At 53.6% G+C, this 69,294-nt stretch overlaps 2 protein-coding genes across 7 annotated transcripts; both read right to left on the reverse strand.

The window, feature by feature from the left end:
- Positions 1–623: 623 nt before the first annotated feature.
- On the reverse strand, positions 624–16,793 carry PDK2 (pyruvate dehydrogenase kinase 2). Of its 2 annotated transcripts, XM_036837059.1 has the most exons (11): positions 16,577–16,793; positions 14,584–14,725; positions 7,380–7,451; positions 6,860–7,044; positions 6,293–6,382; positions 6,012–6,089; positions 3,538–3,614; positions 3,348–3,446; positions 3,068–3,175; positions 2,287–2,400; positions 624–1,714 (listed from the first exon to the last, which is right to left on the reverse strand). In XM_036837059.1, the coding sequence occupies exons 1-11, from the start codon at positions 16,692–16,694 to the stop codon at positions 1,574–1,576; spliced, it is 1,224 nt and encodes a 407-aa protein (XP_036692954.1). In that variant the 5' UTR covers positions 16,695–16,793; the 3' UTR covers positions 624–1,573. The 2 variants fall into 2 exon arrangements, with proteins under 2 accessions (XP_036692954.1, XP_036692955.1); XM_036837060.1 differs by lacking the exon at positions 14,584–14,725 and having other exon boundaries at positions 16,577–16,670.
- A 3,650-nt stretch (positions 16,794–20,443) lies between these two features.
- On the reverse strand, positions 20,444–50,853 carry ITGA3 (integrin subunit alpha 3). 5 transcript variants are annotated; one of them, XM_036836985.1, is made up of 26 exons: positions 49,341–49,877; positions 41,882–42,009; positions 41,477–41,556; positions 39,434–39,683; positions 37,824–37,910; positions 37,255–37,462; positions 36,601–36,797; positions 34,841–34,929; positions 34,578–34,714; positions 34,324–34,410; positions 33,310–33,377; positions 33,098–33,234; positions 32,351–32,500; positions 32,162–32,259; positions 31,716–31,863; positions 31,378–31,446; positions 30,688–30,767; positions 30,501–30,578; positions 29,341–29,443; positions 29,052–29,234; positions 28,748–28,870; positions 27,894–28,007; positions 26,839–26,937; positions 23,310–23,435; positions 22,792–22,933; positions 20,675–22,035 (listed from the first exon to the last, which is right to left on the reverse strand). In XM_036836985.1, the coding sequence occupies exons 1-25, from the start codon at positions 49,544–49,546 to the stop codon at positions 22,823–22,825; spliced, it is 3,156 nt and encodes a 1,051-aa protein (XP_036692880.1). In that variant the 5' UTR covers positions 49,547–49,877; the 3' UTR covers positions 20,675–22,035; positions 22,792–22,822. The 5 variants fall into 5 exon arrangements, with proteins under 5 accessions (XP_036692879.1, XP_036692878.1, XP_036692880.1 ...); XM_036836982.1 differs by lacking the exon at positions 22,792–22,933 and adding an exon at positions 49,983–50,853 and having other exon boundaries at positions 21,880–22,035; positions 49,341–49,548; XM_036836986.1 differs by having other exon boundaries at positions 21,915–22,035; positions 22,802–22,933; positions 49,341–49,546.
- Positions 50,854–69,294: the final 18,441 nt, after the last annotated feature.

Raw genomic sequence — 69,294 nt, forward strand, 5'->3', positions numbered from 1 at the left:
ACAATGAGGCCAGGGGCCTCCGATTAGAGACCTCCCTCCACCTCCTCCCATCCGCCTGGAGCGGTAGACAGGACCCGATGCACGCCTACCCCCCTCGTTCCAGCCCAAGCGCTGTGGCCTGAGGGCTACCCCTATTCCTGGGTCTCAGTCCTTCCCTCCTCTCTGCTATCTGTGCCGGGAGAGAGGCTTCAGAGAGGGGACTGAGATATGGGGGCATCAGTACCATCTGGGCCCACAGGAGGGGCCAGTGGGGAAGGTGAAAAGTTCCCAGGTCCTTGAAGCCATCAGGAGTTATCTGGGTGCCCACCTGCATGTGAAGGGGGAGGCGGTACTCAGTTTATTTCAATAAACACTTATGATGTGCCAGTGACCTTTCTGTCTGCCCCAGCTGGGGGTTGGGCTGGGCCCCGAATGTGGGAGGCCACAGTTCTGTCCCTGGGTGCTGCACTGTCAAGTGCTCTGAATGGACAGCTGTGGCCGCTGGTATACTCGGCACGCACTGAACCATGTCCTGAGCTGGGATCAGGTGTCCCGAGAGCGTCATGTGTTGGTCACAGGGACTGCAGTCTGTATGCGTTTATACGTGAGGATCTCCCTCCCCCAGGAAAGCAGCAGGGCTGCAGTCTCATTCGATCTCCTCTTTACTGTGGATGCCACTGTCACCATCACAGCCACTGGGAGGAGCACATAACTTTAACCCCCTGTGTGCTAAGGGAAAGGGTGGGGGCATTCAGGGCTATAAAACTAGCTATGTACACAGAACGTTCTAGGGAGAAAGCCACCCCAAGCACACGCGGGCACAGTGGGAATTGGAGTCTGGAGCTCAGTGGGGGACCGTGTGTGGCAGGCAGGTGTATGCACGTGAGGACATGCAGGGGAAGGGCTCGGGAAGTGGCAGAAACATTGCTGGGGCCACCTGCAGGCTTCAAGCAGCTTGGTTGGATGGCCAACCTCTGGGTCCTCCCAGTTTCCTCGGCTTTCCTGGGGTGAGCCCCAGGTGAGAAACCCCTCCCTCTTAACTTTGACCTTAAACTCAGAGTGGAGGAAGAGACTGTAGGACCAGGTCCCCAACCAAGGGTCCCCTCCCACTACGCCAGATGTGGCGGGTACCTGGCCCCTTCCTAACACTGACACCAGACCAGTGCCAGGGTACCGGCACGGGCCAAGGGAATAAGGCAAGCAGGGGTGTCCACTTGGAAGGCCAGGGCTGTGGAAGGCAGTGAGGGGGACCTAGGACCCCCAGCAGAGAAGTGGCAGCTCTGGGCTCAGAGAGGAAGAATGCCATGGAAACGTATCTCTGGGACACCCTATCAGGGTGGAGACATCCCCCAATCCTCAGGCACTGCCCACAGAGACTGGACCCAGGGAGATCACCTAGGAGTCTCCATAGGGACAGAGATTGGCACTTAGGGGCCATCACAGACCGGTCACCGCGGTGATTTCCACAGAGACAAGAAGCTGGTCATCAGGGAGAGCCTCCCGCAACCTGGGGTGGGGACAGGGAGGGTCACCATGGTGGCCAGCTCCAGAGACAGCAGTCCATCCTCTTGGGCGCAGATGAGTGGGGTGGCCTCTAGCTGACACGGTACGTGGACGTGTTCTTAGGCTCCGTGCTGGGCACACACCAATCACCGGCCTCCTGGATGGTCTGGTAGTGGCGCCAGGCTGACTTGTTGTAGACGGGCAGGCGTTCCACCGAGTCCGTGGACAGGGCCTGAAGGGCATCAGGGTCAGCCTCTCCTGCTTCCCTGCGCCTTGCCCACTCCTCGGCAGACCAGCCCTGCCCCGGTACGCTCTGGCGGCCACTGATTGTGGCCCACGTGTTAGCCCAGCCAAGTGCCAGACACTGGCTGAGATGACTAACCCAGAAAGACCCATGAAAGGGTCTGTCCCTTCTGTGGCTTGCTCCTGCCCATTCAATAAGGCTGCTCACTTAAAGGTCAGGGAGGGATAGGAAGGAGGCTAGGCTCTGTGACCCTGATCAAGGTCACCAGCTCTGGGCCTCAGTCTCCCCCTGAGCTGAATCAGGAGTTCTCTGTGGTTCCCCCCTTTCCTTCTGAGTCTAGCAAGTCAACGGTTCCCAGAACAGGGTCTTACTCATGCAAACCACAGACTCCCTGAAATTGCCTGCCAACTTAGAAGTGCCTGGTGGCTGGGAACTATAGCTTTGCTCTGATTCTCAGTCTGGAATCAGGAAAAGACTGGAGGGATGGAAAAGAAACCTAATAACAGGCCCGACCTATCAGCAAACTCCCCCAGCCAGACTCTGCAGGCACGGGCCCTCACCTTGAGATAGATGACAGCGTCAGTCCCAAAGCCCTCCATGGAGAAGAGCTGCAGGTCCCCCTGGAAGTACTTGGCATAGAGGCGGGAAATGGGGAGCCCATACCCGAAGCCAGCCTGCAAGGGGGTGAGAAGGGAGCGTGATGAGACACTGGCCCTGGGCTTCCTGGAACTGCAGGGACTGATGTGCTGAGTGAGAAGGGCCAGGCTGGGGTCGTGCAGGGGGACTCCCAGAACTGGGGTGGGGAGGGGACATGAGAAAGGGACAGCTCTGAGGCAAGATGGGGACTGTGGGATAAAGGAAATCGGTCTGGCAGAGGGAGGAAGGCTGCGGAGCATGGGGCGGGTGGGGAGCAGTAAGCAGGGCAGGGAGGGGGGCTCGGGACTGGTAGCCAGGGGTCTGGGCAGGTCACGGGGCACCTCTTTGTCTCAATTTCCCACACCCAGCTCCGCCTACTCTGCTGGGGATGGACCGGGAGGTGTTGGTGAGCTGAACAACTCCAAGAGAGAGGTAGTTACTTGTGGAGAGAGAGAGGGGAAGGGAGAGTTGAGGAACAGTGACAGACAGACACCCACAGATAGGTAGGTAGGTACAGGCTGGGGAGAGACAGGAGGAGCAGGGAGGCCCAGACGCAGGCTCACACACGGCCACACAAGGACGGAGGGACCATGGGAGGTAGGGAAGCGAGAGATGGGCAAGAGTGACAATTTGATATGGAGACCAGAAGACCAACAGGCATTCTTCAGGAGGCCAGTGCGGGGAACCAGAGTGAAGCCATCTCACCAGTGGGGTTCCCCCGGTGCCAAGCTGAGGCGTGGGGGCCGTGGAGTACATGTAGCTGAAGAGTCGCTCAATCTTCCTCAAGGGAACACCCCCACCTTGGTCACTCATCTGGGGGACATGGGACATGTCAGGGTATCTCCAGACCTCAGTTTCCTCCACACCCCACCCCTGATCTTCTCAGATCTTCCTCACCCCCAGGGGCTTCCCTTAACCCATCTCCTGGCAGGAGGGAAGTCTCCACACCACTGCTCTCTGGCCCCCAAAGTCAAGGGTCACTTACTTTGATGGAAAGATCTTCCTCGCCCAAGGCCACCATGACCTTGAGAGGTGGGAGAGTGAGGCTGGATTCATGGCTTTCCACAGTCGCTCGCATGGCATTCTGTGGTGGAAAAGGGGTAAGACACAGTGAGAGCAACCTAGACCTCACCACTCCCACCCCCCACAAAGGACCATTCCCCCAGCCTCCTCACCTTGAAGAGTTCAAAAAGCATGTGGTAGAGGTGGGAGGGGACATAGACCATGTGAATTGGCTGTTTGGAGTTGGATGCTGCCAGGGAAGTCCAAACCAAAGATCAGGAAATTGTCAAGAGGTCACCATTCAGCATTCATTCACCAGCATCCAGCACCCAGCACCCAGCACTCAACCACCATCCATTGTCCATCCATCGTCCATCCATCTGCTCATTCGTTCATCTATCTATCCAGCCATTCAGTGTCCATTCATCCATCTATCTCTCCGTATAATATCCATCCATTATACAGTGTCTGTCTGTCCGTCCAGCCATCCATCCATTCATCAATCATATCCATTCAATATCTATTCGTTCCTCTATCTACCCATTCAATGTCCATCCAACCATCCAATTGTCCCTCAGTCTATGCATCTCTTCAAACATCTATCTTTCCCATCTATCCATTCATTCAAAGTACAGATCCATCCTTCCATTCATCCACTGTTTATCTACCCATCTATCCATCATTCATCCACCCAAATAATATCTGTCTATCCTAAATGTAGCCTACTAGCATTCACCTTGATACCAGAATCCCCTGTAGAGCTTTTTCACCCAGGGGAGAGGGGAGGGGGCTGCCCAAGTTATTTTGACACGAGCATACTACTTCCCAAGAATCACTCTATCCTGGAGAGTTTTCTTGGTTTTAGAGACTGAGTGTCTCTTCCTGGTGCCTGGCACAGAGCTTTGTATGTAGCAGAAGCTCAATAAATGTGCAGTGGATCAATGAATGAAGGAAACTCAGGCCCTGTGCTGGGCAGTGGAGACATAAAGTTGAATAAAATTCAATCCTACCCTCTCAGAAATTCAAGTCTAGACAGAGAAACGCACAACTGACTTTCACATTCGGTGCTGTACCCAGAGCTGTGTGCTAGGCCCTGGGCTTGACCCCAGGGATCCTGAAGTAAAGCGGCCTGTCTCTGCCCTTTGGTTTCTGCCAAGTAATTCAAACAGTGCAATTTAGAGGTACGCTTGGGGCAGGCGGTGCCTAACTCTTCCTGGGAGGTCCGGGAAGGCTTTTCAGAGGAGGTGGACTTGAACCGGGTCTTAAGGAAAGACTAGGATGTGGTGGGCAGTGCGACTTCCAGGCACAGAGGCATGAACACCTCAGGTTTCTGGCCCACAGGCCAGGGTGGCTGAGGATCAGGTGGGTGGAGGGGAGGGTAGAGGCCCTGATCCTCCTCACTCCTCCACCTTCAAGGTATTTATCCAGTTCACCCCCTTCTTTTCCTCTCTGCTGCCTTCCCTTCCCCTTGCCTGAATCCGCAATGACCTCCTAACTGGTCTTCCTGTGTCCTCTCCTGCCTCCTCCAACCTCTAAATATCTTTTTTTTTTCTTTAATATTTATTTGATTGCACTGGGTCTTAGTTGTGGCAGGTGGGCTCCTTAGTTGCGGCTCACCGGCTCCTTAGTTGTGGCATGTGAACTCCTAGTTGCGGCATGCATGTGGGATCTAGTTCCCTGCCCAGGGATCGAACCTGGGCCCCCTGCATTGGGAGCACGGAGTCTTAACCATTGCGCTGCCAGGGAAGTCCCCTCTAAATATCTTTAGAATATTACTCAGATCCTGTCATCACCGTGCTTCAAACCTCCAGTGGCTTTCTGCTGCTCTCAAAATCCCAGCTCCTGTCTGTGGTCCACTGGCCCTGCATGCCTAGCCTCTCTCCCACCCATCACCCCTTTAATCTCCTAACCCCACCACACTGGTCCTTCTGGTCCTCGACTACCCCATCCAAAGTAGGACCCTTGTAGCCACCCTCTTGTATCCGTTATTCCCTTTCTTCTTTTAGTAATAGATGCCTCTCTCCCCCAAAGTTTTGACTAGCACATGGCTACCCAGCTAGAGACTAAATTCCCAGCCTCCCTTGCAGCTGGGAGACTTAGGAAAGTGCTATGTTCAGCTCTTGGGCCCTGCCTTCCACATCCTCTTTCCCCTTCTCCAGGCTGGAGCTAAGACATGAGGGTGGGTGGCCAGCTTTAACCATTCTACCCTAGGGGCTGGGGAGAGGGAAATCTCTCTCTCAAATTAAACCAGTTTTTGGATTTTGGGAAGACAGCCAAACTGATATCCCATCTAATACACTGCTCCTATCCATCTCTGTCATGTTACCCCATTGTGTTTCCTTCCTGTCACTTATCATGACCTGAAATTATCTTGTTTGTTACTTGTTCATTGGTTAAAGGTCCCATTCCCCAACCTCCCCAGTACGGAGAATGTAAGCTCCGTGGGAACGGGGACCTTGCCTGTTGTGTTTACTGCTTAATAAATATTTACCAGATAAATTAATAATAATAATAATAATACAATAATAGCTCTGCTTCTCCCTCATCCAGGTAACAGTTCATTTCCTGAGTCCCACCTCACTTTCCTCTCCCATGTGCCCAGCCCTTAGACAGACAGGCAGGCAGACACACAGCCTCACTCCCTCACCATTGATCTCCTGGATCTCCAGGTCAGGTGAGGCCATGTAATACTTGTCACACAGGAGCTTGGCCATGTCGTAGGCATCTGAGAGAAGAGAGGGGTCATCAGGGAATGGGGTGACCTCCCCCCAGCAGGCAGTCCTCTTGGCACCAACACTGGGCTTCACCAACACTGAACTCATGGGGACGTGGCCCTCACTCACTGGGGAATGGGTCACCGTCTGGCCAGGTAAGATTGGGGGGTCACTGGGGCTCCTCTGTGGGCCAGGCATGGTGGGGACAGCTCACCTTTCACCACCTCAGAGACGCTGCAGTTGGGGTCGATGCTGCCGATGTGTTTGGGGTGGGCTGGGTTGGTGCTGCCGTCAAAGATCAGGGCTGCGGGTGGGAAGGGAGGGCGCGGTTAGCGGGGCCACACAACCCCAGCGCTCCCTCTTCCCCCCCGTTCTCCAGCGCTCCACCCCTACTTCTAACACTTCTGACCCTAACGCTGCACCCCCTCCGCACCCTCCTACCCTCTCTCCCCTGACCCCTGGCCCCTCCAACCCTGGCTCAGGCCAGTCTTGGACCTTTGTAGGCCTGAAGCATTCTTCTCAGAAGTTTCATCCCCATACATTCTACATTATATTTATTCTTCTCTTTTGCTATACATTTAAAAATAATTTTTACCTTCTTGTGTAATTAATGACTGGCTACGATTTCTCAACAATCATAGTTAATACTCCTGGAGTAAGAAACACTGGACAACAACCTGTGTCCTAACATAACGAGACTTTTATGAATACCACGTAAAGAGGCGACACAGTGTTGCATTCTGTAAACATCTGAACAGTGAATGGCCCTGCGCCCGCTCACTGTGCTGGTTGATGAGCATGCGGATGGAGATGCGGCTGAGGTAGAAGCGGTCCAGGAAGTACTGGATGTTCTGGTTGGAGACGGGGTCGTCGCCGTAGGCGTCCTTGTACTCCAGCACGCCCTGCGCCATGGTAGGCACCACGTCATTGTGGCGGTTCCGGATGGTGACCAGGGCGTCGCTGAACCTGCGATGGGGGTAGATGTTGGCCCTCACCTGGGACACCCTCAGACTCTCCCCGCTTCTCTCCATGGTGCCTTCACCCACTCAACTCTCCCCAGCCCACTCCTCCGGAAGCCCACCCCAAATCTCCCACTGCCTGCCTGACAGCCTGGGAGCTCCACAGGGGCAGGGCCTGGGTCGCCCTGTCAGACTCAGGGCACACCAAGGATCGGGGGCTGTCTGCCCCCTCAGACTGGAGACCCCTGAGGGCGGGGGCATTTCCTTCATCCTGCTGGCATTTCTGCCCCCGGGGCTGTGGCCCACACCTGCCCTCCCGCCCCCAGCCAAGGCCTCACTCACTGGCTCAGGGTCCGATGGTCCTCAGGGTCCTTGTCCAGGAACTCCATGATGTCCAGGAGACTCTGGACATACCTGTGTGCGGGAGGGGGCGGGGGACGCCTCAGCCCCAGGCCGGGCCCCGGCACACCCGACTCTGCTGACCCTACTTCCGTCCTGTGCCTCCAGTGGGCACCGCCCAGAGCTGGGCCGCGTGGGTTCACAAGCTGCGTCAAAAATGCTCTCACTCTGCTCCCTCCGTACGTGAGTCTCCCCAATGATGCCGTGAGTTATGCAAGAAAGTCTCTAATTTGTTGGTACCTAGAGCGCCTTTGCTTGATATCCTAGAATAGCAGTCCTCAAAGGGGGTTGGTGACCACCCCACCCACAGGTCTCCAGGATTAGGAGACTGAGGCCCAGACCGGGGAGGAGGCCTTGCCTGAGACCAGCAGTGAGAGCAGGCTGGGGCAAGGCACTTAGCTCCCCAGGGCCCGTCGTGGAAGCAGATCTTAGTGTTTGTCCCGCAGGGTTGTTGCTGCATCCCACGGGCACAGGTGGCAGAGTGGCCAGCCCAGAGCTCTCACAGAGCAGGGGTTCAGGGAGGAAGACGACAGCCTCATACTCCCGACTCCAGGCACCAGGAGCTGTGCAATCTCCTAGGGAACTGGATTTTAAATGGTGGGTGGGAAGGACTTGGGGTGGGGTGGGCAGGCGCAGCTCTGACACTGGGTAGGGCTGGAGCCCATGGAGAGCCTGGAGGGACCCGGGCTGCCCAGATGGTGCCAACCTGGAGCCACTGTGCCCCCGCCCCTACTGCGAGGCAGGACGCCACTGCTTCCCTGCTAACACCTCAGTCCGCAACAGCCCATCCTCCTGGGGAAGGCAGAGAGCTGAGCCTCTCTCCGGCAGAAACACTTCCAGCCGGCAGGAAGGAGGGGCCCCCGAGAGCTCTGAGGGGGGGGGGAGGGTCCCCGGGGCCTAACAGTCTCTCCAGAAGGGGCCCCCACCACAGTCAGAAGCATTCCCAGGTACACAGTGCTTTGACCTTGACAGGTAAGAACGGCAGTAATTAGCCCCGTTTCACAGTCTCCTCAACTGAGGCCTGAAGCAGTTCCACAGCTGGGAGGTAGCATAGTGAAGACCGGCTTCCAGCGCTCCTGCCACTATACAGTGCTGGCTGCTTAAAATGCTCAGCCCATGGGGCCTGCGGTTCCCTCTGCCTGGAATGCCCTGCTCCCTTCACCCACTAACTGCTACTCTTCCCTCTCTTGCTTAACCCAGTAGAGAAGAGGGTAAAAGAGCTAGCTTTGAAGCTGGCTCTGCCGAGTTCCAGGCTGGGTTTTTCCACTTGGAGCTGCGTGGCTCTGGGTAAGTCATGGAACCTCTCTGGGCCTGAGTTTCCTCATCAGAAAAGGGAGGGTTTTGTACCTACTGCTATCACGGCTTTTTGGTGAGAATTAAACGTGATAATTAACACAGCGCCTAGCAAACAGTGAGCACTCTCTAAATGTTGGCTCTTGTTTCGAACAGTGGTTCAGACACTGTCCACGGCTGAGTGCACCCTCTGAGTCCCCAGGTGGCGCATGACACACACCTCCTGGTTGTACTGGGCGAAGACTCTGAATCACGCCATGTTTGAATCTGTCACGCTCTGGACAGCCACTGATGGCAGGACTGGGGCCGTCCTTGCCCCGCTGCTCCTGCCTGCCCTCCCCACCCTGGGCCCAGCACAACGCCTGGCAAGAGGTGGCAGAGTCACTGGTAGGGGGAGCCGAGAGGGCAGAGGAGATCAGCTCCCCCTCAGTGCCCTCTCACTGTCCCCGCAGCCCCAGCAGACAGTCAGAGCGGCCCTCCTTCAGCCTCACCTCGGGCTCCCTGGAGAATAAGAACAGACGACACTTACCCAGTGACCGTTAGAGCTCAGAGTCTACACAGGGTCTCTCATCTCCCAGCAGCCTTCGTGAGCATGTGGCATTTCCCCCCTTTTTCAGACAAGGAAACCAGCTCAGAGAGGGCAGGTAATATGCGCCAGGCCACACAGTAAGCATTCGCACTGGGATTCCAACCCAGGTCTGTCTGATTCCAAGTCTACACCACATGGCCAAGTGCTCACTGTCTACACCGGTCCTAACAGTGATGCTGATGGTGAAGGCGGCCCAGCATTTACTGGCGCCGGCCTTGTGCCAGGGCTCTGCTCTGTGTTCCCCTACTTTAACCTCCACAATGACCCTGTGACGGGGGGTGAGGGTGCTACCGCTAGACCCATTTTACAGATGAGGAAGTTAACATGCAGAGCTGGGATCCTCTCTCACAGGCCTGTGTTACTCCAAATCCCTCATTCCTTGACCATACCCAGGAGAAAGCTTCGTGCTCATGTGATTCTTAGAGGGAGGGGGGATTTGGGAGGAGGACCTGCAAGTATGCAATGGTGGGGACAGGCAGAGAGAGGAGAGGGAGGAGACCAGCTGAGGGGTGGGGGCCCTGGAACCCCTTCCCAAGACCCTGGAGGCAAGCAGAGAGAGCTAGGGGCCCCTGACCAGCTTGGCCAGGAGCGGGGGCAAGGGTAGGATGAGAGCTCTCGCTGCTGGCCCCGCCCCTCTGTGGCTGCTTAATGAACCATAGAGGGCGCTGTCACGTGGCCAGTGAAGTAGAACAAAGGGCACCAGGCTGGACTGGCAATGAGCAGCTCCCGCCCGCAGGGCTCTGGGGAGAGCTGCAGCCTCAGGCCTGTCTCCTGACTGTGAAGCAGGGTTTAGAATCCCTACCTGCCTCTCTCGCAGGGCCATTCCTTCAGGGGAGTTGTCCTGAGTGTGCTCTTGGAAGGAAGAGGAGAGGATGACAAAGATTGTCCCAGGGGAACCTTGACCCTGGCCTGAAGCCCCCCAAGGGCCTGGCAGACTAGACCTCACCCTTGGGCCAGATCTTGGTCCTAAAAAGGGAAAGACGCTGGGGAGGGAGTGATGCTGGCTCCTGGGCTGCCCACCCCCGAGGGCCAGAGAAAGAGCTGGGCTTAGACACAGGCGGTCTGGACCAGTGGTGCAATGACAGATGCGCAACCTGCCCTGGGCCTGGCAGAGCAGGCAGTGGGGCCAATGTGACGCCCTAGGGAAGGCCTGGCCTGCCGACCTCAACAGTAAGCAAGGCCGCCCAGGACTTCCTGGGTGAGATCTGGAGCTTCCTTCCCCTCCCCTCCACCAAGGTAATGTGGAAGCCCCAAACCCTGCCTTCTGGGGCTTTCTAGCCATTCCAGAGCCCTGGATTTAGGAGGTGGGAGGAGTGGAATACAGGGAGAGGAGGGAGCGAGACAGCGTGTGTGTGTGTGTGTGTGTGTGTGTGTGTGTGTGTGTATGTGTGTGTGTGTGTGTGTGTGTGTGTGTGTGAGCGTGGGTGTCGGAATGAGTGCCCGGCAGCTGGGGAGGAGGCGTGTGCAGCCTTGCGTGGGCGCAGAGGAGTGGTAAGCAAGTGTGAGTCTGGGCGCCTGCGGGTGTGTGTGCACCACGTACTAGTGTCCACAGCCGCTGGGGACCAGGGGTGTGAACAAGGCAAAGGCCCTGTGAGGAGGGGAGAGGGGGCAGACGTGTCCTCCATCTATCTGGAAGCTGCTTGTGGAGGGGTGGTGGGCACGGCCCTGAGCCAGGCCGACCTGGGTCCCATTGCTGGTGGTGCCACTCAGGTTCCCGCGTGTGAAGTGGGCTTCGTAGCAGCAGGCGCGGATTAGAGGAGATGATGCTGGTGGCCGGTCTCCACTCTGATTACATAAGTGGTGGCTGAGGGATTCAATGGCAGGGTTTGGCCCTGGGTGCCCGGAACCTGTGAGGTGGTCATTCTTTTCAAGGACAAGGACTGGGTTTGGGGTCTACATACCTTGCTGATGCAAGGGAAGTTCATAAGAAGGTGCTGGTGATACCCCCTGCCACCCTCTTCCTTACACCCCTGCAAAGGCTCTACTGGTGACAGGAGTGACTCGCCGTCATTTGATTCTAGTCTGCAACTATCACTCAACCCTCCATTTTCTCGAAGTACATCCCCACCGACTCCACGCCCTTCCTCAGGCTGTCTTTCTCTCCTGAGAGGAGGCAAGGTTACCGCTGTGCCCCCACAATACTAGCCATCAAACAATCTCTGTAAAGAAAATCTACTTTCCCACTGACTTGCTCTGTGAGCTTAGAAATCTCTGACTCCTGGTCACTGTCCCAGAGTGCGGTTCTCTCCTTTCCCTCAAGAACGCAGCCTCCAGATCACACAGCCTGGGCTGGAATCCCAGCGGAATACCACTTATTGCCTGAATGAGCTCAGACAAGTTTCTTAATCTCTCTGAACCTCAGTTTCCTCATCTACAAAATGGGGATAATAACAAGGCCTACTTCATCAGGTTGTTGTGAAGTTAAATGAGTTAATACGTGGACACGCTTAGAACAGCTCCTGATGGCCAGCAGGCCCTCCAGGCAGGTCTGCTTCTGTCATCGTCATCATTATTATTAACTACACTGTGAAGAGAACCTCTGCCACAGCACATCATCTTTGTCCTGGAGGTGCTGTTGCCAGAAGCTCGCAGACATCACGCACGCTTAGAGAGTTCCGTGTACTTTCACATCCAGCAGTGGCACCTGACCCTTAGAAACAGAACGGGTCCCCATTTTACAGATGAGGAAGCCGAGGCTCAGAGGGGCCGTGTGGTTGGCCAAACATTAAGTGTCTAGCAAGCAGCAAAGCCAAGCCTCAGAGTCAGACATGCCGGCGCCACACCCAGGGCTTTCCTCTACCTTCCAGTCACTTCCAAAACAAGTTCCCACAACACCAAGTCTGTCCGGTTGAAATAATACATCAGGTTTGTTTAGAGCCAGGAATTCTCCACTTGCCCACAGTGATTCCTGCCTGGAACCTTTCCCCAGCTGAATAGAAACTCCATTAGCTGTTGCCACAGATTAACTATTACCTCTGCTCCTACTGATAGCAGGTGCACAGGGCTTGTCCATTTCCAAAGGGGAGGTTTTGCTCCTCACTCATCAGACTCTGAGGCTAGTGGGCCTCTTGCCAGGCTCTCTGATAGGTCGTCCCCCTCCTCTCCTGCAAACTCTACCCACCTCCACCGCCTCCATCATCCAAGCTGGCAAGGGGGTTCCCCTGGATAGGGAGGTCTGCCCTCTCTCACAGGCAGCCCCCTCAGAGAGTCCTTCCTTCTCTCAGACCACAGTCTCTCTTGCTGCAGCTGATGCCCATTCTCTGGAAACAATCTCAGCAGGCGGTCTCTTCAGTGCGTCAGCACACTCTAGCGATACCTTGGCCTGCTCCCCTCTAAGCGAGTCATCCACTGCGAAGTATTCCCTTTTGTCTAACTTCACTCCCTCCTGTTGTTGCCGGACATTACTTCCCAGCTTTGAGGGAAGAATAACGTCAGGCCAAGCCCCCCACACGTGTAACTGAGTTTCAGGAAGGGACTCTGTGGGCCTCGGGGGCATCACGGGCAGTTCAGCAGCTCCCTGCCCTCCCTCCCCACATCCCCTGACTCTTCTAGGAACACGGTGTCCAGGGAGGGGCCTGAGAAGCCTTGTCCTGGAGTCAGGGACCAGCTGGAGAGGCGGTCAGGTCACTCAGCTGGACAGAGCTGGAGGAGGGCTGGGCAGAACAGATGGCACCTTCTGTCCCTCCCCATGCCCTCCACACTGCCTGATGGCAGGAAATGCCGGTTGGCTCAGAGGTCTTGGACCTCTAAGGGACAGGGCCCAGCGAGGGGTGACCTTGTTGGGCTACATGCAAATCAGGCTCTGCCCTCTGTCCCCCCATCCACCTTCACCGCTTGCACTAACAGCACTATATCCACAAAGTGAGCGCTCAGATGCCCTAGCCGGGCCCTCTCTGGCCTCTGCACCTTTGCACAAGCAGTTCCTTTGGCCTGGAATGCCCTTCCCTCCCTTCTAGGTCAGGGTTCAGTTAGGCACCCTGTAAGGCCCAGTGACACGTCACCTCCTCTCTGCGTCCATTTCAACTTCCGCACAACTTTCTGATTCAACTGAAATTCACTGTGCATAGATCGTGTGCCTGGTCCTTCCTTACCTTATCCTCATTTAATTAGGGTAAGTCATGCATATGCATATTCATGCATAGAAAAAAGCTGGAAGGGCATCAATAAAGGGCACTTACGAAACCTTAACAGTGTTTGGTTAAGGGGTGGAGGGTAGTGGTTGGCATTCCCTTTTATCTACTTTTCTGTGTTCTCCAAATGTCAAAGTGAACATGTCATACTTCTGCAACGAGGGGAAAAAAACCCAATCAATGTTATTTTAAAATAATACTTTGCTTTTAATTTAAATGAAACTAACTTCTCAGCAGCTTACTGCTCCTGCCACTATGTAGCTCTTAGTTTGCCCTCTTCTACTCTCCCCGTGAGATCACAGGCTCCCTGAGGGCAGCTGCTGCTACTGTTTCTTTAACCTAACACGGCACTGGGCTCGAAGTAGGTGTGGTTGTCGCGAATCCAAAAGGAAACCACAGCCATACCACACCTGCCACAGCCAGAAGCAAGGGCAAAAGATTTCTGCACACATGCCACTGAAGATCAACCATGATTACGCATTTACATACCCAGTTACAGAGCAAATTCTTGTTCCTTCTTCATGTGACTGGCCTCTGGCTAATGTCATTCAGTTACTTATCCCTGGACAGAATTTTTGAGTAAACTTTACTGAGGATTTCTCTCTGCTACTGCTGCTCTGTGCAATAAACTTTTGGTCTTTGCCGGTCCAAAGCTCTTTGGAGTTGGTACTGTGCCATCTTTGTGTCTATTCGAGTGTTTTCCAACATCCAAAACACGCTGACTTGTTTGGATTATATAATTTGAAGATTAGCTTCTTCCTGTTTCTGCTTCCCACAAAGTTGCTTCAGGTAAATACTATCCAACAGGTGCTAGATTTTCAGGACCAGGGCTGGTGGCAAATGCTGACATTAGCCTGATTTGGGTTTTTGGCTGTGAAAATGATGATTTCCTAGGCGGATCCTGTGTTTCCAGAGAATGGAGGGTGGTGAGTAGAGGGCTGTCCTATAGACATGGAGGCTATGAGCTTGATCTGAGTCCCTGCTCTGGCCTAGGATTCCCACTTGACCCTAGGAACTCCCCTACCTCTCGGAGTCCCTGTGCCTCTCCTCTTTCCCCACCTCCCTCAAGGTTCCTGGGAGCAGGGGGCATCTGACAATGGGGTGGGAGGTGCGGGGACCTATTCAGGGGTCTCACCAGCTCTGTACCAGCTGCACCGAGGGTGTGCTCAGCACCCGGTCGGGAAGCAGGTTGATCTCTTTCATGATGTTGGCCAGGCGCACAGGCAACTCCTGCCTGAGGAAGGTGAATGAGGTTTTCTCACAGGCATTGCTGGACCCTGGTGGGAGAGGGAAGGGTGAGCTCACAGAGTTACAAAGCACTGGAGCCAGAGGACATCTTGGGGGGGGGGCGGGGTCAGGTCACTAAATCCTTCATTTCCTGAGGGTTCAGAAGAGAAGAGATGGAGGCATGGGACAAGGAGCCTTTCCTGACCCCCTGCACTGACCGCCACACCACCCAGCCTAACCCTTAGGGAGGTTGCATCCTCTCCCCACCCCCAGCTGAACCCTGCTTGCCTTCAACCACAGGGAAAAGGGCCACCCTGGGCCCACTGGGAGCTGCCTCCAGCCCAAGTTATCTCACTTCTTCTCCTTCTTTCCTTCCTAGTAGACACTCACTTTGCGGGGGTTGATCCAGGTGGGCAGAAGGGCCTGGGAAATCCATCCCTACCTTGGGATGAGCTCCCCCTGGCTGAGGGGAGCTATGCTCGGACCACCGCAGCTGCAGGGTCCCGGCGTCATCTCTGGCCCAGCTGGTCTTTATGCCCATTGTAGAGCTGCCCCTACGTTAATGCCCGCCCACCTGTGAGGCAGACAGGGCCTGAGAACCGGGGCCCAAATACTCTGATCCTTGGTCTGGCTTGAAAATGAAGAGGGAGTAGAGGACTGAATGAGGCCATGGTCTAGAGTCAGGAGACCTGGGTTCTAAGTCCAGGTTCTGCTTTTAACTGTCATCCAGTGCATGTCACCATCCTTCTGAAGGTCTATTTCCCTCACTGAACTCCAAGTGGGGGACCAAACTCTACTGTGGGCCCCTCCCTGCTGTGACAGTTCTGTTAACTGTGGTCCAGTCTGGACCGGACAGATGCTGGGGGCTGGGAGTGGGCTCAGGAGGCTTTCCTACATGGGGGGAGCTCAAACAGGGAGGGGGGCAGGCGGACAAGTCTTGGGGAACAGGTGCCCTGTGTCCTGGCTGCCACCTCCCCGCCCTGTCCCATCAGTGACAAAGCTGTAACCTAAGCCAGGCTCTGTCTCCTTGACTCTTGAGAGACCTGGGCAACCCCTCCTAATCCCCAGCTGGCACCATAGAAATTCCGTGTGAACAGACAGGGTCCACACAATGCCTCTTTCAGTCCCCACGTTGGCACAGCCTTGTCACCTCCAGAACACTGATGGTAGGCGACCCTGGCCCAGGAACCCAGGGGGCAGCCAAGGATGGGTACAAGCTACCTAACTCCATCTCATGGTGCCCCGGACCCCTGCCCAGCTGGGGTAAGACGGCCAGGCCACAGCAGATTTGATCTGCAAGTGTCCTTGCCCTCTAGGACAGCTGGGGGGCCAGCTCCTTCAGAGGGCGGAGGTGTACCAGCCAGGGCCTCTCTCCTGTTGACTCATCTGAAAGAGCCCCCTCCCCCAACCGACCCCTCCACGTCCACCCCTGCGCAGGTCTCCTTCCAGATGGCTACACCTCCCAGGGCTGCCTTGTCACTCCCACCAGCATCCTCCTCATTTCCTCTCTGACTTTCACTTTTAGAGTCGCCAGGACAACCCCCAGTAACCCTTTAGTGCCTGGTTACACCCTCCTGCTCCAACATCACCGCCTCACTGCCCCTTCCTCTCCAAGACCCCTCACAAAGCCCGGGAAGACATCTTGGACCCTTCCTTCTCAGTGCCCCCCCTTCCCGCTAACAGCGCAGTCTCTTCAGTCACGGTGCCCTTAACCCTTTCAAGCCCGGCGGCCGGCCCCTTCCTCCCCGTTAACCCTTTCCTGTCTGGACCCCTGCAAGCAAACCTTCCATGTCACTCGGCCTCCCTTACCCTCCGTGTTAATCCTTCATGGCCAGGACTCCTTCACTCCACCCCCACCCCCCGCGGGCCCTCGCTGCCAGCCGCCTCCTGCCCACTCGTACCGAAGTCCAGAAACTGCTTCATGGAGAGCGGGGACGGGGAGAACTTGCTGAAGTGCTCGATGTACTTGGGCGCCCCTGCCAGGGACGCATTCTTCAGCAGCGCGCGGACCCAGCGCATGGCGGCAGCGGCCGCGCCTCCGGCTCGGGCTCCGGTCCCCGCGCGGGCAGCGCTGGCACTCCGTTCGGCCCAGGCGGGCCCAGCGTCGCAGCAGCCGCCTACTCCCCACCCCTGCCCTGGCGGGGCTCCGAATCCCGGCCAATCGGCTCGTCGCGGCGCCCCGACGTTGCCAATGGCGGCTCACAAACAACTCCCGGAGAGCCAGTAGCCTCTCGCCCCGGCACGTGGCTGCCCCTGGGCCCGCCCCTTTAACCCGTTGTTTACCCTGAGAGGCCTGGTGTTTTCAAGAGGCCGCGCCGAGGGCCCGCCTCCCGGGCGTCACCACGCGCTTTCCTCCTCCCGGCCTAGCCCGGGTTAACCCCTGCCTCTGCTCCCCAGAGACCCGTCATTCCCTTTCCTCTTACACTCCTTCCTTTCCCCGCTCCCTCCCTGAATCTCCTTCACTTGCCTTCCCTGAGATTGTCCGGGTAGCTTTGAACGCATTCCTTTCCTCCCAAAGGGGTCTGATTCACCTGTCCCGAATTCCACACACCTGCTCTCCCTCAGGGGTCTGGTGGGTTTCCAGTCCTGATGAGTGACTCAGACTGTGAATGTTTGCTAACTCCGGGTTCGGGGTGCAAGCCCACGCTAATCCCTCATATAGACGTGCAACCCACCCACTTCCACAAATATCCAAGAGCTCAGGAAAAGGCGGCATTTTGCTTTTCCAGTTAAAAAACACCCAACCCCCTAACAATGAACTTTTCAGAACACTTTTATTTTATTACTCCCTACTCATTTGACCTGAGAAAGCAACCTTTTCCGCACTGGGCTTCCTTAGAAAAAGGTCCTTGAAGGTGATTTGTGCTGGAGGCCGAGAGCACACCCTTGCCCAGCAGCCCGGCTCTCTCGTGGGAACATAGCGCGCCCTCTTGTGGTCGAACGCGGTAAGTCCTGTTCCCCCCACCCCTCCCACTTGCCCCTTTGAAGTGTTTTTCACCCTTCAGTCCTTGGCTGGCACTCACCATGTGCCTAATAGGTGCTAGGCTTATACGCTGGGAACGGGAAACATAGACAGGATTGGGACATGGTCTTTTCCCTTGATTATTTCATTTCTCAGTTTGAGAGCTGCATAAGTAAATAATTAAATAGTTATAACAATGCAATTACAGCCAATGCAGAGCTATGTGCAAGGCTTCACAATGGAAGGGACTCTCTTAGCTGAATGAATAATAACCTATGTGCCAGGCACTGTTTGCATGCATCATCTCATTTAATTCTCCAGACAGCTCTACTGTGCTACTATTATCCCCATTTTATAGATGAGGAAAGAGGTTCAGGGATCATTTTCAACTGCAAATCTGAAGGTGTTACTTCTCTTGCTCACAGCCCTTTGATGGCTCTCCACTTCTTACTGGAGCCTTTCTAGCTCTCACATGATCTGATTTGGCTTAACTCTCCAGCCTCATCTCTCCACATTCCCCTGCTCAACTCCCAGCCATACTTATCTACTGCCTTGAACCAACCTCCAATCTCCCCGCTGTTGCAAATGCTGTCTCTTACCCATGAATCATTCTTTCTTCTCACTTTCACCTACCCATTCTTCAGGCCCCTGACCCCCCAGGCTGGGTTATGGGCTCCCTCCAAAAGTTCCTTAGGCCTCCTGATCTAGCACTATTTTAGCTCTTATCACACCAAGTGGTAATCATCTGCTGACTCATCTGTCTCCCCAACTAGACTTTAAGCTCCACGAGGGCAGGGCTGTATTGGTCTTATTCAGCACTCTGTCTCCAGCACCAGGCACAGCACCCAGCACATTGAACAGAAAAGACCGAGAAAAAAGAAGTTGGGGTCACCGGGAAGAGAGGCCACAGAGGTATCAGGGAGGACCACTGAACATCCCTCAGGCTAGCAATTAGGTCATTGACGATGTTGGTGAGTTCAGTCTTCAAGTTGCCCAGAAGAGTGTATGAAATACTATATGTAAAAAGCCAAGCCCTGTGCCTGGCACACAGTAAATAATTAATAAATAGCAGCTATTACTATTATTATCAAAATTAAAGTAACAAGGAAAAGGCCATGACCTCTGAGGCTACATGTAAGCGACAGAAAGAGATTTCCCATGATTGTCCCCTTAGAGCTGGACTTCCATGATGGGGCTCTGAGCTTGGATTAAATTCCTCCTGCAGAGATTGCTGAAGGGTGGTAATGGGAGTGGTGTGGTGTGGTGTATCAGTCAAGCTAGGTTAGGTGATGGGAGGTAACAAAACCCCCCAAATTCCCAAATTTCCCACTAAATGTACAACGTGGGTTGGTGGGGGGCTCTCAAGGACTCAGACTGACAAAGCTTTATCTCAACACAGGCTTCCACAGCAGCAGAGTTAGGAGAAGCAGAACTGGGAGAGTCTCACCCAGCAATTAACTGTCTCAGCCCAGAATTGATTCCCTTCCCTCTGGCAGACAACTCATTGGCCGGAATGGCCTCACATGGCCTCATCCAACCAGGAGGGCCCAGGAAATGCAATCCAGCCCTGTGACCAGAGAAGAGAATGCCCTTATGAGTTCTTTTACTGATATAAAAGCCAAGACCCTCTTCTGAAACTGTTCGGAGGTGCTGCAGCTCCAAGGAGCTCAAGAAGCTTGGCATTATAAAGGGTCCTTTTCTATAAAGTGGACATTGCTGCATCTCTGCCAGTATGTTTCTTTCATGAAAGGGTAGCTGCACCAGTCCTGAAAAATGACTACTTATTCTCACAACTGTGTGTGTGAGACAGACGGTGTGTTCTTATCCAAACAGGTGCTCACAGGAGGTGGGGGGCTGGGCCTGTGAAGCTGGCCAGAGGGATGTGGAGATCCCACTTCTTTCTTCAGCAGGAAGTGGTTGCAAAGGACTGGACCGAGCTGCACGGAACTCTGCTCAACCTGAGCTGGGCTTTGGCAGCCCACATGTGTATTATTCCTGGCCCAGTGAATAACCCAGATTCTGGAAAACAAACTGAGGTCTCCGGTTACTGGTTCTGAGAGCTCTGGGTAGGGGCTGGGGTTTTCCTGGAGGAATTGGACATTTCACTGTCAATCAGTGACAAATCCCAGCACAGAAAGTGAGGGGGTGGGCTCTGGTAGAGAGTGGGGAGGGCAGACAGCTGGCACAGGAAGGCAGACACGTCAGGAGGAGACCGAGACAGTGGCTGGGTCTGAGGGCTCTGAGTAGCTGAACTGAAGATCTGCCTCTAGGCTTCTCTGGGTAGTAATTTCCGGCCTTCTTTCTTGCCAAAGGTCACCGCCTTAGGGACAATTAACAGAAGGACCTGTGCCACAATTTAGCACAACCTTAGCGCAGAGGAGGCAGCGGAGAGCTTGACCCAGTGCTGTGGCTGTGGACTCAGGACAGAAGCACGTCTGGAGGAGCTGCCGCAGACTAGGGCTCCAGGTACTCCTGCCCAGAGGCTAGGACGTGGATACTATGACCTTTCAGTTTTTCCGGGCTTGGGTCACTGGTCCACCTTCTGATTGACTCATCATGGTGCCTAGGGCTGGCTGTGGGGAAACCGAGGCAGTAAAGCAGGTTCTTGTCTGAATTTAGCCACCAGACGAGGGCTCTCGGCTCTCCACCCGTGCACCCAGCCTCGCTCCACCACTACCCGGGACTACCTGCTTCTACAGCAGAGTAGCTTCCTGCCTCTTCCAGACCCTGCACACCACCACCTCTTCCCCAGGCCCGGCGCACTGTCCACCAAGAAGCCATTTGGATTCCATCCAGTCTACTCAGGTCTTTTCTCTCATCTCATGTTCTGGATCTCAGTTATGTGACCATGACCATCCCTTAGACTGGGACACCCCTGAGAACAGGAGCAGGTATCTCCACCATAGAGTTTCACCCTCCCAACCTCTAAGAGCCCTGCACCTGGCTTTGTCCACCTGGGGGTCAGCTAGGTAGCATGATCCGTCAGACCAAATGGCGTTGGTGAGGCATGGGGGTGGATGGAGGCAGATGCAGCGTGTACGAACAGGGAGCTCTTTACTGGCTGCCGTGAGAAGCCTATATACAAAGAAGGCACGAGGAGGGGGAGAGAGCTCCCCTGCTACAGTACCATGGAAGTGGGGAGGGGTTGGGAAGGGGGCCTGCCAATAGGCAGGGGTCAGGAGAGGTTTTCTGGAACCAGCCTCAACTTCTAGAATGGGCCACAGGGGAGAAGGCAGAGCTAACCTGGCTCTGAAAGCCAAGGGCAGCCAAGAGCTCCACTTCTAGGTCTCCAACCCATGGTCAGTGGGGGCAGAGTGGGGTCTGGCTGATGTGGCATCATGGGGCTCCCTCCCTGTTCTACATTCAAGTGTCGCTCCCTCTGTGATCTTGTGGGGGTCCCTCCAGGCCAGGATGGTAATGTGGGTGAAAAGTGGTATCTGCTCTGTATCCTTCCAACATCTCCTTGGCCCAGGACCAGTCCCCTCTTCTGTTGAGGATTCCATCGTGCTCCCAGGGCAGTCCCAGCACAGTGTGTCCTGGCTGCCTAGCACTGTGTCCATCTTTGTTTCTTAGGGCTGAATTTCCTGCTAGTGCATGGAATGGCCATGGCTGAGGACAGAGGTTTCGCAACGATTCATGAAAGAAAGCCATCCTGGGGACCTTCCTTCTAGTTCCTTCCGCTCTTGGGTCTGAGCATGCCAGGTCCTGCGAACACCCCCTTGGACAACCTTAGGCAGGCTCCGACTCTCTGGCATGGGTACTGGGAGCTGCACCGGGGGCCTGTCAGTAGTTTTCATCTTGAGGACAGAGTCAATCCAGTGACTATGGCTCACGATGGGTCCAGTGTGAACGGAGAAGGTGTCACCACATTGGGGGCCTCTTCCTCCTGGCTCTGGTGGAGGCCCTTTGGCTTGGTTATGGCACAGGCAGAGGCTGGGACACGCATGTCCATGCACCATCTGGGGTGCACAAGCACACTCCACAAGCAGTGGGACCCATATGTTCTCATATGTGTCCAGGGCACAGGGCTGCGGTGCTCAGCAATGCAAGTTCCACGGCCCCAGCCCTCCTTCGGGGAGAAGGCCATGGCCGGACGGTACGTGCATACACTTGAAGAGGTGTGTGTGCCCGAGCCTGCTGGTGCCAGCCAAAGGCAGTAGCCCCTGTGGACTGTCAGGGCATAACTTATGATAAATAGAAGAAGGGGACACTAGGGGAGCAGGGGTGGGATCAGGGAGGATGTCAGTAGTATCGGTCCCGAGTCTGCCAGCTGGTCACCCAGTGCTTCTTGGTGGGCGGGGTACTCCCTGGAGGTGGGTAGCGCTCCTCCTCCCGGATCCGCACCCCGTGGTACTTGGGCATGATCCGGTAATAGCGGGTCCGCTTAAAGAAGTCACACTGGAGAAGGGGAGAAGAGAAAGGCCCTTAGCATCCAGCTTTTGCGCCAGTGGGAAGATGTGCCCAGCCCCTTCCTTCCCCACCCGGAGGTCCTCAAAGCCAGGACCCCTACCCAAACACAATGCCATCTCCCTGCGCTGAGACAGGGAGGGCAAGGTTCCCCATCCCAGGCGCCAGAGGAAGGAGGAGCTGAGGAAGGCAGAGAGGAGAGGGAGAGGCAGATGGAGACAGAGGGGCGGTCGCTGAGACTGCTGACGGAATGGCTAGGAGGGGTGGTGATCTACCCTGACCACAGTGTCGGGAGGGGTCAATTTGTCACCCCAGGGGGCTCCCAAGAGGAAAAGGGCTGGTTCCCAGAAGAAGGACTCTACTAGTCCCCTCCTTCTCTAGAGGTGGGGATGGGGGTGTGGAATCACTCTGAAGTTCGTCTTGTGGCCTACAAAGATGGGGCCTAGCCTTGGCCTTGACCCTTTTCCAATCCCCAGAAAGCAGAGGGGGCACAGGGAGGGTTTTATGGTTCCCTCTTGGGGGTCCCAAGTCCTTGAGGGGCTCAGTGGGGAGGCTGGTGAGAGCAGACACCCCGAGCTCTCCCAGGGTACGGAGAAGGAGGCCGACAGAGTGGCCTGTTCTTTGTGGTGGTCCTGGGGACAGAGTGAAGTGCAGAGAGGGCCCATAAAGGAAGAGGAGCAGATAGGACAGAGTCAGAGGCCCCAGCCAGCTGGGGGCTTGGGGGAAGGGGCCCGGAGGCCGCGTTACCCAGGCGGACCAGGGGCGGGGGCTGCCCCGCTCAGTAGTCGTCCGTCAGCCTCTCTGTCTCTGATGGCTGGCTCTTCATCTCCGCCTTCTGCCTCTTAGCTTCGTACAGGGCCCGAGTGCGGGCTCGCTTGAAGAAGCCGCACTGCGGAGGGGAGGAGGTGGGGAGGGGCCATCAGGGGGGGCTGGGGGGGTCCTTGCCAGCAGCACTCATGAACTGAGGCTTAGGGCTGGGGAGCCCGGATGCCTGGGTCCCAGCCCCAGCTTGGTGATGTAGCAGGAGCCAGAGCTCCTGGTTCCCCTTTCTGGCTTGCAGGTCCCCCCATTAACCCAGGCAGGAGCATCCTGGGTGAGATGAGGATGGGGCAGGGGGTGCGACTGGGAGCTGGGAAGAGGTAGGGGGGACTTGGGGGATGGGGGGTGAGATGGAAGTGAGGACTGAGATGAAGGGAGAGTTGGTGAGGGTCTGCTGGCAGGAGGTCCCAGAGTGGGCGTCCCAGTGGCGGGCTGGGTGTCCTAACCTTCCACAGCAAGAGGATGATCAGCCCCAGCAGCAGCAGTCCGGCACTCACAGCCACAAGCACCAGCCACAGCTCGATCTCGGCTGGCAGCTCCTCCACCAGGTCAGAGTCAATGTCCACGGAGAACTGGAGGGGGTGAGAAGGGGCTCAGCCTTGTATCCATGCCCTTAGGCCCAGAGCTCATCCCTGCTGTTCCAGCTGGACCCAGGACCCTGCTATTTTTTTTTTTTTTTTAGTTGTACATATTTATTTATTTATTTTCAAATTTTTATTTATTTATTTATTTTAAACATCTTTATTGGACTATAATTGCTTTACAATGGTGTGTTAGTTTCTGCTTTATAACAAAGTGAATCAGCTATACATATACATATATCCCCATATCTCTTCCCTCTTGTGTCTCCCTCCCTCCCACCCTCCCTATCCCACCCCACTAGGTGGTCACAAAGCACCGAGCTGATCTCCCTGTGCTATGCGGCTGCTTCCCACTAGCTATCTGTTTTACGTTTGGTAGTGTATATATGTCCATGCCACTCTCTCACTTTGTCCCAGCTTACCCTTCCCCCTCCCGGCGTCCTAAAGTTCATTCTCTAGTACATCTGCGCAGGACCCTGCTTTTTGATCTACTGCCAGTAGGGGGCACTCAGGGACTGGAAAAGCCCCTGCCCACCCACTGACAGCCGCAGATTCCTCCATCCTCCCCTTTCTCCACAGGAGCAGCCTCAGATCTGGGAGGCAGCCTGGAGTCTGTGTTTGCGACCCACACATCTGGGCTTCGGTACCAGCTCCACCCTTCACAAGCTGTGGGACCTTGGACAAGTAATTTCACCTCTCTGAATCTCCATTTCATGCTCTCTGGTAAGGGGATCATAATGCCTACCTCATAATACAGTAGAGAACCAAAAGTAAAACCAAAAGCATGGGTTCTGGAGCCAGACTACCTGGGTTCAAGCCCTAGCTGTGTTATTCACTAGTTGTGTGACCTTGGGCAAGTCACTTAACCTCTCTGTTGTTCATCTGTAAAATGGGGATTATGCTAATAATACCTACATCAGCATAGGTTGCTGGAGAGGATTAAATGTGTTTAATATGAGTAAACTGCTTTGAGCAATACCTGGTACACAGCAATACTCCATAAATATTTACAAAAAAACAAAGAGTGCATAGCCTATAGTACAATTTTTTTCTTCCCCTACAATGAAGATATATATATATAATATATATATTATTATATATGTTTTATAATATGAAGTTATTTCATATATTTTTTTTTCATATATTTTAAATATACATTTATATATAGAATAATATTTTTTCTGACGCTACATTATTATTATTTCTTAAAAAGTTATTTTGATTATTTTTTTTAAAAGATGACATGAAGAAAATTAAAGGTTCCCAGTAATTTTACTCCATAGAAAAAGCTATCTTCAACATTTGGTTGAATCTCTTTCCATATATATATACGTATATATATTTTTTTTGGCCGTGCTGTGCAGCATGTGGGATCTTAGTTCCCCGATCAGGGATTGAACCTGCGCCCCCTGCATTGGAAGCGTGGAGTCTTAACCACTGGACTGCCAGGGAAGTCCTCTTTCCATATTTTTAAACGTATGTGTTAAACATATATATTTTTTCTTCCACATAAATGGGATCTGTGTGTACTCTACCCACTCTTCTGCGACCTTTTTCATTATCTTTCGATGTCAATTAATAAAGATCAACCTAATCTCTTCTGATGACTGCATAGTCATTGTAGGAAATGTACCATAATTTATTGAACCAATCTCCTACTGAAAGACACTTAGATTGTTTCCAATCTTATGGCATTATAAACAATGCTTTAAAAATATCCCCATATATTTATGTTTGCAAACTTGTCCTATTAGCTCCTTAAGATATATTATCATGTGCAGGATCAAAGGAAATGTGCAATTAAAAATTTAATAGATATTGATAAATTCATCTCCAAAAAGAATCCATCAATTTATATTCCAATCAATAGCATTTCCTTCTACCTCATCAGCACCGGACAGCATTATTCTTTTTAATATTTTCTAATATGATAGGAAAAAAATCTTATTGCTATTATTTTTATTTCTTTACTATTGAATTGAACATTGGTATTTCACTCTATGTACACTGCCTGTTTATCTCTATGCTGCCCTTTATCTTTACATATTAAAAATATGTCTATCAATACTTTGTCATGTATGCTATAAACTTTTTAAAAAAGCAATATATCATTTGCCTTTTTAGTTTCCTTACCATCTCTTTTGCTGTACACAGATTTAAAATTTCATACAGTCTCTTATAACTGATTCACTTTGCTGTACACCTGAAACTAATACAACATTGTAAATCAACTATACTCCAATAAAAATTTAAAAAATAAAAAATAAAATAAAATTTCATATAGTCTAATTTGTCAAATTTTTCCTTTGTGACTTCTGGGTTTAATAAAATAACTCCCTTTCTCCATAATTAAAGATTATTATTAAATTATTTCCTGAATTTTCTTCTGGTATAATAGATTTTATTTCCTATATTTAAATATTTAATCTAACTCAAATGTGTTTTTGTTTATGGTGTGAGGCAGGGGTTTGCCTTTACTTTCCAAATGTGTTCTCCCAATACTACTTGTTTACTTTTTTCTCCTGATTAAAAATGCCATCTGTGGGCTTCCCTGGTGGCGCAGTGGTTGAGAATCTGCCTGCCAATGCAGGGGACATGGGTTCGAGCCCTGGTCTGGGAAGATCCCACATGCCGCGGAGCAACTGGGCCCGTGAGCCACAACTACTGAGCCTGCGCGTCTGGAGCCTGTGCTCCGCAACAAGAGAGGCCACGATAGTGAGAGGCCCGCGCACCGCGATGAAGAGTGGCCCCCGCTTGCCGCAGCTAGAGAAAGCCCTCGCACAGAAACGAAGACCCAACACAGCCAAATAAATTAATTAATTAATTTAAAAAAAAAGCCATCTGTATAATAAAGTAAATTTCTATCCTGTTCCATTGATCTTTCTGGCCCTTCCTATACTACCTTAATTTATTTTAGGAAATGTACCATAATGTATTTAACCAAAACTTCATTCACCTCCTATACCTATCCCCTTCATATCTCCACTTATATCCTTTTCATAACAAATTATTAGCAATTTTGTCATATTTATTCTTCCGTATGTAACTCAGAATCAAGTTTGGGAACTTTCTTTTCAAGTTTCCACAGAGATGGAACATCTTCACAGAGATGTCATGCAGATCAAATGAGCTCAAGCAGAGGTTCTCAACCCTGGCTGCACAGTAGAATCACTAGGGGGTACTTTTTAACATACCAACACTGGGGTCCCACCTCCACAGACTCAGATTTCATTGATCAGGGGTGTAGTCCAGACACCAGAAGTCCTCCAGAGGATTCCAATGTGCTGCCAAGATTGAGACCACATAGCTAAAGCGTGTGAACGTGCTCTGAAAAGATGCCCTGTTCTCCCATGCCCTGGCCAGGCGCTGCTGTCTCCTTAGCACGATCACTCACCCGCACCGTCTTGTTCTCCATGTTGATGGTGGGGACGCTGGTTCGCAGGAACAGGGTGGCCCAGCTGGCTACCCTGACTCGGTCAAAGTCTTTGTAATCCTGGAGGGAGGAAGGATGGGTCAAAAGAAGCAGCTGAAGCCGCTCTGAGCCTCTCTCCTGACCCTCCCTCAGGGTCAACAACAACCCCCAGGACACCATTCCCCCATCCTTAAGCAGCACCCAAAAGGACCTGACACCAGGCCTCTCCTCCACACACGAACACACGTCATTCATTCATCTGTGCGTCAGGTCCTGTGCTGGATGCTGGGGACAGCAGAGACAATGAAGGTCACAGTCTAGGTCCGGCCTGTGGGCTAAATCTGGCCCATGACCTGCTTTTGTAAATAAAGTATTTCTGGCACATAGACACGCCCATTCATCTATGTATTGTCTGTGGCAGCTTTGTGCTACTATGCAGAACTGAGTAGTTGCAACAGAAAGCACGTGGCCCACAGAGCTGAAAAGATGTTTAATCTAGTCATTTACAGAAAAAGTTTGGTCCAGGTGGCACGAGATGGCTGGCACTGCAACCCAGAGCAGAGCGTGGTAAGTGGCATGCGTGGTTTCTGAGAAAGTTCTGTGGGTGTCCAGAGGGGAGAGGTCATTTTCAGCTGGAAAAGTCAGAAAAGACCTCGCTGGTGGTCTCTGAGGGAGACTGTGAAGCCTGAACAGAAGTTTACATGCAGAGATAACAGAGGGGAGCTGGCATCCAGCGGGAAGGAACAGCATGGGCTAAAGCAGGGAGGTGGGAAAGTAATGGACACGTGACAGAATAATGGACATGTGAGAGAAGGTCATCTTGGCTAGAGACAAAATTATGTCATATCCCCCACACAGATGCACAGACTAACACTGACACAGCACACAGTAACAGGTGCACAACCCAGCGCGTATCAATCTCCATGCAGTCACTGACACACACTCGGGCACACACATGCACCCTGGCCTCATCCTCTCCCTGTTGCTCTCCCTGCCCGGGTGGGTGGCAGTGGAGACCTCCAGACCCCGGCACTGACCTCGATGAAGGTGCTGTTCCACACTCGTGCCTGCACTGTCACGTTGGTGATGACGGGGGCATCAGGAATCTGGCACTCCAGCCACACACAGCGGGTGTGGTCACTGCCACAGCTCTGAGGTGGGCAGGGAACACAGAACACGAGACAGTCTGGGTCTCTAGATTCTTCAGGCTTCGCCCCTGGCTTTGTCCCACCCATGGCTGACCTGAAGGGGCCTGCCCTAATCCCTTCACTCATGCACACTGCACTTACGTGTTTAAGGCACATTCTTTGGGCCAAGCATACATAGATGCCAGCGACAGGGAGAACGGGAAATCTGATCCTTGTTCGTGTAAATGGGGCCCAATCCCAAACGCCACCTTTCCAATGCCTTCCCACGCTGAGCCTTTGCTCCTGCCGGCTCCCTCTACTTGGAAGGCCACTCCTCCCTCTCTACCCAGCTAGACCTCAACTTGCTGCCCAGGCCTGCTCCCCTCTCCCTTCTGACAGAGGGCGCCCTGCACCCCATCTTCATCTTGCCTCTCCCCATTCCCAGCCCTAATGATCAAAGCTTTGAGCAGCTATATCACCCCCAACAGGTGGGGGCTCCTGGGAATAGAATCAGTATTTCTTCCTTTAGTCCACCGTACTGGCTGCTCCCCAACACAAGGCAAGGGCAGCGGGGTCCCTCTGAGGGCAGCAGATGAGTCCCTCCCCCTGACTGGAGGCTCCTGAAGGCAGGGGCCACATCACCTCATCAGACTGGGTTCTCCTGGAGCGTAGCACCTATCTCCCTTGCTTCGTGTGTCCCCAGGTGCCCACCCACCCTGTGATGGGTGGGCACAATCCCCTCCAACCTTGCCCTGGTCACTCACCAGCTGGATCTCAGACTTGGCTTTTTTGGCAGCAGCCAGAGTGACAGGCAGGGGGCCCTGGCCTCCCCCGGGGTCCAGCTGTCGCCGCCTGCGTTGTGGAGATGGCGGCCTGTCCCCAGGAACCTGAAGGGGGAAAAGGCGATTTGTTGGAGGGAGGATCAAAGGTGAGGAGAGGACGAAAGGGCAGGTGGAGGGGCAGGTCCCAGAGAGGTAGGAGGGGAGGGAGAGGAAGACGCTGGCCTTTCTGCCCTGCAGCTTGCAAAGGAAATGAGATGCAAGTGAACGCTTCCCCTGGTGTCCTTACAGAGAGGGTGAGGTTGAGAGGGTTGACAAGGTCTCCAGGTGGCCGGCAGTGCCACGACCCATTGCCGTGGACCGTGATCTCCGTGGGGTACAGCAGCCACTTGCCATTGCTGACTTCATAGGGCCACTCCAGCCCCAGGACCAGGGTACCAAGGGCTGCCAGCCCTTCCCCCACTGGGCCCACCTGTGGGTACAAGGGGTGTCATGGCCACTGTCTCCTGGAAAACCACCTCCATCTCACCAGCCCCCACCCTCACACACTCAGACCCTGGACCCAGATGTCCCCTTACCTGGAACTCATACTTGAGAGGGCTTCCCACATCCTCCACAGTTTTCATGCCAGACTCGCCCATCACTGTCCCCCCAAAGAAGCTTTGTAGCCGGTGACTCACCCTAGGGGTAAGAAAGATGCTGGAGTCACAGGGGATGGGAGGGGCCCTTGCGGGGGGGGGGCACCAAGATTAACTACAACTCCTCTGATATCAGGCAGACCTGAGATAAACCCCAGCTCTAGCACTTACTAGCTGTATGGCCTCAAGCAAGTTATTTATCCTCTCTGAGCCTCAGTTTCTTCATCTGTAAAGTGGGGTTAATCTGTTAAGCAGGATCACTATATAATGGGGCTGTTGTGAGAAGACAATGAGATGATGTATATAAAATCCTTAGCATTGTATATATGTGCCACATCTTCTTTATCCATTCATCTGTTGATGGACACTTAGGTTGCTTCCCCTAGAGTCTGTCATACAGAGTGAAGTAAGTCAGAAAGAGAAAAACAAATACCATATGCTAACACATATATATGGAATCTAAAAAAAAAAAAAAAATGGTCATGAAGAACTTAGGGACAAGACCAGAATAAAGACACAGACCTACTAGAGAATGGACTTGAGGATACGGGGAGGGGGAAGGGTAAGCTGGGACAAAGTGAGAGAGTGGCATGGACATATATACACTACCAAACGTAAAACAGATAGCTAGTGGGAAGCAGCCGCATAGCACAGGGAGATCAGCTCGGTGCTTTGTGACCACCTAGAGGGGTGGGATAGGGAGGGTGGGAGGGAGGGAGAAGCAAGAGGGAAGAGATATGGAGATATATGTGTATGTATAGCTGATTCACTTTGTTATAAAGCAGAAACTAACACACCATTGTAAAGCAATTATACTCCAATAAGGATGTTTAAAAAAAAAAATCCTTAGCACAACAAGCTCTCATGAAATGGTAGGGCCACACCAACACCTTAGCCCCAGAGTTTCTGATTCCTCCACTGCTACCTGCTTTGCAAGGAGAATAATAATAATAGTAACAATAATGATACTGATGTTGTTATGTCTTGGCCTAAGGATTCCAAGCCAAGAGAGGTGTCTCAGAGGAGCTTGAGAGACACCTTAGGGAGGGGAGACCCTAGCTCAGGCCCAGCAGGTTGGGGTTGGGGGGAGTGGTACCCACATGCTGAGCGAGGCCTGGAGCGTGTAGTCCACCAGCAGAGTCAGGGTCATGGGTGACAGGTCATCCTGGTGACTTGACCTGGGGAAAGAATACAGAGGGTAGGGGAGGAATGTGTCAGCTGAGGCTGGGGTGGGGGGGCCCAGGACATCTCAACCTTGACATAGACTGGCTTCTCGAGGTCACTCACGTGGAGAGCTGCAGCTGTGCCTGGAGTTCCCTTGTGTGCAGGGTCACCCCAGTGACCTCGAAGGCGATGAGCAGCTCCATCTGCCATGAGGGTGAGGGAGGCAGAGAGGGGCGTTTGGGGCCAGGCAGGGGTGATGCCATGGGGAAGCGAGGGGCTGAATGCTACGCTAAGGAGTTGGTTCTCTGGCCTCCTCCTCCCATTCAGGGTGTGGTCTCCCACTGCCACCTGTCTCCACTCTTCCACCTTCCTAGCCTCATCTGTTTCCCTTTTCCCATTCTCTTCTGTTAGTAACAGCTCTGCTACTTTTGAGTCACATGACCTTGAGCAATCACTGAAATTTTCTAAGCCCATGTTTCCTTTCTGTAAATCAGCATCTACCTCCTCAGAAGGTTGTGAGAATCATATCATATAAACGAAGCACAGCCTTGGGGTCAGGGCCTCGCACATAGTAGGTGCTCAGCAAAATCGGTTTCCTCACCTCCACCTCCTCTAGCTTTGTGCATAGCTCCCTAGTGGCCCCATTTTTCTGTCTCTGGGTCTCTCCCCACCCCCTACTGTATCCCCCCCTCCTCCACTCTGGCTCTTTGCTTCAAGGAAGCCTGGGAAGCAGGCAGGCAGAGTGAAGATACGGAACTCATCAGAGGAGTAGCCTGGGACCCCACACCTGGGAAGGGTGTGGTCGGCGCTCACCTTCTCGTTCCGTTTGAAGGGGTTCCCCAGCTCGCAAACGATGGTCTCGTTGGCTTGGCAGGCTCCAGCCTGAAGAAAGAAGACAAATCAGATCTGGGTGGTCAGACTAGGGCTTGTCCCGCCCCTCTCCTGTGGTACAGGGCCTGAAGCCCTAGAGGCCTGAGAACCGAGTTCCCCTAGCAGCAGAGACGCTGCAGGCACCTGAGGAAGCCCAGCCTAGAGGAGTTGGGGAGGGGGGGAACACATGGCAAATGACAACACATGTACACGACATGTATGAAGGATGCATATACATGGTGGAGCCGTGATTGGGCTCCGAGGGGGCGGAAGGCACTCACGGGGCGCACTGAGGACAGCAGCAGGGCGGGAGGCACCGCCAGGGTGAGCAGCGCCTCGTGGGCGTCTTCCCCAGCCCGCTCCCGGCTCGGGGTGTTGGTCAGGTAGATGCTCAGCAGCAGTTTTCGGAAGTCTCTATTGTACTGGAGCCTGAGAGGGGAGGAGCCCCGGGCTGAGCCCAAAGCCCCGCCTCCGGGCCCGCCCCAGACCTGTTAGGCCCCGCCCCCCAGAATAAAGCCCCTTTTCTGGCCAGGGAAGGCCAGTCTTATCAGCTCCCACCTCGCTAATTAAGGTCCCTCCTCTCCGGCTCGCCTCTCTCTGAGACCCCTCCCCTCAAATCTTACCAGTTCTCTCCCCTCTTCCAGACCAATAGGGCCCCGCCCCTCAATTCCCCAAGGCCTGTGAAGTCCGCCCCACCCTTGGCCAATCCCCGCGGTCCAGAGCGCACCTGCTCAGCCGCTGCCCCAGCTCAGACACGAAGGCCGCCCGCATCTGCAAGTTGCTGTCGCACTTGTTGTCCGGCCCGCACTCCTTCTGGAACTGGACCTGGGGGTGGTCGGAGGCGTGGAGGGACCACCACCCACAGCGCCCTCTCGCCCCATAGCTCTCCGGGCCCCTGTCCTTCGGCCCCACCCACCTCCGTGTGGTTCTCCAGAGCCTGTGCCTGGTTGAGGACCGGGTAGGCGTCCAGGGACCGAAGCCCCAGTCGGGGGCGCTCAGGCATCCGCAAAGGTAAAGAGTAGTTCATGGAGATGATGATGGGTCGGAGTTTGTCACGGACGTTGTCCTGGGAAAGGAAGGTGAGCTGAACCCAGCTCTGCACTGCCCTCCAAACCAAGTTGAATCCTCACACCATCCTAAACCCCTAGGGAGGAGCTGAAGGCCCCCACCCCGCCTCAACCCTGAAAACCCCCTCTAAGGCTGAACCCCCCTCCCGTCTGATCACCAAATTGACCCCACTGGTACCACCTTGACCCACAAGTGAGAAGGTGGGGCTCCTCCTCTCCAGGGATCCCTCTTGGGGGAGAGTTGAGCTTCCCTTCATCCCTGGGGTTCCCAGGTTGAGTTCTCCCTTCTCACCCTGATGTCCCAGAGAGAGCCTGAGCCTGCCCCTACTAACGGATGCCTTTTCCCCAGAGGTGAGCTGAGGCAAGAATTTCACACCCTCACCGTGGCCCCCATCCGCACTCCGAGGGTCTCTCTCTCCCCTCTACCATGGGCTGGGTGCTGTGCACTGTACCCTCTACTTACCTATGGCCTTCCAGGCCGACCTGCCACCTCTGTCTCTGGGGAGACCTCACTCCCTCACCCTTGACCTTGGGGACTCTGGCTACCTCTTCCTGGGACCATGGAGCCCATGTGCCACCCCTCGCCCCTCCCTCACCATCAGGAGCAGCTCCAGCGTCTGGCAGCGCATCTCGGGCATGGAGAAGAAGCCATGGAAGATAGCTGACTGACTGCGTGCAAAGCGGAGCCGGGGTGGGCGGCGGTCCCGATCGGCCTCCAGAGTGTAGGCCAGGGCTGCAGGTGCACAGTGTGGTCAGCAAGTGACCAGGTGAGCATGCCCTCCCCCTCGCCCTGCAGCCCAGCACTCACTGATGTTCCGCCTGTAGTTGGGGTCCCCGGCACTCTGGTTGTAAGCAAAGCACAGCTCTACCTGCACACTGTTGAGGGTGGGGGACATGGAGGAGGGTCTGGTCACAGTGGGACCCAGATATCCAGGCCCTGGCTTTCACCCCCTTTCCTGGGCAAGGGGGAACAGGGCCCTTCAGGAAAAAGGCAGGGACAAAACTGGGGAGTCCACAGGGTTGGGCTGGGGTGTCCCTGGCCCCTTCCCTCCCCACTCTCATCAGAGCCACAGAAAACAGGGTTAGAGGGCACCAATGAGGAAACGGAGGCCCTGAGAGCAGAAGGAGTTGCCTGAAGTCATTAGTCAGTTGTTGGCCCAGCCCAGTCTTGGGCAGGATCCCCAGTCCAGATCTCCTTCCCCACCCCGCCCCCTGCTTCCCTGCCCTGTCTCCCCCTGCCTTCTGATCCAGGACCCTCATTCACACACAGACCTTGGGGTCAGCACCATCATTATTGTAACCATCTTAGCAACTAACATTTTTTGAGCACTTAGGGTTTATAGAGAGCCATGCTAAGGGCTATTTGTATATTATCTCACTTGATTATCACAGCAGCCCTGTGAATTGGTTATTAACTTTGTTTTACAGGCAAGGAATCTGAGATTCAGAGAGATTAATTTGCTCAAGGTGGCTCTCTCTCCTTCCCCACATCCCATCACTTAAGTGTCTTTCTCTTCCCTCCTCTTCCAGGATCTCACTCCCCAGAGCCCATCCCCACCATTGCAATGGGCATAGCTGGAATTTGAACCAGGCCGTCCAGAGCTCCCACTCCCAACCACCGTGCCCTATTGCCCCCACCCCCAATTCACCCATTACCTCCTGCAAGGAGTTTTGCTTTTTAATGAGGTTGAGTAGGGAGGGCCATGCTTACCCAAGAATCAACCCTTTAATGGTGGGATATCAGGAGTTGCCAGGGGAGGGTTTTGGGAGAGTCTTCCCATACATCAGGAGGAATGGGTGGGCAGGGGCCTGAGGGTCTCACCAGGAGGCAGCTGTGCAGAGTGCAGGGTCCAGTACAGATGGCCTGGCCACCAAGGTCCTGTGGAGGATGTTGATGACAGGCCGGGCCCTGCATAGAAAACCCACAGACATCAATGCCTCTGGCCTGTCCCAGGCCAGGCTGGGGTCGGGGCTCAGGTTTGCATGGACATGACGCTGAAGGTGGACAGAGCTGGGGCTCCACACAGACAGGGATGGTGGAGAGAAAGGCCCCCATCCACTGTTGCCCTGGCTCACCGCAGCAGCACGATGTGGTCTGACAGGCTCCCCACCAGCAGGTCTGGGTAGAAGTTCTCATCCACATCCATCTGCCCACTCAGGGAGTAGCCAAAGGTGGCCAAGCCAGGCAGTCCCAGCTTCTCTCCGTGTATTACCTGGAGGCAGAGGGAAGTGGTGGGGACAGGCTCTGGGGTAGGCTCCAGGGAGTGGGGCCCAGGGGGAATAGGGAGGAGTGGATGAGGGAAAGGAGGAAGGGCCCCTCCATCCCTGTCCATCCATACCTGCTGGGGCTGTCTGAGGAGCCCCCTGGAGCTGCCGTGGTAGATGTACACTTTGCCCAAGCCCTCAAAAGGGGCTCCCACAGCAACGTCTGGGGAAGAGAGACGGTACAGGGTCACCCCGTGTACTATGGGCCCCACAGTTCCCCAACCCTGTGCTCCAGGCCACAGAGTCCAGCGTGGCATTGACCTCCCTGTCAGACAGTGCTCAGAGCATCAGGGAACAGAGCTCTGTGGCTCAGGATTAAAACTGGGACCATTGGGCGCCCAATTGCCTCTTTTATATGAGGGAAATTAGGCCCAGGAGAGGGAAGTGACTTACCCAAAGTCACACAGCAAGTTAAAGTCTCTGGCAGGCCTCAACCCCAGATTTCTGACCACTGGCTGTTGTTTGTTTTCCCTTATTGCAGTGCGTTCCTTCTCCCCCACCAACCGCCCCTCCAGACACCTGGTTCTTCTAATGACATTTACTAGCAGGGTCACAGAAGCAGGTGTTCCCCATTGGTGACTCTGCCACGCAGTTATCAAGCACTCATCTCATCCAATCCTCACAAGAGTACTGGCAGTAGGTACTACTTTTTTTTTTTTTTTTCTCTTGGCAGTAGGTACTACTGTCCCCACTTCATAGATGAGGAAAAAGGTTCAGGAAACCCAAAGTCACACAGCTAAGGAGTAGAGAAGAGGCTCTAAGCCCATGTCTGTCTCTGTGTGGGGGCTGGGATTTTAATCACAACACTCTAGTGAACTTTACTTGTTAAAATGGCCAGGCTTTTTAATTCGAACCATTATTTCCACAAATAAATCCAAAACGTTTTGTCTTCTTAAACTTTCTAGTTTTCTGCTTTTGATCTGATAAGGTCTAGGTAACCAGAAAGCCAAGCTTGTTAGAAAAGGAAAAGTAAGTAGGTCCTGAGTGACAACTGGGCAACTCTTCTATCAGTAAGTGCTTGGGCTTCATTAACTGGAGTTTCTAGCACCTGTTTGGTCTCTTTAGCGGCGCCTCTGCCTTCCTCTTGGTTTTCAGGTATGTTCTGGGAAGTTGAGGTTGTCAGAGAAATGATTTACGGGTACGCCAGGTGATCCCGTGGCAACCAGGCTCAACCCCTTGATTTGTCCCTCTCCTTGATACACCAGGTCTGATTGGTCCCCAAGTCCTGCAGAGCACTAATGACATCCCCTATATCTGGGACTTCTACCTTGTCCCAGCACTTAACGTCCCACACCTGATATACTATATTCTTGATCTTAACACCCCCAGCCTTGCTCCCCACATCCATCCATCCCACATCTCCCTCCAGAATCATCTTGCAAGGTACCAAGCTATCATATCAAATCCCTGCCCCCAAATCTTTTTGGACACCCCTCTGCCATAACCCAAATATAAAGCCCTAGTTTTTCTGCCTGGCTTTCAAAGCGTCCACCCCACCCCTACACTACCTCTCCAGCCTCACCTCTGATGTGAACAACCCACACCTACTAGATTTGAGCACATCAGGCAGGTGTACCACACTCATATTGTGCCCCTTCTCTTCCCTCCACTGTGCACACTCAGCCCAGCCTTTGATGCCTGGTGGTACGTCCACTCCTCCAGGAGGTCTACCAAGCTCGCCTCTGTGGGGGCTCCCTTTGCACGCTGTGTCTCCAGCACTGCTGTGAGCTCCCCAGGCCTGGGCCCCAGCCTGTCTTCTCTTCGGACCCTGTCAAGCCTGGTATGCAGCTGGCTCTCAGTCAGTGGATGCTGGGGCAGGAGTGTTGGCTCATACCCTGGAATCCATCCTGGTTGATGTCACCGATGCTTGCCACGGAGAAGCCAAAGGCAGAGCGACTGGGGCCATGAAGAAGGAGGGAGGGGTGGGCCGGGAAGGAGGTGCCTGCCTGGTTCATGAAGACATAAATGGCACCCCCTACCTCCTCTTTCCTCTCAAAGTAATAGGGGGCACCCACCAGGAGGTCCTGCCACCTGCACAGGAAAGAAGAAGGTGGAGATGGGACATGCAGCATAACTCTTATTTAGCAGACACAACTGTGCCAGGCAGGGCACATGACTCTACAAATGGCACCTCTGGCCATAGGTCGTTGGAAGGACAAGGAAGTGTCATTGTGACCCGTCTAATAGAAAACACATGTGTGGAGAAGCCATGTAGACACAGATCACACCCAAACAGCCCACATCCACTAGAGCCATACAAATGACAGGCATAGACGAAGAGGTGCAAGCCTCATGAAATTGACATGCAAGCACCCAGAATCCCATAAAGTCTGATTGCAAATCAACATGCAAAATTGACTAGCAAATCCCTGCAAACAGCATGCAAAGAAATGCACAATTGCAAACCTCCATTTCTCTGCCCTGGTTTGGGCAAGCCCGCCCCCCTCACCATTCTCTTGGCCCCAGAGAAATGTCCCTGGATTCTCACCCATCATTGTTCAGGTCTGCCAGGGCAATGGCGCTGCCAAAATAGGCGCCCACCTGCCTGCCCTCCAGCACCTGCCTCCTCCGCAGGTCTCCACCTGCCTCCTGGCTCAGCAAAAAGACAGCGCCCACATGTTGGTGCCGAGGGGCACCCGTCACAATGGTGGTGTTCGTAGGGTGCAGGATGGCACTGCCCACCTGCATCGTGTAGCCTGGGAAGCGGGGAAGGTGGTCAATCAAGGCTCCAGTAAGTTTTGTCCCCTTCTACTCTGGACCCATCTCCCAATATCCCCCTATTATCTTCTATTCCTCTATTCTAAGTTGGGCAAGAAGGTGGACCTTGGATGCCCAGCCCCGAGTCCTGCCTGCACACTGGACCGTGAGCTCCACGAGGGTCATGACTCTGCATCTTGGGGGCATACAGGTGGTGGTCAATAATTGTGTGCTAGCTGAACTAAATGCCGCTAGTCGCACTGCACCCTGGCCTCACTCTTCCACCAGACACTGAAGGTGAGAGGGCCACTGAGCCCCTTTCCTCCTCTCCACCCAAAGGGCCACCACAACTGGACTCACCAATGTAGAGGTTGCCTTGGTCCCCTGGGTCCTTGTAACTATATTCGGATAAATCCCAGTCCTTCCGCTGAATCATGTAGCTGTTTCCTTCACAAGGATTTGAGGAGGGGGAGTATAAGTCACCACTCCTTTCCTCCACTCTGTCCAGGCCCCCCACCTCCAGATAAGGATAATAATAACCCCTTTTATTTGTGAGTACTTTGCCATTTGCAAATCACTTCCTCTTTATTTTAACAATTCTGTGAGGTAGAATGATGACCCCCACTTTGCAGATGAGAAAAGTGAGGCTCAGGGATGGAGAGCTAGTTGTCCAGCTGGAATCCAGTCATCCAGGCACCCAGATACTAGATGACATTTCCCTCACCCTAGACACCAAAGCCAGACTCCACACCATTATCTCCTCCTAATCCTGCCCCCAAACTCAGGCTGCCTACCCCTACCCTGCTCCCCAGGGCTGCTGCTGGAGAGTACCTGTGGCCCTGCCAAGATTCTAAAGGACCAAGGGGTGGGAGGTAAAACTAGCAGTGAGCAGAGGCCTCGGCCTCAGGCAAGCCTAGAGCTGTGACTACGCCCTGGGCTACCTGTTGGTCAAGAGGACAAAATAAATAAATCATTGCGATGTAACACAGAGCATAAGAAATATAGTCAATAATAATGTAATCACTTTGTATGGGGACAGATTGTTTCTTCACTTATAGGGGTGATCATTTTATAATGTACTTAAATGTTGAATCACTATGTTGTACACCTGAAACTAACAAAATATTGTATGTCAATTATACTGCAATTCAAAAAAACAAAACAAGATTCTGGGCTCCCTCTGTCTGTTGATTCTGCAATAGTTGGTGCAGTAAGGGAAAAGGGGCCACTGTTGCTACAGCCTATGTGGTGGAGAGAGGCAGGTGGAGGGGGTGTGAGCCGTCAGACTCCTGAGAGGCAGTATGTGGTGTGGCAGATACAAGCATGACTTTGGATACAAGGAAATCTCTGCAGCCCTCCCAAAAGATTGCCCTGTATGTACTGACATGAAAAGATGCCCACAGTTTATTGATATGTGAAAAGGAAGTAGCAGAACAGTATGTTTAATGTGATTTTGTGTGTGTGTGTGTTAAGATACCTATACATTCTAAAATAAGTCTGGAAGGATCCACAAGACACTTAGCCGTATACACTGGGAAATGGGACAAGGAAGATGGGGGAGAAGAAGGGCACTTTTCCTCTTTATTTTACTGTACCATTTAGTAGTTGTACCAGGAATGTGCTTTATTTTTTAAGTTTTTAAATGGTTAACCCGGAGTCAGATGGACCTGCATTCCAATACAGGTTTCAGAACTTACTGTTGGCCTTGGGTGATTTACTTCACCTCCCTGAGGCTCAGTTTTCTGTAAAATGAGTATAATAATACTCGTATTTTAAGATTAATTACGATAATAGGCGTAAAGCCTCTGGTACCTAGTAAGCACTTTAAAATAGCAGAGGTCGAGGTAGCTGCTGATGTTGGCAAACGAATGCTCTCCTCTGCCCCCTCGTGTGGAGGCTCTGGCAGGCTGCCCCAGGGCCTAACAGGGGTGGTGGCCTCTGCTCCTCTTCCCTTCCCCCACGGTCCCCACCTTTCCAGTTGTAGGCACCAGGAGCGCCGAAGTACACAGTGTTTTGGGTGAAGCCGCCGCTGGCACCCAGCTGGCACATGCCGGTCTCCAGGTAGTCGGTGTTGCTGTTGCACATCTCGTTGTGGTAGGTCTGCCAGTCATCACCGGGGTCCAGCTCCAGGTCGTTGCCCCTCACATAGCACTTGCCCACCATGCGCCGCTGGTCCTCCGACCCCGACCACAACACCTGGGTGTAGCGGTGGGCACAGACCTGGGGACCCCAGCCCCCACCAACACACACAGCTGAGCCCGCGGCAGGGACTCAGGAGCAGTGTCTCCACAGCCCTGTGCACCTCTGGCTTTGCAGGAGATTAGCGGAAAGAGGTCTCCCGGCTTTTCTTTCTTCCCACAGTGATGCCTGGACCTGCATTGCCTTTCCAGAATTCAAAAACCTGCTCTGAAGGCTGGGAACACTTTCTGGAAGACCAGAAGGTACTGGATTTGAGAGTGGCTTAGAGATCTTGGCAAAACAAAAAGGGAAAAGGATGAGGGAATGTGGGGTTCAGGCCCTTGGGTCTAAAAGGAGCTAGACACAGAGCAGGTTAGGAATTTGCTTCTCTGCTGTCCCCTGATGACCTTGCCCTCTTAATGAAGGATCAATATTAGAATAACAACAACAACCATAGCAGCAGCGGCTAACACTTACTGAGTGCTTACTGTATGCCAGACACAAGTCTGAGCTCTTCACCTATTAATTCTTTTAAGCCTCCTACCAGCCCTATGGAGTAGGGATAATTATCTTCCCCATTTTAGATAAGGAAACTGAGGCATAGAGAACTAAGAAACCTGCTTAAGATCTCACATCTAGAGAGAGGCAGGGGATATTCAAACGAAGGCTGTCGGGCTCCGGGGTCTGAGCTCTTAAGTATCAGGCTGTGCCGCCTCTCTTGAAGCTTCTCCCTGCACGTGGGAGGTTCTCCATAAAGAGTTATTGGGCAAATCAATCAGAATAGGGTATTTGTAAAACAGCCCGGGGCCAGGGGAAACCCAGAACCAGGCCTAGTTCTTGTTTGCTTGCCGTTTGTGTCCCCATCCAGCTGTGAGCCAAACCCATGCTCGTGCTGGCCTGAGCCTGTCCCGGGTCACTACAAAGTTTGTAGTGCGGGCTCAGTGCAGGGCACGCAGGACGTGCTCACCAAAAACGGACTGAATGAATGGATGGGTGAGCAGAAAACTGCTGAAGGACCCAGGATCTAGAACTGACTTAAGTGGAAACCTGGACCCACACCATCCTTAACAAAAGACTAGAAAGGGTGTTTCAGTGAACTGGTCAAACCCGGAGCTTATGACAGTGTTCAAAGGTGACGGCTATGGGGGTGACGGTTGACTGGAAAGGAGCGGGCTTTCTGGAATGATGTAAATGTGCTATTTCTTTAATGGGTGTTGGTTACACAGTGGTATAATTTGTCAAAACGCAACTGAAGCAAAATCTGTACATTCACTGTATGTAAATGTTACATGAATTTAAAGATGAAAAATAAATTGTCTATCTGGGACTCAGATATTGAGATCCCAGGAGCCAGCACCGATGAATGCGGGCAGGAGGTGACAGCTGACAGCAGGGAGTGGCCCCCAAACCCCAGCCGGGGGAGCTGGGGCAGCAGGGCTGTACCTCTCCCGCCAGCCGGCCTCCCCGGAAGGAGGGGAGGAGCGCGCCCAGGCCGCACTGCCTGAGGCCCTCTCTGCCCTTTCCATCTCGCAGTTCCCTCAGCTCATTCCTACGAAGGGTGAGCACCCCCCCGGGGGGGCAGTGGGTGATTCAGACAGGACCCAGGCTGGCCCTTGGAGAGCGCCAGACACCCTCCCCACCCCCACCCCCTGCTACAAGTGCAGGATGAAGGGACACACATGCCGTGGAGACGTACAGCCACAGAAATGGACATTTGCAAGGCTCCAGCTCATGCACAACGGACCCTTCTCCTGCCCTTTGCTTCCCTCCGAAGCTCCTGGGAGATGAAGGAGAGGGCTGGAGGTGGGGGGGACCGACGGTGAGCGCCCACTTACCAGGACTCTGCCTGCAGGGCCCTGGCTGGCCACAGTCACCCCGAGCCACATGTCCTCAATAATGTGATGGTCAGGGTCACCTGTGGGCATGAGAGGGGTCATGAGCCAGGGCACCTCACCCCACCCTCCCAGCATCCAGAGCCTCCAGAGGGCAGGGGTTGGTCCCTCCCGGATCTTCCATTCCAGCAGGGCAGCCCTCCCTCCCCGCCTTCTCCAGCCCATCATAGTCGGAGCTCCACAAATCCCATCTGGGCCCACTCTCCTCTAGGACCCCCTCTTCCCAGCTGGGCGAGAAGGGACTAGAAGCTCCCCAGGTGAGCCTCCTGTCTCTTCCGGTCATTCTCTCTGTGCTACCCCCTCCACCAGGCTCCTGACCCAGTGCCAATTCCCAGGCCCTCTCCTCACTTTTCTCTGCAATGTCCATCCGCTCACAGTCGTCCTTGTGGGCAGTGAGTGGGCACAGGTACACAGCACCGGTCTGGTTGGTATAGCCATCAGGCACAGCAAGGTCCCGGGGGGCGCCAGCCAGGAGCCTGGGGGTAGGAAGGTAGGTAGACCCGGGCTCACAGTCTCCAAAGCCCGCTTCAAACAACTCCCTGCTCAACGTGCATGGGCCAAGCATCTGCTCTGTGCCAGGCTCTGCCGTCGGGAGATGAATGGCTCCCCGCCCCTGCCCTCGAGGAGTGCCCAGGGTAGGGGAAGGCAGGCAAGGAGACAGACACCTGTGGTCAGTGCCTCATGAGAGGAAAGCAGGGAGCAAACCAGCCCAGACTCTGCGTGGGGGGCAATCAGGGAGGCCCACAGAAGAGGGGACCCTGGCCTGAGTCTGATGACCAGGGCTTACCAGGTGAAGAAGGGGAGGAGGGGCTCTGTAGGCAAAGGTCTGGCATGTGCAAGAGCCAGGAAGTATGAGCAAGAGAGTGACTCAGGGATCTGCAAGGCCCTCGGTACAGCTGGAGGCCAGAAACACGGGGAGGGACAAGAGGCAGGGTGCGAAAGGGAGCCATGGAGGGATTTTAAGCAAGGGAGCGACACGGCCAGATCTGGGTTTTGGAAGGACTGTTTTGGCATCTGAGTGACATAATCAGATCTGGGTTTGGGAAGGAATGCTTGGCCTCTGAGATGAAGGTAGGGGGGAAGAGAGCAAGGCTGGAGGAGTCCTGGCACAGGGTTCAACTTGCAGGGGCCTGAGGAGAAGATGTATGAGGTGGTGGGGAGGGGTGGGTGCTTGGAGACCTGGGTCCTACCTCTTTGAGCCATCTGAGGACTTAGATCTGGGGGCGGGCACTGAAGAATGTGGGCAGGAAAGGACAACTGACCCTAAACCAGAGCTGGGTGAGCTGAGGTCAGCAGGGCCCTTAAGTGACCTGGGCGATGTCTACTCTCCCCCTCCCTACCATGTTGAGACAGACATATGAGGTATAGGGGTGGTGGCAGGGGAGCTGGGTACCTGACACTTTGTACAATGTGGCCGCAGGGCAGAGTTCTGGGCTGGTGGGCATGAGAATGGGGATGGGTGAGGACTATAAATCACCTTGTCCCAGCCTGCCTGGAACCCATCTTTAGGGACACCAACTGCAAGTCCCTGCAAGGATTCTTAGGGCTCTAGCAGCCCTTCCCATACCAGAGAGGTGACTAGAGGAGAGGAAGGTGGGTGATCAGCCTTGAAATATTATCTCAAAAGACAGTTCTTGGACCACCAGAATCAAAAATCCCTGCGATATTTGTTAAAAAGGCAAATTCCTCAGCCCACCACAGACAACCTGAATTGAATCTGGGGGTGGAGCCCTGGAACCTGCGTATTTAACATGCATCCCAAATATTCACACCACAGTTTGAGAACCCAGCTCTACCACCCCTTGCTCTCCCAGCATCATCTGTCTGCAGCCTCTGGACGTTCCGCCAAGACCACCTCCTCAGTCCTGCTGGACCCAGCCTCCTGGGTGGCAGGCACCTCCTAGGTAGGTACCCCTCCATCCGGCCCCAGCAATGCTGTCACCTGAGGTGCCCAGCTCAGAACTTGAGTGCCAGGCCCCCTGCCAGAATCTGGATGTGCAGAGCAACAGCCCTGCCTGCAGCTCCTGCCTGGGACCTGAGAGTGAGGGCTGCAGGGAGTGGGCAGGGCAGGGCCTGGGCATGCCAGGGCCTGGGTGCCTCGGCCCACTGGGTGTCAGGAATGCGCTGCCTGGGGGTGCCGGGAAGGGGACCTCTGCCTGCACCTCACACCTCAGCTCAGACCTCACCCTGGGGAAGGGTTCCTGGGGGCAGGGGTATAGCTTCTCTAAGCAGAGCAGGGCTGGGAGCTCCGGCAGAAAGGCTGGCAGGGGGCCAGTGTGGCAGCCAGGCCCTGTTAGTCACCCTCTGTCTGGGCTGGGGAGGGTGCCTAGCGAGTCCGCTGCCTGACCACCCATGGACATCTGCCCCCAGCCGGACAGGTGCGAGAGGGGAGCTGCTGCCTGTGGGAAAGAAATATCTCAGCCTTGGAGCTGAAGGGCCTGGTTCTAGGTTTGTTCTGCCTCAAGGGACAATTTCTTTTCCCTCTCTGAGCTGTGAGTGCCTCATCTGTAAAATGGGACAGCAGCTGTCCCACCACCCTCCAGGGTTGTTGGGGGAAAAAGTGGGTTTATTCTTTAAAAGGGCCTCCTGACTATGAAGCCGAGGCCAACGTGAGCACTGTCGTTCTGCTTTCTTGTGGCACCAGGACTGGCCCTAGCACACCCCCAGGCCTTGCTCCGGGGACCCAGGAATTTCTGCCCCACTGGGTTAGGGGACCTGAGGCAGAGGGCACAGAGCAGACTAGTTCAGGTGTTTAGATGGGGCAGAGGATGAGACAGAAGTAACACTTCCACGGCCTAAGGCAATCAGTCAGGTGGGGGTGGGGCACTGGCAGCTAGTCATTCTAGGGTGGGAGCTCAGATTTGGCTGGAGGTGGCAGCTGGGGGTTGGCTACAATGAACTTGAAGGGGTGGGTCCAGGCCTCAGTGGGCAAGGGGTCCCTGGAGAGCCCACGTTGCATTCCAGGGCGTGCAATGCAAGGGAAGTGTTGCCGTGCCTACAGCTCTCCGGGCGCAAGTTGTCAGGGTGGGAGGGAGGTGGCTGAGGAAAAGGGTGGCCACGCCTTCCCAGCTCCCTCATCTTAGAGGGAGTGGCCTGAGGGACCCCTCCTCTTTGCCTCCTGTGGTACAGAGCAGGCAGAGCTGGGCATGAACAGCAATTGGATTGACATAAATCCCCTCACCACCTATACCCTCTCCACTCTCACCCCGCACCAGCCTTGTGCCCATTGATGGGCGGTGGGGCAGGGTCCTAATCCCAGCCCCGCATCCCAGGCCCCTCCCTCCCCAGAGATTCCACAGGGAGCACCCCCCACCTCCCTGGAGTATTTTTAGCTCCTACTTGGCCCGCTTAGAGGCCCTTTAAGGCCCTCTGGCTCCCAGCCCAGGATCCAATGCGTCTACGGCCAGAGGACTGGGAGTAGATGGGGGAAGGAGGGTGTACAGAGGGCCGGGTCCAGCTTCCTCCAGCCACAGTCAGGTGTGGGAAAATCCAGAGGGTGGGAAAGATATTACTGGTATGTAAATGAATGTAAGTTACTATGCAAATGAGCACATTGCTCCTGCTGTTGGATCTGGTCCAGATCAAAGAGTCCAGAAGCTGATCCCTCCCAAACCACCACTGAGGTCACCCTCCCAGCAGCAGCCAGAAGCGGGATGCTAAGTGGGATGCTTTGCCCAGCTCTTGGAGCGAGGAAGAAAGGAGACCGGACTGCCTCTTTCCTGGAGTCAGGCTGGGCTGGGTGGGAGTAGGTGTCCTTCCAGGAGGTAGGGAGATGAATAAAATGACCTCTCAGGGGCTTTCAAACAGCTGCCTCTTCACCTTATCCTTCGGCTCCAGCCAGACAGCCCCTCCTGGCCTTTGTGGAGGCCCCTGAGCTCCAAGTTCTGGAGAAGCACTTTCTCACTCCTGCCCCATCACTCTTCCTGGGGCAGTTCAAAGCTAATGAAACAGCCAAGTAGAAAGCAGTAGAATCAGAGGAGGCAGGGGAATGGGGCCCAGGGGTGTCAGGGCACCAGGCTGGCTCACCCCGGAGAAGAAGGCCCCCTGAGGGATACTGGGGTGGGGTGATGCTCAGAGAAACAGCCTGTAAGATTCAACTTCCCAGACTCCTCACCTCAGGGAGGCACTGGGGTAGCCCCAGTGGAAAGACTTCAGTTAACAAGGAGGGTCCAACGGGTCCAGCACTCAGGCAGCGGGCCCCCATGCCTTACTCCTTAGGCCAGGAAGCCAGTTGGGAGGGGCCCACTCCAGCTCTGAGCCCTGGGGTGGGTTGGGGGCAGCTCTCAGATGCCTGGATCCCAGCTCTGTGCCAATCCTCCTGACTGAATTATCCATGTCCCCAGAGGCTTCTCCTGCAGTAGCTGAAACTGCAGCCCTCTCCATCCCCACCTTACTTCTCCTTACGCTGCCCCCCAGCCCCCTTTCCCCTCTGGTGACTCAGCCCTAGAATCAGAGCAACAAGCTGGAGAAAGGGAGAGAATGAGAGAGGACAGGAGAAAGAGGCCTTGCTCAAGCCTCCAATAATAAAGAACAAGGCTGTTTTTCTCATTTCTTCTCCCTTTCCCTGGCTCCTTAGTATTTTTTCCACATTTGATCCCTTAGGGCATTCTTCATGTCATCTAACCTCAATCTCCCTTGCTGTTACCGCCATCCTCTTCCTTCTTTGTTTAGTTCTGACCAAGCTCCTTTCACTTCATTTTCTACAAGATCAGGCTTCCCCTACCTCCTGCCCAGTTTTAAACTCTCTGGCTTGGCCTGGTCATTGGAGCGAGCCAGAGAAAAAGGACACTATGCATCCAGGCCTTCTGCTTGCAGCCACAGCTGCTATGCCCATTTCCTCTGGCACGAGCCCTGGAGGCTGCCAGGTACCTGCTCTGCCCAGGGAAACATGTTTTAGGAGAGCAAGTAAGCCTAGTTCCTGCCTACCTCAGGTATGAGCTCATCTTCCAGGAGCTGCGGCCACCCCCGCCCCAGGCTTCCCAGACACCCTCATTGCCAGGCAAGAGCCCCAGAGGTATCTCCCATAGCCCACAAGGTCAGGCCAGACCAGGACACCTGGATTCCCAGGAGGGAATGACAGAACAGCTGCTGGGGGAAGGTGGGGAGGTCAGTGACCATCTCCCCAAGGAATAGTCCCTCTGCTTCCCCAGGGGTCCTCATGTATCTCACGAAGAAGCCCAGAGAACCTTGGTTCCCTGCCCTGCTCCTGACCCCTCACTCCAGAGACTGCGAAATTGGGGTCGGGGTTGCAGTAAGCCTCCGATGTTGTGGGCATGGAACCTCAGTCTAGAGATGAAGGTGATGGGGAACAAAGACACACCTGGGTTTTTAACCATTTCTGGAATAAGGCCTTCTTTGAGAATATAATGAAAGCGATGCTCTCCCCTCCTCCAGGCCCCAGAACAATGCACAAACATGCAAGATTTTGCATATACTTTCCAGGATCCCTGCATCTCCTGAAAACCTTCGGTGAACTCCAGGCTAAGACTTTGTTCCGGATCATGAACCCTCCCCCTTTTCCAAAGGGACTTTGAAGCTAACAGAACTGCCACTTGACTTGCTGGTTCCCCTGAGCTGTGCACTCAGGCAGCTGTTTACATCTGGCTGCACAGCTGGCTGCAGCTAAGCCCAGCTGGCCCAGCTGATTCTCCCAGAGGGTCATGGGGCAGAATTCAGTGAGATGAGGAGATGACCCAAGATGTAGAAACACCCCTGGAAAAGTCTGAGGATACCCAAGTGAGTCACCCAGAACGCTATCTAGAACTACCTGCCTCTCCGAGATTCATTAGTTTTAGAAACTTCTGGGCTCCTGGCAGGCCTAATGTCATCTCTAGCCGCCCAGGAAGAAAAGTAGGACCCCTCTGCTCAGCCATCTTGGGTGAGGTCCTTGGTTAGTGAGGGTGCATCTAGGTCCCAGCTTCAGCACAAGAGGCCTCAGCTGCTCCTGGGAGAAGTAGGCAGATGCAGAGCATTTTACACAAATTATCTCATTAAAAGCCCACTATCACCCCATGAAGAAGGTATGTGGTTCCCCTCCCCCTGACATGTAAGATAATTAAGACTCAGGTATTAGCGACAGATTCAAGACAGGAAACTGGCAATGGGACTTGGGAGCCTCTTCTTTCTCCACAATGCCAAGTTGCCAACAGAGGCAGGAAGGAGTATATAGATCCAGACCTCTCCTTGGGGAAAACTGGCCCAGAGAAGGGAAATATCCTGCTTAAGGTCACATAGCGGAAAAAAAAAAGGGGGGGGGGTTATTACAGAATCTATTATTTACTCCAGCTTTCCATTATTTACCCTTGCTTTTCTGATATTCTCTTTACACTACATTGCCTTATATCATGCAGATTCAGCATTGAAAATCTGAAAATCTTTTTCTGGGCTGGGGCAGAAAGAGCACCAATATAGAAACGTGTGCTGATGGTCACTTAGGGTCTCCAAAAGATGGAGGAGTGGCTAAGGCCAGACTGCAGCTGCTGGGGCCAGGCTGGGAAGGGTGTGGTGGCCCTAGCCTCTGCAGAAGCTAGATGGAATTGAGGCCAAGTAGGTAGGTGGCCTGGGCAGGGGCTGGGCCCGGAGGGCAGGGAACAAGGCTGGGGCAGTCTGAACTTTGGACATTCCAACTTCCTCAAGTTTCTGCAGGTTCCAGCCAGAGTTGAGAAAGGTTTCAACACATCCTTTATCTGACCATGTCCTCTTGCTCAGCAGGGTCTGACATCTCCTTAGGTCAACCAGAAGAGCTACTGCCCAAAGAGGGCCTGCCTGTCCCGTCCTAACAACCTTCCCTCCTGGGGCAGCCTCACCTTCCCCAGCTGCCCTCTTCCCCTAACTGCCAACCTCAGCACACTGAGCCCATGCAGAGAAACTTCTCAAACTTGGACACGCCCCTCTGGGCATGAGTAAGGGGGGCGGGGGTGGCAACACAAGCAGCTGGATGCTCTCCTTCCCCTCTCTCCCCTCTGCCTAGCTCTTTCTCCTCCTTCTCCTTGCAGCTGTTGGGGAAGGAGAACAGAAGAAAGAGAAAAACACTATTTCCCTCCTGAGACCAAAACAAACACACTCAGGGTTGAAGATTCAACATGAATCCGTGGAATGCGGGGAGGATGTCTGGTGGGAGGGCATCACTGCTGGGGGTGGGGGTAGGTTGCAGAAGACCAAGCAAGAGTTGGGACAGCTGCTCCTCTCACTTCTTCTTCCTCATCCTCAAGGGGTCAGAAGGAGCGCCTGGACAGCTCCAAACGCCCAGACTCGCCCATCTCTTCACTCTCCAACCGCCAAGCAGTTGAGAAGGCCCTTCAGTGTGGTTCTACCGAGGGTGTGGCTGGTGGGCCGCAGACTATGTGCGAGGTGGGGGCGGACTTAAATGCATGTCCCCGTAGGTTCTTCCCAGGAAAGGGGAAAGGTGTTTATCTTGCAGTTTTCCCCAGTTCCCAGCCCTGGAGAGAAGAGGCATTCGGTATACTAAGTACCCAGTTCACAGAATGGGAGGGGGCTCAGGAAACGGGGACCCCCACTTCTACTCTCAAGAGAGGTTTAAAGGCCTGAGGGGCTGAGTCTAGACTCGTTCTGCCCGGGTCAGCACTTGCCAATAATGACTGCCCCCCCCATCCCACACCCAATCCCTTTACTTCCCGCCAAGCCTCGGCAGCAGAAGGGCTGCCTAGGTCCCCGCTCCCTTAATCGTCGCTCCCCAGAGCTGGAGGTCTGCGAGCCTGGAAGCCAGCTGGCCCAGGGCTTGGACTTAACTCGGGATCCGCACCCTGTACACACACTCTCCCACCCCACCCCGGCCAGTTTCACTTACAGGTAGCGCTGCTGCCGCTCCGTCTGCCGATGGAGGGCGACCGAGTAGCCGAAGAGGCTGCCCGGGTTCCCGGCCTCCTTCACCACCAGGAATCGCGTGTCCAGGTTGAAGGCGGAGGCGACGCGGTCGCTGGCGGCCACCATCAAGGCGAGCGCGCAGAGCATCGAGCGTAGGACGCGGGCGGCGCGGCTGGGGCCAGGGCCCATGGCTGCGGACGGGAGCCGGGGCCCGGGCGAGAGCGCGTGAGGGCGTGGAGCTGGGAGTGAGGACCTGTTCACCTGCTCCCCCGCGCCACCGGAGAACACTCTGGCGTCCGCTTAGTTGAGCCCCGAAGCGCTGACCAGTTTCTGGCCCCCAGCCCTGGCCAGTTTCACGTCCGTTCACGGTCTGAGCTCTCAGATTCCCCTCTGAGGTCCGCGGGTCTGTTCTCCCGCCTGCACTGTCCCGGGTCACCGCCCCCCTGCCCCGGGCACCCTGCCCCCCAGCTCGTGCCGGCCGCGCCCACTTGGCCGCACTGTCGCCTCCGATCCGGGCTCGGCAGCGGATCTGGGCAGGCAGACCGGTCGACCCCAAGGAGGACGGGAAGGAGGGGTTCCCCCGCGCGCGCCCCGCCTCTCCACGCCCAGCCCCGCACCTCCCCACCTTGCGCGCCCAGCCGGGTCTAGGCTTTCCTTCCGGGGAAAGAGAAAAGGTCCCGGCTCGGCCGCCTCCTCTTAAAGGGGCAGCACCGCCCCTCCCTCTCCATCCTCCCTAACCCTGCTCCGCCCTCTCCCCCAAACACCTGTCCGGAGCCCCCGAAGGCTTGGATTACCCCTCCCCGCCCCTTGTTTCTCCCGAGAAGCGTCGCCTCCCGAGCAAGATGGATTGGACGGGCGGGGCCGGGGGTGGGATTTGTCCCGCTGCTTTGCTGCGGAGGCTACAGCTGCTGGAAAGGCCGTTCCGGACGCGGCCACCTCTGTGGGTCCGGCTGGAGAGGCCCGGCGTTGGCGCATCTGGGAGCCGACATCCGCAAGCCACTGGCTGGAATGCCCTCGCCTCCGCCGCGCTGTGAGCCCCTGCGAGAAGGTTAGCGGTCTCTGGACGTTCTTCCTCGTACCCAGCCCTTCACTGTCCTTGTCAAGATTTATTTCTTTTGCCCACTCGCTCCCACCCACCCTGATCAGAGCTGGGAATGGTGTCTCAACAAAATCAGACAGATATTTAGCATTGGTAATAACCAAGCATCGCTAACTGTAATTAGCAACAAGGCAGCGTTTTCCCCAAAGGGCTGCGCCTTCTGATATCTATTTTGTATCATGAATATCCGGTCGATGTGGAAAGAAGTCCCTTCTCTTTAGAGTGTCTGCGTGGCCAGGGAGCTGGGCCCAGACTGTACGCATTTCTCATCCACCCTTGCCTTCAGGGCCCAGCACAGCAGAAACCCAAAGGCCTCCTCCAACCACGCAGGCTCCAACTGAGTGTTTGGAGACGGCGGGGACTCCAGCCCCCACTGGTGTGTAGTGGGCGGCGCCAGGTGGAGGAGTTAGGTGGGCGAGGCCCAAAGGTCTGGTTGTCCGCAGAAGAATCGAACTGAAAGGGAACTTCAAGAGATCACTCTGTATTTTCTTGGGTCTGACTAAGATTTCCCTTATTGCAGCACAAAGACCCATTTCCCCTGACCATTCTTTTTTCTAGGCTAAAGCAGCTTTCTTATTTTGGTCCAGGAGTTCAGTTCTCAGCGCTTACTTCCTTGAAATTCATTTTAGAGCTCCTATCTCTGAGAGTTTATGATAATAAGAAAACCACCATATAATAGTGCTTGTGCAGCAGAAACTATGCTAAGTGCTTTACAAATATTATTAAATTAAATTCTCACGGTAATCTTTGAGGTGTTATCTCTGTTTTAAGATGAGAAAACTGAGGCTCAGGGAGGTTAAGCAACTTGAAGGCTATGCAACTCGGATTTTAATCCTGTGTTATCTGAGCCCAGGGCCCTTCTTGACCACTTATGCTAATAATTAACATTTGTACCATACTCAGGGCAGATCTAGGTTTTGTGGGGCCTGAAGCTTGTACAATTTGGAGCCCTCTTTAAGGAAAAGGATAAAGAATTAGGAGTACAAAATTAGATTCAGAGCCTGGGAAGGGACTCAGGATGAACTTGTGCTTATGAATCCTTTCACCTGCAGACTCTCATATTCTCCCGACCTCATTTGACTCCTCATTTGACTTAAGGAGGAACCTGGATGTCCAAGGTCACGCAGCTCATGGGAGGTAGAGCTAGGACTGGAGGCCACTGGCCACAGCTGTGTCTTTAAGAGACAAACTCCAGATGTTGGTCAGAAAGCCAGACATACCTAAACAAAAGCAGCTGTGATAGCAGCGTTCTCTGCGGTGTTTGGGGAGAGGACACTCATCCCTGTCTGCCCTTGGAGCATCACTTGTTCCCAAGCTTTGACTCTCAGAGCTGCCCAGCCTCTCTCCATGGTCTGCTTTGTGGCCCAGAGCCTCCAGGGGTTAGGACATGTGGGGCCAAGGAACTGGAAGCTGACCTGGATGGAAGTTGAACAGTTACCTTGCTCTCCTTCCAGCTGGCTGCTGGGTCCTCCACCTCATTCTTAGAGAAGGGGGAAACAGCCAGGGCCAGGAGCCCAGGGGCCAGGGTGGATACTCAGTGTGGACAGGGGTCCCACCTGAAACAGCTTTGAGAGTTCTGTGATGACAGATGGGCTCCATGCCAGGTGTTATCTCTTTGGCCATCCCAAACAGGAATGACCAGCATGTCCGATCCCAGGGCTGGGAGCAGGAAAGGGATGAGGGATGGTTTTTCCACTCTGGGGGAGTGTCCAGAGGGAATGTGGGAGCGGGAGCAGGGGTGCCTGGTAGGGGGAGGGCCCAAGCTAAGGAATGTGGGGGAGTGTCAGACAGATCTGGGGGAGATGGAATGGGAATGGAGGGATGAAGGGACTGGAAGGGTCTCTGGGCTGGAGAGATGCCGAAAGAGAAATCCCCAGTTCATGCCAAAGGTCCAAAATCCTCTGATGTAAGTGACATTACCATCCACAGCCTCATCTCATCCCTCAGTTGACCTTATCATGCCAACCCTTCCCTGTAGAGAAGGGACCCACCTAGAAATGTAAACACGGAGAATAACATGTGTAATGAGGAGTCTGAGCCCATTATTTGATGTTTGACTGCTGACACCTTTTAAGCCGTCCCCTCTCCCTCTTCCCCTTGTGCCTCCCACCTGGACAAGCTCATAAGAAAGCCTGGGTGCTGTGCTGCCTCCCTTGGTGTCCATGGGAGATTCGAACTATGCAAGCCCCTTTCCTCACAAATGCTCACCTGGCCTCACTCCCTCACCACAGTAAAAACCCAGGCCAATCTCCTTTCCTCACTCTCTCAAGCCATTTTGGACCTGAAGCCAGCCCTGCTCCTCCAGAGACCTCAATTATGTAAATAATAAACCTTTTCATTCCCTCTTAGTGTGCATGTGGCATCATCAGTCTTGACATTGAACCAAATCTTGGACGGGGTCCATCTGCCTCTGTGGGCAAACATGACAACATACAAACTGTGGGTTCTGCTGTAGAGTCAGGGAGACTTCCTGGAGGAGGAATATCTGGACAAGTGAGAAGGAAAGGATTATTAGCAAGAGGGAGCCTCAAGAGAGGAACGCAGAAGAGTTGGGGCCTAACTTGGGGTGCAGTTTTCCCAGTTGTAACATGACAACATCATATTCTGTAAAGGCAGCTTCCATTTATTCAGTGCCTGCTGTGTTCATACCAGCCTTCCTCTGCTGCTCCCCCCACACACACACACAACACTCCCCCCCAACCCCATCTCCCTCTCCCAGAGCCCCAGAGCACACCACTTGCTCACTCACTTCTCACAGGAAGGTCAGCACAGAGATGGAGAGATATGGATGGAGTGGAACTGTGGTTCCACGAGGGCTGGATGCAGGCTGTCTTCTGCCCTCTCACCTTGCGCAAGTTCCTTTCCTCCTCCAGGCCTCAGTTTCCCCATCTGTGAAACGAAAGGGCTGGAAGGAATCCCTTATTATTCCTCACTTGGCATCCCTTGTGTCCCAAGGCTCCTAATATTTGTTGAACTAAATGGACCAGATCTCAGCTATGGAACTAAGACTCAGGTCTCTATCTCCGACTTGAATTGAAAATGCAAATTGCTGGGGAGGGAGGGAGGAGCAGTGAAGCATGAATGGGTTTATCAGATTTCCTTTCTCCTGTGCCCCAGATGTGGGGGCGGGACAGGCATCCAGGCCAGGCAACTTCTCCGGCTCAGAATCTGTCAGTTTCAAGCATTCCTTGACAACCTGCTATGTACTGGCACAGAGCTGAGAACCCTCAGGGGTTCAAAGATGAACGAGAGCATCTTCAGGAGGCCAGGGTTTCATCCTGGCCTCATGTTCTGAAAGCTCTCAAATTTAAACAGGCTAAACCCACATTGCATTATGTTTCAGGGCTGGTGATTATGGAACAATGGGGGTGTTAGAAAGAACATTTTGGCTACAGCATGAAGTTGGCATTGCCAAGACGAACTGGGCTGGGGAGCAGGAAGGGGCTGCTGTAATAATTTAGGCAATGGGTGAAGCGGGCTGAGCAGGGACAGGGGCAGAGGGAGGGAGGGAGAGAGTGAGTGAGAAGGAGCCAGGGCGCTGATTTGACTTGGACTTCAGGTACATGTGTGGTGGGGTACGCAGGGGGTGGGGGAGGGAAGGAGCAGAGGGGTTCCAGGGATAAATGGGCAGTGACCCCCACAGGGGCCTGTCGAGCAGGCTGCAGACATCAGGAAACTTCCCTGCTGGCCAACCCCTTTGTCTTTCTAGTTCCTTCAACCCTCTCCATGGTCCCCTTGCTGCCCACCATGGCCTGGCCTTGCTGCACAAGCCCTGCCCTCCTGGCTGGGAGATTAGGACTCTATAGCATTCTCTACCTCATGCCAAGTGGCCTCTTCAAGTTTGGGAGGCCACGGGGGCCCACTTGGTAGCCCCAGCTGAGCTGAGTCACCAGCCCCCTAGGGCCTTGCCCTTTCTTGGGGAGATGCCTTCTTACTGGCAGGGTTCTTATTGGCCAGGTGGGAAATCTGGACAGGTGGGGGGCTTCATCTACCTCCTCCACACACTCCTACTAACTTCCTAGAGATACCGCTAAGGGTGGAGGGCCATGTGTGGTTGTCTATGGAGCACTCCTATATACGTGTTGATTGGAACATGTATCTGTGCCCATGGTCCCTTGCACATTCACACCTGTTTGCCTATGTGACTATGTGTCTCTGAATGTTTTATGAACATTTGAATTCAGAAGGGAAGCTTACGTTTATTGAGCACCTACTGTGTGTCCCGCCCTTTATGTATGTTATCTTCTAATAACCTTATGAGGTGGAGATGTCTCCCACTTTACAGCTGAAAATACTGAGATGCCCAAGGTGCAAGAGGTGTGAATATCTCCACCAGGCACCCCGCTTCCCCCATCCCCCAGTCATCTGGCTGCCTTCTGTTCTTCCAGGACACACACAGCTTAGAAGTCACATCCTTGAGATCAGTCACCTGTCTGCTCTCCCTGGAGTAGGGATTCTGCCCTTGGGTTGTCTTGGTCCCTTCTACCTCCCCAGCCTGGCTTCAGCCCCCTCATCTCACTGAAACCTTATCCACTTGGGAACCAGCCTCCTCTGAGGGGCACGCCCGGTAGTAGTCTTTGGTTCTTTGCCCCTGACCTCTCTGGGGTGGCAGCCGTGACCTTGTTGACTGCCCTCTGTGCCTTCTCTTGGCCCTCCTCCCTCACTATCTCTGCCCAGCACCCTCACCCCCTTGCGAGATTCACCAGCCCACCCTGGACTGCTGTTCACGCTCATCCCTCTGCCTCCCCAGGTCACCCTTTGTGCATAACCATTCTCCTCCATGCTGATGACCCCCACCCAAGCACCTCCAGGCTCCAGCCTTGATGTTCAACTCTTGCCAGTCACCTCCAGCTGGCCACCCACAGGCTTCCCAGATTCTGAGCGTCCAGAACTGACTCAGCACCTCCGCCTTGTCCCCACAGCCTGCTCCCCTGTAACAGCCTCTGTCGCGGTGCCTTGCCCCCGGCAGGATTCCACAGACACGCCAGGGCTGGTCCGTGCCACTTGATTTTTGCACAGGCTGATCCCTCTGCCTGGAATGCCCTACACCCCCTTGTTCACTTGGAAAATATCCACTTGTTCTTTGAATCTTTCATGAGTTTTCACTTTCTTCCCTCACCCCTGCCCCCTGCACCCCTGTGTACACACACACACACACACACACACACACACAGATGTAATCACTCTTGCATCTTCCAGGCCTTGGACTGACTTGTAGGCTGGGCTCATAGTATGATTATAGACTGATAGGGCTGTGACCTTGGACAAGTCCCTTCACCTCTTAGACTCAGTTTCCTCACTGTAAATTGGACACAGATACCAGACTCCCAGGTTTGTTGAAAAACAGCAGAACTGGGACCCAGAAGTCGCTCACTAAGTACTAGTTGCGCTCACTGTCAATTACACCTGTATTTCCAGCACCCATGACAGTCCCTCACACACAGTAGGTCTTCAACCACTGCATGTCTGGCTGAATTCAGTTGGCCACATACTGTTTATGGCCCTAAAACAGTGAACCTGGTAGAGGTGAGTGAGAGGCCAGCTCTGTCTCATAAATATCCTCTTGCTCCCCTCCCCTCCCCTCCCCTCCCCCACTGCAGGATCCTGTTGGGACAAACGTCTTGGCTCAGTGGGTTGAAAAGGAAAGTCAGAATTCTGAGGCATGAATTGCTATGCCCACTGACTCACTTCCTCCTCCCCGCCTGCTCCGGACGGGCCAGGGCCCTGAGTAACACAGGTTGTAGCCTCCTCCCAGCTCTCGCCCCTCATCCCAGCACCGCCCCGTCCCCAACCAGCCCCTCACTTGGGACCTCACCCCTGAGTGGCCAGCAGCGGCAAGAAGGGCAGTGGGGTGAGTTACCGCTAATTTGAAATCTGCTTGCAAGTTTCAGCGAGCTAAAGAGTAGATTAAAAGGCAGACTGAGGGGGGAAGGTGCAAGCCTGCTCTCAGGACCCAGAGTCTGATGTGCAAGGCAGGGCACCCTTCTGGACTCTGATCTGGGAGACAGCAGAAGTTCCTCCTCCTCAGGGGCCTCTCCTTTCCTGCCAGGATCACAGAAATTCTCACCACTGGGCAACCTTCTTGTGGCTTAAGGCCTGTTTCCTGAAGGTTGCTATTAAAAGGCAGGGAGCCCTACCTGGCAGGGATGGGGCAGGATGTTACAGCATCGCACACAGAAACCAGGGCCCTGGGGTATAAATGACTCAGGCAGCCATGAAGGTGGGGTGGGGGGGGCAGGGAGGAAATGGTGCTGGGGGAAGAGCTGGGACAAAGAATGATTTAGTGGGGAGTGGGCGGGGCAGGCAGGGGTTCCAGACAGGCCCTGGCACTGCCCCCTTCGCTTAACTGTTAGCATGATGAGGGCAATGATGGAGATTTCACTTTCCTGTAAAACGATCCCCGAGGGGCTTGGCCTTTTCCCTCTGGGGGACTGTCCTGGGCATCAGGGACTCATCTGAGGTAAAGAGTCAGATGGGGCTTGGAGGATGTCAAGGTCACTCCCGAAGTGGCTGGACTGCTCTGGGCCACCCCCCTGACAGGTGTAGCCCTGAGGTAGGGTGAGAGCACAGTCCGCCATGGCTGCTGAGAAGGGAACTTACGAGTGGAGTGTGGAGAGGTGGGGGGCACTGAGATGCAGTAGGTAGGACAGTGGGCAGCAATCACAAGTACAGCTGGCTGTAAGGGACACGCTCAGGAATGCACTAGAGCCTGGAGTTTGGGCATCAGCTTGCTGGCCTTGGAACTGAAGAGAAATGAGGGGTTCTTGCCTTGGAGTAAGCTGACAGCCTTTGTGGATTCAAAAGCTTCCTCTGGTTGGGAGTCAGGGAGACCCATCTGGGGGCTGATGTGGGGATAGAAGTGAGAAGGGGTGAGGGGCTGCCTTACTGTAGAGATGTAGGTGGACTGTCGAGATATTTGGATGAGGAGTGTGGGCAGGAGTTGGTGGCGATGGGATGCAGGGCACACGGGAGAAGTCAGCAGTAAAGACAGCCAGCGAGTCTGGGGGACCTCTAGGGCCTCCTAGGTGGAGGTGCAGGTCTGGCTGGCAATCTGTCCGAGGCCCCAGGGCAGGGCTAGAGATAGACATGGAGGCCAGAGTCCAGGAGGGACCCCGACGTTTGTACCCCAAACCTAGGCCTTCCCCCAAGAGCACCAGCCTGAGCTCCGCTGTTGATCAGGCCATGCCAGCCTGGTTCTGTGTGGTCAGCCGGGCCCACAACAAACTCACTGAAGATAACCCCTGGGGTCCCAACCCCCGCAGGCCTCTCACCACCTGCACCCTGGGCTCCAGCCCCTCAGCTATGCCCTTCCTTCCTTTTGGCCCCCTGTTGTTCTAGCTCTCTTGGTGACCCCATTTGTAACCCCAGAAGCCCCACCTCATTCATTCCATGCCCACCCTCCTCTCTGCACCCACAGACACCCTGAGAAGACCTCAGAGTACTGCACACCCACCCTCGCCGCCAGTGGGCAGACATGGTTTGGGGCCTGGCCTCACCTTAGGGAACAGGGGCCCCCACCCCAATGCCATTAGCCGCTAACCCACCTCTGGTCAGCTCTGAGCCTCAGTTTATTTACAAAGAGGTGATGATCATGCCCAACTCTAGGGACTGTTGGGAGGCTAACAGATCATACACGGGGAGCGCCTGGCATCGGGCTACCCACCATACCTTTCCCTTCTCTCCCCCTAGACAATTGTCACCTGGCCCCAGGAGGCCCTCCTCCTCTTCTCTGATCTGACTCCACTTAAAACACTACCTTGGATGCCTTGCAGAACCAAACCTGAAGCCCAGGTCCTCAGCCGGAGGCTTGAGGTCTTCCATGACCGTCCTGCTCACCTTCTGCCCTTGCCCTCCGCACTCCCGTCCTCCCCACACAGCCCCAGCTGCCAGGCAGATCTTCATCCCCCACATGCCTGCTCGCCCCCTTCTTGAGGCCTTTGCCTGCAAGCAGTGCTCCTACTTCTTCCTGCCCATGAACAGCCCCTCTTCCTTCAAGGCCAGCTGAAACCCATCGTCTTCCCAGGCTCCCTGGATCTCAGTGGATGCTTTCTGCTCCAGCATAACCCTGTTTCTCCCTCTGATAGAGCATGTGTCACATTTGGCCAGATGTCACTTATTCACTTGAGCAAAGTTGTTTAAGTTCTTTGTGCCTCAGTTTCTATATCTGTAAAATTGAGTTTAAAATTGCACCCTAAGCATAGAGTCATTGTGGAGAGTAAAAGAATTTGCACGATGTCTATCACATAGTAATAGCTCAATAAATGTTATTTTTTATTGCGATGGGTGTGGGGTGGCAGTGGCTATCTCTCCCCCTATAGCTCAATACTCCAGGAAAAGTAAGCTCAGACCCCCTTTCTCTCCACCCTGCCGTTAGCTCCTACCACAGTGCTCTGCTTGGAGTCGAGGTCAATGATGTGCATTGAATTGAACTGGTCCATTGAAAAACTCATGAAGCTCCCTGTGGGTCCCCTTCAGCCCCATTCCCTATGAGACGTGGACACGTCTATGTGAGAGAAATGGACGCTTGAGAGCTCGTGGAGATATCAGCACCTGGAGAACCCCATCATAGCACCTCCATCACACAGGAGCCCAGTTGGCCTTCCCCAGGGCTCAGAGTGGGACCCCAACACAGGGATGGGGAGACAGGGGAAAGAGGGCATCCTGGAAGACTTCCTGGAGGAGGAAAGTGGGAAGAGCTAGGCTGAGAAAAGAGATAACATTTTGTATTGGGAGTCTCATTGTGCCAGGCCCCTTATGTATATTATGTTTTTTATTCTTCATGACAAACCTGTGAGGTCAGTCCCATTGTCCCCTTTTCCAGAAGAGGAAACAAAGACTTAGACTGGCAAAGTGACAGGCCCAAGGTCATGCAGCTGGTGGAGGGAGCAAGATTCTCATCCATGTCTGTTGGGCTTTGAGGGACTGCCCATCCAAGAGACAGCTGAAATTGAGATTGGTGGGAGAATTCCAGTCCCAGGCCAGCTGCCCACTCAGCCAGGGAGGTTATGGGTGGGGCGGAAACAACCACCGGAAGTCAGGGGCACGCGGCAAACAAGGGTGCCAGGAAAAGAACTGGACCTGGGGCCCTTCCTCCCGGCCAGCTCTGTGCCCCTGACTGCCTGCCATCTCCCATTCTCAGCGCTTCCTCCAAGGGAACAGGGAAAGCTGGGTCGGAACCCAGGGGATGGCCCTTGAAACCCGGGAGGAGCCCTGCCAGGCCTAAGCCCCATTGTCCCCGGGGAGAGAGACAGGGCAGGGTCCCAGGGGTCTTGTTCTGTTTGTCTCAGATGGGGCTCAGACTGGGGCCTGGCACAGGCAAGGAACTCAGTAAATGTGTATTGAATGGAGACACAGCAGGCATGGCATCAAAGCTACCGGCAGGAGGTGGAGACCTCATCCTGATATGGTTTCTGCTCCACCTTGTGACCCTGGGTGAGTCACAGAGCCTGTTATCCTGGAGTGTACCCCACATTCCAGGAAGCTTGAGGCTCTTCCAGCTCTGACAATGCAGTTCTATTCATTCTTTTACTCATTTGCTAACTTGTTATTTCAGCAAAATACATAGTAGAGTTCAGTAAATATATTTTGGTACCAGTGAAGTAGTGGGCAGAGTGGGGGTGATGAACGAAGGTTGATGGGCGGGCAGTGATTTGTTAGAGCAAGGCCTCTGGAGGCAGACGGTCTGGGTTTAAATTCTCCCTCCATCACTTGCTAACTGTGCAACCTTGGGCAGTTTACTTACCCATGTTGAACTTCGATTCCCTCACCTATAAAATGAGGATAATAGGCGTATATACATCATAGGGTTAGTGTAAGCATTAAATGAGATAATACTACAAATAAAGCACTTAGGAAAGTGGTACGTAGCAAGTGCTCAATAAATGTTAGCTATTATTATCCCTTAGAGGATAAGTGAATTTCAGTAGGAAAAGGTGGATGATGTGTGTGAATGTGATAGTGGTTGGGCGAAGTGTTAGAACAGTATATACTAAGGCCTGGAGGCAGAAAAACCCAGTGCAAGTCTAAGGAACAGCAAGAAGCCAGTTGGGGGCAGATGGTGAGAGGCCTTGGCTAGGCTAAGACACTTGGACCTGATCATATAGGTTGGCAGTTCCCAACTGGTGTTCCCTGAAGCACCAGGGTTCCATGAGATGCTACTGGAGGTTTTGTAAATATACAAGGGGGGCCGCAGGGGAGGACTGGGATATTCACATGCAGAAGAATGAAGTTGAATCACTACCTCAGATCATATGCAAAAATTAACTCAAAATGGATCAAAGACCTAAATATAAGAGGTAAACCTATACAACTCTTGGAAGAAAACATAGGGGTTAGTCTTTGTGGTCTTGTATTTGGCAATGGATTCTTAGTTGTAACACCAAAAGCACAAACAACAAAAGAAAAAACAGATAAACTGAATAAACTGAATGCTGTGGTCTGGATGTTTGTGTCCCCACCCCCCCACCCATATTCATATGTTGAAATCCTAATGCCCAAGGTAATGATTTTCGGAGGTGGGACCTCTGGGAGGTTATAAAGTCATGAAGGCAAAGCCCTTGTGACTGGGATTATATCCTTATACAAGAGGCCCACAGAGCTCCCTAGCCCCTTTTGTCATGTGAGGCTAAAACAAGAAGTCTGCAACCCAGAAGAGGGCCCTCACCTGACCATGCTGACACCCTGATCTTGGACTTCCAGCCTCTAGAACTGTGAGACATAAATTTCTGTTGTTTAGAAGCTACCTAGTCTGAGATATTTCATTATAGCAGCCAGAATGGATTGAGACACTGAACTTAATCAAAGTTGTGCTTCAAAGGACACCTTTAAGGACTTCCCTGGTGGTCCAGTGGTTAAGAATCCGTGCTTCCACGGCAGGGGGCATGGGTTCGATCCCTGGTAGGGGAACTAAGATCCTGCATGCTATGTGGCATGGCCTAAATAAATAAAAATAAATAAATAAAAATAAATAAAAAGACACCTTTAAGAAAGCAAAAAGATAACCCATAGAATGAACTAAAATATCAATCATATATCTGATAAGGGATTTGTATCTGGAATGTATAAATAACATTTACAATTCAATAATAAAAAGACAAGTAACCCAGTTTAAAAATGGGCAAAGGATCTGAATAGACATTTCTCCAAAGAAGATAAACAAATGGCCAACAAGCACATGAAAAATGCTCAACATCTCTAATAATTAGGGAAATGCAAATCAAACCACAATGAGATACCACTTCACACCCACAAGGATGGCTAGAACCACAAAGTCAGATAAGTGTTGGCAAAGATATGGAGAAATTGGAGCCCTCATACACTGCTGGTGGGAATGTAAAATGATGCAATTGCTTCAAAATAGTCTGGAATTTCCTCAAATAGTTAAACATAGAGTTACCATTTGACCCAGCAATTCCACTCCCAAGTATATACCCCAAGAGAAATGAAAACACACGTTCCCACAGAAACTTGTACATGAATGTTCATAGCAGCATTATTCAAAATAGCTCCGAAGTAAAAACAACACAAATGTCCATCAACTGATGAATCAAAATGTAGCTTATCCACACTACGGACAATTATTTGGCCACGAAAATGAATGAAGTACTGATACACATTACAATATGGATGAACCATGAAAACATTTTGCTGAGTGAAAGGAGACAGTCACAAAAGGCTGCATCTAGTACGATTCCATTTCTATGAAATGTCCAGAACAGGCAAATATAGCGATAGAAAGTAGATTAGTAGTTGCCCAGAGATGAGAGGGAGGGATAAGGGGGGCAGGTTGGGGTATGGGGTTTCTTTTGAGGGTGATGAAAATGTTCCAAAACTGATACTAGTGATGGCTGCACATCTCTGTGACTATACTAAAAACGATTCAGTTGCATGCTTTAAATGAGTCAGTTGTATGATTTGTGAGTTATATCTCAATAAAGCTGTAAAAAAGAAAATACAAGGTAAGGAGAGTGTGAATTTATCATCAAATTCATTTGGGAAATGCTGGGTTAAGGAGGGGAATGTTTGCCTTGGGACTTCCTTGGGCCAACATGTGTTGGCAAACTCCTGGCATGGGTGAGAGGACGTAGCATTTCCCCAAATTGTGACCATAATGTGACCATGGAACCATCTTCAAAGGAACCTCTCCTGACCTCTCCCCAAACACTTTTCACAGAACACAGTTTGGCAAGTTCAGCTGCAAACAGTGAGGAGTCATTAAAGGTTTAAGCAGGGAAGAGCCTGGCTAGAGCCTCACTTAGTGAAGGACAGGCTGCTACAAGGAGAATGGATGCAGGCAAGACAGCCTAGTGGCTTGGTGCCAGCAAGGTGGTTAAAAAGCATCTGAATAGACATTTCGCCAAAGAAGATATACAAATGGCCAATAAGCGCTTTAAAAAAGATGCTCAACATTATTAGTCATCTGGGAAATGCAAATCAAAACCACAAGGAGATACCCCTGCACACCCATTAGGTATGCAGACAGAGGTGGTAGGGGTCTGAACACCACCTTTGGGTGGGACCACCCTGCTCCCTCTCTCCTTAGCTCCTGGAAGGGGTGCTTCCCTACCCCCTGGGCTCCCTAACACAAGCCCTAGGAATTCCCAGACCTCCCTGACCCAGACAGGAACCCCAACTATTCTGGTGCTTCCGGAGAGGATGCTGGGGTCTCTAATCTATCTCAGCTGTGTTTATGTCCTTCTTCCTGGAAGTGGGATGGGCACCAGGCTGGCAAGGCTGGAGGAGTATGGAGGAAGATCCCAGATGTGGGGTCCCATGAGAACCCGGTGGGGAGGGCAACAGTGGATGGGAGCAGGTCGGCCTGCTCAGGGCAGGCAGGTTGGGGCAGGGGTTTGTCCAGTCCCAAAGTATATTATTTCCTACACAGCCTTCCTTCCCCCAGGCAGTGAGAAGCACACCCAGAACTCAGGGCTGAGGGAACGTGGAGAGCTTGGTCTTTGAGTCTTAAAAGTCTTAGTAGTAATGGTTAACATTTATTGAATACTTACTGTATACTCTATCCCATGCATATTACACGACAAGACAGTGGGCCAAGGGAGTATCATGAAGTGAGGGCAGACCAACAGAGCAAAATTGGAAAAGCACACACGAGCACCTTCTTGCCCGCCCTGACTTCCAGCTTTCCTGCTCCATAGCCTGTCCCAAGGCTCTAGGAGTGGGGGCAGGGAGCACCGTGGGACCACTTCAGCCATCCCCCTGCAGCCTGCGGCTGCTGGTTCCCTCTAATTCCCAGCTGCCTGGCATGGGAACTGTCCAGAGACTTCCTTCAAAAGACATCCTTGTTGTCTTGATCTGAGGCCACCGGAGAGGGGGAGTTGAAGGCTGCTGTTCCCCTCCAGGCTCCCGGTAGGGCAGGAAAGGGGACTCCCAAGGAGTTTTGGGGCACCCACCCAGGGCTGAGCCCTTCCAGACAGGGTGACAGCGGGCAGACAACTCTCCAGGAGGGGGCACAGTGGAGCAGGGTGAGGACCATGGTTAACTTGCCAAAGGCCAGACCAGTTCATTTCGGTCCCAATACCAAGCAAAGGGGCCCCTGAAGGACAGAGGCTAGATTTTAGAAAGAACATCCATCAGCAAGGCTGATGAAGACGGACACCAAGGCTTCCTTCTCTTGCAAGCCTTCTGTGGCTATGTGAGTCGGCTGTGTGGGGAGGGGCGGGCACCATTCACTCCCCAAATATTTACGGACTGTGTTCCTGGCGCTGGGCCCAGAGCCAAGGAACTTGGGTCAGGCCCTGGCTGCATCCATTACTCTTGTCTCACTCAGGCAAGCAGGGCCTGGACGCAGGGAGGGGAAGCCGGAGGAGGCAGGAGCCTGGCTCGCCCTTTGCGGGGGTGGGAGATGCAGAGATCAGTAGCCCCCTGCCCATCCTCCCACAGCCCGCCAGCCCAGCAGGAATCTGGCTGCATCCCAAAGGCTCCCGGCCTGCTCTCAGAGGAGAGGTTGGAGAGCTGGGGGCAGGGAGGGGGGCCTCCCTGGCCCCCAGGATGGCGGCGGGAAGAGTCTCTCTTGTCACGCTGGCTCAGGTTATTCAGCCCCCTAGGAGGGGGGGGGCTCCCCCAGGGCCAGGCTGGGTCAGACAAGCTGCTGCCTGCCTTACATCCTGGGCGGGAGGCCGTCCCTGAAGGCAGAGCTGACAGGAAAAAACAATCAAGGAGCTTGACAGGGCTGGGGGTGCCGTCCCAGGCCTGTCGGCCTCACAGGCGGCCCCCACCCAGGGCACACCGCCCCATCTATGCGCGGCAGCCTCAGACACACCCTCAGAACTGCCCTTGGGCGCGAGAGGCAGGGGCCGGCCCCCAGTAAGTTACGATACTCTTTCTGGGCAGTGTACAGGGGCCAGCCCTGTGTAGCTCCCTCCCTCTGGGCCAGGAAAATGGGCAGCCCTGCTCCACTCCCAGGGCCTCTGCCTGAGTGCCTTCTGGAGCCTTCTCCCTTGTCCCCTCCCCTGCCCCCATCACCCACCTCTGCCTTCTAGTCCTGTCTTCCTCTGCCTCTCTGTCCCCTCTCTCCTCATCTCTCATCTCTGCACAGACAGGCTGGGACAAGAATCCAGGTGCCACCCACCCAAGAGAGGTCTGGTGGGAGGAGGGGCCAGTCCAGGAGAAGTGGTTGTGCATCCCCACAGCGTGTTGAGGACCCAGACACTCAGCTTTCTCGGTCCCATCCGGCCCCACCCGTGCCCTGGGAGGTTTGAGGCAGCAACATAGGAGCAAACAACATCTCTTTCCCCCTTGGCATGTTTAAGTAGCTAAACTTGAACTTCAGCCAAGCCTCTCCCAACCAGGTAAACACCTGCTCCCCTTCCCTGAAGGCCACCCTTTCCCTGCGAACATCCCTGGGGACAGAGGGGCAAGCCTCACCGCCTGCCTCCTAGGGAGCCCCATTCGGCTCTGGCCAGCGTCGGGGGGGCTGTGGGCCTGAGAGACTCCAGGCCCTGTGGGTCCAAGGGCTCCAGGGAAGGACGGGCCCTCTGCCCAGTCACAGCCTCTCCTCCCCAGACCTGGGCTTCCCTGGCTGGGACTAGTTATGGGGATGGGCTGGTCCCCAGCCAGGGCAGCAAGGGCAGGTCCGCCCTAGAATCAGGGTTCGGTGGGCATATGGGTGTCATAGGAGATCTGAGCACCCCTTCTTCTCCCCTAAACTCTGGAAGGTCCTCCTGCCTCTCCTGGGCTCCCTCCCTCAGGAAGTCTTCCAGGTGGCGTGGACCCCTCTCTGGTTGACTCAGAAAGTGCTGGTGAGCACCTGCCCTGTGCAGAGCGCACCTTGGCAGCCTGGGGGAGACCCAGAGGAGCCCTTGCCCCTGCTGTTCAGAGGTCAGTCAGTGCTCAGTGGGAAGACAGGTAAAGCAGGACCACCACTCACATGGGGGGCTGGTGTGCCTGTGTTCTGGGAGTGCAGGTTGGGGATGAGAATGGGGACAGCCTCTTTAAGGAGGGCATCTGGGAAGGCCTGCTGGAGGAGGTGACATTTGGAGACGGGCCTCGATGAGGAGGGTCCTATGTCTCTTGGGGGCTGTGTCCACCCCTGCTGCCCCCTCACTCCCACACTGACCTGGAGCCTCCTTAACCACCAGGAGCAAAGCACGCTCCTTGCCCTGCTGCCACCTCACCCAGGGCCGGCCTCTCCTGCACCCCCATGACTTCCCAGCTGTGTCTGGGCTGGAGCCTCTCAGAGCCTCATCAGTGCGAAAGAAATGGTCTAGCACTGCCTCCTGCAGCCTTCCTGCTGATCGACTGGGGTCATGTGAGTGACAGGTCTGAGAGAAGAGAGGTCCTGCACCTCTGGGCAAACAAACCAGACCTACTGCAGGTGACTGGGGTTTCTAAGTCGTGAGAGGCAAAGGAGATACTGTGGTAAACGTCCTCCCACTTGCCCTGGGGGGAGCTGAAGCCCCCCCCAACTCCTTCAGTCTCAGCTCCTCAGGACTGCTGACTCTTCCCTTGGGGCCTTTGACCCCTGTTTCTTTGAGTGTCAGAGTCCTTCCACCCAAGGATAGGCCTGGACAGGGCAGGGGTGGGGGTGGGTTGGGAAGGGGGGCTCCTTCAAGCTCCCAGACGCCAGCGAGGTGAATCTCCAGGGCCTCCTCCAGCCATCTTGGCCTTTGGTCACTGACAGCCTCCACGGTGTTTGTGTGTCTGTGTCACATCTGGCTGAAAGGTCTGACCTTCTACAGCCTGCATCAGTGCACGAAAGGGCTTGGGGAAGTTAGCTGAGTGCAATGGGCCCTAAACCACATCCAATCTCCCCTGCCTGGTTCACATGAAACCCAAGGGTCAGTCACCCAGGGAACTCGAGTGCTCCAAATTTTTAGGCTCACCCTTCCCCTTCTCACATTAAAAATCATACTGGAACAGCATGAGCCCCCCACCCCGAGGGTCTGGCTTTTGCTGAATTCTCTACGTCTTCTCTGCCTCTCACCTGTGGGCTGTTGGCCCTGCACTTTGTCAGCCCAGGTGTGGAATGCACCCCCTCCTTCCTTAATTCCTCCTTGAATACTAGTCACCCAAGGCAGTGAAGGTGGAGGATCATTCCTGCGGGGTGGGGATGCTGGAGGAGGGAGGGGAGTGATGAATATCAGATACCACTGGTCTTCAAGCCCCACGGCTGCCCTCTCCTCTCACAGCCGACCGCCATGTTTTCATCTCACCCTGGTCACCCACCATCTTGTTATCTTGTTGGTTCTCAGCCTCTCTCTGTCTCTCTGTCTCCCCCCACCCTCCCGCCCCACCCACATCTCTCTTCAAGAACTCTCCCCTGAAACCCAGAGTGCTCCAGGGTATTAGCTGGGGCCATGCTGTTCTTCCTTTCATGCCCAGAGAGAGCCCAGCAAGTTATTTCCCAAGCAGAGCCTCCTCTCAGGGGAATTCTGCTGTCAGCTTTTATAACAGCAACTGTGGTTTTGTTTTCTTCCCACTCCACATAGACCGGGGGGGGGGGGTGGGGGGGGGGGGGGGGGGAACAAAGCAGGAGTAAGAACTGCCAGTCTAAGAGCTGTGTGACCCTGAGCAAGTTCACAGGTCTCTCTGGGCCACCATTTAATTTTGTTGTAATGTGAATGTTTTATTGAAGTGTAACATACAGACAGAAAAGTGCATGGGTTTTTACAAAATGAACACAATATGTGGGACTTGCCTGGTGGTCCAGTGGTTAAGACTCTGCACTCCCAATGTAGGGGGCCCAGGTTCGATCCCTGGTCAGGGAACTAGATCCCACATGCATGCCACAACTGAGTCTGCATGCCACAACTAAAGACCCCACACGCCACAACAAAGATGCCGCATGCTGCAACTAAGACCCAGCGCGGCCAAATAAATAAATAAATAAATAAAAGATCCCACATGGCACATGGCACGGCCAACATCAACAAAAAATCAAACTTCTAAAACAAAAAATGAGCACAATATGTAACCAGAATGCAGCTCAAAAAAATAGATTAATTCCAGTATCCCCCAAAGCCCCTCTTGCCTCCCCCTAATCTCTGCTTTCCCTAAAGGTAATCACCACCCCTGACTTCTACCACCACGGAGTAGTTTGGCCTGGTTTTGAACTTTCTATCAACAGCATCGTACAATATGTGTTCTTCTGTGTTTGGCTTCTTTTTGTTGTTCAGCGTTAAGCTTGTGAGATCCTCCATGTTGTTTCTTGTAGTTGTAGTTTGTTCCTTTGAGTTGCTGTATAATACACCATCATATGAACATACCACCCTTTATCTGTCTATTCTACTGCTGATGGACATCCAGCTTTTAAAATTTGTGGCTGCTGACAATAGTGCCGTGGTGAACATTCTTACACCTGTCTTTTGGGGCATAATGTATGCTTTTCTGTTGGATACATGCCCAGATGGGAAATTGTTAGGCCATAGGGGTTGGATAAGTTCAGCTTTAGTTGATGCTGCCATAAAGGTTTCCAAAGTGGTTGTGCCAACTTACTCCCACTGGCTGGGTACAAGAGTGCTACGTGCTTCACATCCTGCCAATACTTAATAGTGTCAGTCTTTTTCATTTTAGCTCCTTATGGTGTCTGCATCTCCCTGGTGACTGATGATATTGAGCATTTCCCATATGTTTACAGGCCATTTGCAAAGCCTTATTTGTGAAGTGCCTATTCAAGCCTCTTGCCCATTTTCTGTTGGGTTGTCCATCTTATTCCTATTGATCTGCAGGACAAGCCCTGGACACAAGCCCTTTACATTGCAAATATCTTCTCCAACTCTGTAGTTTGCCTTTTCACTTTCTTAATGGTGACTTGTGATAAATAGAAGTTCTTAGTTTTAGTGGAGAATAATTTATCAAGTTTTTTCCATTATGGCTAGTACTTTGTGAGTCCTGTTTAAGAAATCTTTGCCCACCCCAAAGGCATGAAGATATTCTATGCTTTCTTCTAGTTTCCTTACCTTTTATATTTAGAACTAAACTTATCCTGAATTTATTTTTGGTATGGCGTGAAATAGGGATCAAGATATCTTTTTTCCAGATAATAACTAGGCTTATTGTGGTGATCATTTTGCAATGTATACAAATGTAGAATCATTATGTTGTACACCTGAAACTAATATAATGTTGTATGTCCATTATACTTCAATTTTTAAAAGATACTTTTTTTCCAAATGAATATCCAATTGACCCAGCACCATTTTGAAAAGACCATTCTTTCCCCAGTATAGCATAGCAGTATCATCTGTGTCAAAAATCAAGTGGCCATATTTGTATGGATCTGTTTTGGGGCTCTGTATTTTGTTCTATCTGGTCTATTCTTGCACTAATACCACGCTGTCTTAATATCTGGTGCTGGAGTTCTTTTGCTTTGCTCTTCTTCAAG

The sequence above is a fragment of the Balaenoptera musculus genome, chromosome 20 (genome assembly GCF_009873245.2).
Source record: "Balaenoptera musculus isolate JJ_BM4_2016_0621 chromosome 20, mBalMus1.pri.v3, whole genome shotgun sequence".
NCBI classification, from domain to species: Eukaryota; Metazoa; Chordata; class Mammalia; order Artiodactyla; family Balaenopteridae; genus Balaenoptera; species Balaenoptera musculus.

Bases quoted from the DNA above. Each gene is read 5' to 3' on its own strand.
- ITGA3 (XM_036836983.1), bottom strand. From the start codon at position 49,546: ATGGGCCCTGGCCCCAGCCGCGCCGCCCGCGTCCTACGCTCGATGCTC. The intron at 26,938-27,893 runs GTCAGTGCCGGG...TCCTCCCTCCAG, and splicing joins GGAACAGCACCTTCATCGAG to GATTACAAAGACTTTGACCG. The intron at 22,036-23,309 runs GTTAGGACACCC...CCCCTTCTCCAG, and splicing joins TCATCCTCTTGCTGTGGAAG to TGTGACTTCTTTAAGCGGAC.
- PDK2 (XM_036837059.1), bottom strand. From the start codon at position 16,694: ATGCGCTGGGTCCGCGCGCTGCTGAAGAATGCGTCCCTGGCAGGGGCG. The intron at 6,383-6,859 runs GTGAGCGGGCGC...TCCCACCCGCAG, and splicing joins CATGCTCATCAACCAGCACA to CCCTGATCTTTGACGGCAGC. The intron at 3,176-3,347 runs GTAAGTGACCCT...CATGTCCCCCAG, and splicing joins AGGAAGATCTTTCCATCAAA to ATGAGTGACCAAGGTGGGGG.